Source organism: Lepisma saccharinum, unplaced genomic scaffold, assembly GCF_977018435.1.
Source record: "Lepisma saccharinum unplaced genomic scaffold, izLepSacc3.1 HAP1_SCAFFOLD_634, whole genome shotgun sequence".
NCBI classification, from domain to species: Eukaryota; Metazoa; Arthropoda; class Insecta; order Zygentoma; family Lepismatidae; genus Lepisma; species Lepisma saccharinum.
The window spans coordinates 35,737-107,825 of record NW_028143306.1 but is presented as its reverse complement, the minus strand read 5'-3'; the positions used below and the strand labels follow the sequence as shown (position 1 = coordinate 107,825).

Sequence of the window (72,089 nt, the reverse complement as noted above, 5' to 3'; positions counted from 1 at the left end):
ATTTTTACCACATTTCAAGTATCCTTTTTTTTTATTATGTACCCTTTTCAAAGCAATTTTTCTCCAGTGGAGGTTTGGGGTTGAAGCCCTCAGGCCCCCTAAATCCGGACCTTATAATATCCCGTATAATTTTGCGCTTGCTATAAAACCGACGCCTGGCTCCAACCTACTAATGACAGTTTTTGTTTCAAGAATTATTTCGCTTTCCAATAACAAAGTTAAAGGAAGTTAAAATAAAAGCTTAAATTAATTTCATTCAACATAATACTGTATCTATTCCTAAACGGATGTTTGGCTAAAAAAAGGACAACAAAACTTGTTATGGTGTGAAACGTCCTCCCTTGCCCGGGAAAACAAAAGCTACCACTACCTAGATAGAGGCGGTAAAATCTCCCTCGGACAAGCGAAATAGCGTAACGGTCCAGGTTGAGTTCGTGTATAGGGACCGGTGACCAACAGTGCATAGCGATTAGCCATATCAAACAAAAACATATACTTTCAATTACCACCTCGTTTGCCTGTAGCCGGGAAGCGGCTAGCTGCACACCTGAAAATCACGGGTAGCGACATGCGTACGAAATGATATTGCCCAAAATTAACATGAAAAATAAAAAGTATATTCTATTCATAACAAAACAAGAATCAATTTGGTATATTTCCCCCCCTCTCACACTCACACATTCGCTCACACATTAAATCTCTTTGGGGCGCATCAACAAAAATAACACATACAATGTACAGGTTTTTTTTGACGACGAGCCCTAATTATTGCATTCGCATTTAATTAACATTGACTTTTGTCTAATCAGGTCATTTGTGAATTTGCTCCAGTGCTACTCAAATCACTAGCCAGCCCTTACTTAAGTTCACCTTTAAAAATATTAGGTCGGTGCGGTGACAATACATTATTTGTCCAGAATAAAGAAAAGCGTATCAACAGCAATTACGCTCACGTGGGCGGACGTTTTCTTTTTACTTGACCTCACGTGGTTCCAAACACAACAATAACCTCCGTTGAGTGACGCAAACATATACTCTCTAGCAGGCGGGACTTCAACACTTCGCCGCGACGAGCAATTTATATTACCAGGCAAATATTTTAACAAATAATCACATACGCGACCTGACGTAGCTAGCAGCGACGCAGCGCTGACACATATTAAAATGACCAAACCTCAAATAGATTAAACAATTAAGCGGACGGCGCTTAACTCTAGCAGTACGCACTTCAAACAAATACAAAAGGAGCACAACAACAGCGAATTTAAGATCATTAAAAAATCACAAGAAATAAGTAAAATTGACCTGAGACAACTAAATACAAATAATAAGCACAACGGGAGTCAGGTATGAAGTTTCGAGTTGTGTGGGCGTTTTTCAAAACGTTGACGAATTTCTAGGGCATTCTCTAAATATCAATCGACCCGGTACGTGTTGACATTCATACAGATGAATACATTACCATCTCTCAGTTTCCACGGCGCATCCTGGCGTCTTCATGGCCGATTGAAATCACTTAGTATGCACACGAAAGGTTTTCCCATTCTTCCTCGATCGCGACGACGAGAATGCGAAGAGCGTTCATGCATCTCTGGTTCCTCGGCGGATCAGTGACGATGGGTCGTCGGCGTCGCTCGGGAACGTCAATGGGCTAGGCGTCTCTTCCTCTCGGGATCGGTGAACATCTCCGTGGTCAGGTGTGATTCGGACGTCGCATCTGGGCGGTGGGCGGTCGTTCTTGGCTCGTCGGCGTCTTCTCCATCACCGCCGGACGATCTCAAGCGTCGGGACGTCAACATGGCAGCGTTCGACATCTCTCTCTCTCTCTCTCTCTGTGGCGGCTGGCAGGCCTCAGGCGGCGTAGCTCGGGTTTCTTGGCATGTTGTAGGCATGGGTCGTGGTGTCTCGTCTGGCATCGGGCGAACCGGGAGTAACCCCTCTCCTCTCTTCTTCCATTAGCCTGCCATGATTTTTGATGTTCCTTGTTTCACAAAAACTATAATCGGCGTAAGATTATAACGGAAACACAGTCTCGCTTCGACTTCCTCCAGCGATTGAGGTAAGCGCACTCGTATCGACTTACTGCCTATCACACACTGATGTTCGCGAAACAAACTAAGTCCACGGTATACGGAGAGGTAGCACTGAGGTGCTCTCGCTACAAGAATCGCGGTAAAACTGTGTGTCGAAAAAGCATGTCCTTCGTTTTATCTGGATTTCGAAAAAGGACGCTCGGCGGTCGTTGAAGGGACGCTTCCGGAGAGGTCATTCCACTTCGCTCCATTGTCTCCCAGCCTGGGCCGGGTCGTGCTTCTGGCTTGGTACCTTCGGATTAAGCTGCAGTCTCGTTTTCGCCCAGAGCTCAACTGCAATCTGTGTCCATAAACTGATCGATTATAACCAATTCTATCTGGCATCCGTAATTCTTGCTTGATCGCGACGAAAGTCCACACATCCGTCCTTGCATACATGTTGCTGCGCTGGTAAAAGTTTCACCTAAATCCGGCCGCTGGAACCCGAGATATTTAAATGGTTGTCGTTAAGGTCGACTTTCCTAAGTTTTAGACGCGTAACGTGACCTTTCAGGTGCTCGCCCGTCAGACTCGCGACTCCCTTTCTTTCTCCCGTTGGCTTGGCATATCAAATATATATACATACAAATAATAAAACTCAATACTTTGATTAAACACATTTTTTACGGCTAATGGTTAGAATAATAATAATAATAATAATAATGACGAGGCAGGTCGACGGTAAATCTGACTGTCACAATGGGATGATAACTTGTGAATATTAACACGGGAAACACCAGAATTCACCATTCTCATTTTCCTAAAGTGTTTATATTATTGAATTTGTTCGGATGAGCAAACGGGTGGACAGAGCAAATTTTGGATGGGTGGTTGCTGTCCCGCACCCATTAGTCACCAGAAGTGACGACTTGCGGGACAGCGACCATATGAAAAGATAAAATTTCAAGGAAAATACACTATTGGTCACAGAAATAAAAACATCCAGATCCAATCTTTACTCATTTCAAGCTGCTGAACACGAAAATGACATTTAAAAAAAAAAAAATTGGCTCTCGTTTCGGCGTAACAAGAAGGTGTGTGTGTGTGGAAGGTCATATTCAAGAAACCAAACATAACCAAATTTCACCTTGGGTAGCAACTGATAAGGAGAAGGAGAATAAGAGTCTGGCAAAACTGCATTTCAATATCACGTTATGATCTGCTGTCAAATACAACTTTCGTGTGGTTCGATTGATGTTATTCTCTAGTAGTACCAGTGGCGTATGCTCAGACCAACACCAGGGATATCTCCAAATATAGTAGTGTTTGAATTTTAAATGAAAATCTGTCCGGCAAAAAAATTGGGGCGCTTCATCATTCATTTTGGATTTGTTTTTGTTTACATCGAAATCTTACCATTAAAAACAACAATAGTAAGCAATGGACATAAACTATTCATAGCCGTGGTGTCGACCTCCGTGGCGGAGTGGTTAGCAGAGCGCGATACAACCCCTGGGGTTCCGGGTTCCAGTCCCAGGTAAGGCATGGGTATTTGTGATTGTCTACCCTGAAAAGTCCTGAAATAGAAATTAGAATGAAATGCTATGAGTGAATGACGTGTGATAGGGGAAGCTTCTGCATAGGAGCTTTCCTTTTATATATATATATACCGCGTGAGGCACCTAAAAGTAACACCTGAAATAGCGAAGAAACCAGAAACACTAGCGATGTGAGGTTTGCGGGAAACAATAATATCAAATGGGGCTCGTAAATCGGAGGTATGGGGTGGGTCGAAAAATATCGACAAATGGGGCATCTGGAGCAAAGTCATATTTTTTAAATGGAACGATATACAATAACATGCATAATATAAAAGAACACACGCAGAGAAACACAACGCCGTTGGTCTCATGTATCCACTGCACATAGGAACGAAGATATGCCATGTGAAAATATGTAAACAAACTAACAAGTGGCCCACTTGACCGTCAGTACCACGGCATGTACAAGTATGAGATGTCGGAAGCCATTGGACAAGATGAAGACAGAACTTGTGAAAGGACGAAAAAATACAGTATACATCGTCAGCACCATGTATTTGACAGTGTTACAGCATAATGAAAATGACCATGACAGTATGTCGAAGAACCACTGCGTAAGAAGCGAAAACCTGTCAAAGTGTGTGTTCAAAGTGGTGGCCGTCAGCTGCGATACAGGCAACGAGGCGCCCACGCAAAGATCGTTGCACAGAATGTAGCATCTCGTAGGGAATGTCCCTACAGGCCACAGTAATGCGGTGTTGCATATCCTCTGGAGTTGTTGGCACATCCCGGTAGACAATGTCCTTCAGCTTTCCCCACAGGAAAAAGTCTAACGGTGCAAATCTGGTGAACGAGCCGGCCATTTGACAGGCCCTCCACGTCCAATCCAACGATTTGGCAATGTATTTTCCACACATGCTGTAGCGCGTCTTGCACTGTGAGCTGGGCACCCGTCATGTTGGTACCATATTTCCCTCCTTGTCTGAAGTGGTATGTCCTCCAATAGTACAGGCAGTTCATGTTGTAAAACCTGTATGTATCGGTCAGCATTCAGTGTCCCTTGTATAAAAAAAGGGCCAATGAGATGTTCACCCACTATACCACACCACACGTTCACACTCTATGGGCGCTGGCGTTCCACTTGGCGAAGCCAATGTGGATTTGTCACCGACCAATAGTGCATGTTCCTTAGGTTGACATTTCCATGATTGGTAAAAGTTGCCTCGTCAGTGAAGAGGATACGTGACAAATCGGGTGTGTCGTGTCGTAACATCCATGTGCAAAACCGAACACGGTCCACAAAATCATTCCCGTGAAGTTCCTGATGGAGGGAGATATGATATGGGTGAAACTTGCGTGTGTGCAGAATGCGCAATACACTTCGCTCAATCATCCCAGCAGCCCTGGCAATTTCACGGGAGCTAACGTGCGGATTCACAGCAACAGCGGCGAGAACATTTGTTGCACCTGCCTCACCTGTAGTTGGCTTGTTCCGCACACGTGCCCGTGGTGTTACACTTCCGGTGTCTCTTAATTTAATAAATAACTTACCAAACAGACGTCGAGATGGCTGTCGTCTGTCCGGATATCTCTCTGCGTACACACGGTAGGCTTCTGAGGCATTCTTTCGGCATTCCCCATAAATCAGGATCATGTCCTTTTTTTCTATGTTTGTGAACACCATAATCTTCGCTCTTACCACTACGACTGCTTGCTATGAACTAGCACGATCTCGTGGACCTGCTATCAAAACTTGCTCTGCGTAAAGGCAGTTCTGTCAGGCACCTGAGAAGTCTTACATGCCGTGGTACTGACGGTCAAGTGGGCCACTTGTTAGTTTGTTTACATATTTTCACATGGCCATTTCTTCGTTCCTATGTGCAGTAGATGCATGAGACCAACGGCGTTGTGTTTCTCTGCGTGTGCTCTTTTATATTATGCATGTTATTGTATATCGTTCCATTTAAAAAAATATGACTTTGCTCCAGATGCCCCATTTGTCGATATTTTTCGACCCACCCCATACCTCCGATTTACGAGCCCCATTTGATAGGCTATTATTGTTTCCCGCAAACCTCACATCGCTACTGTTTCTGGTTTCTTCGCTATTTCAGGTGTTACTTTTAGGTGCCTCACGCGGTATATAAGGTAAGTTACCGCAATAAGGCCCGGACCACAATAAAGCCCACTGACTGTTTCTCTGAAACTATGAAAAGCGACTACCAGATGGGAACATTGTATGAAAGCTGAAAGTACTCAAGGAAGAACATTACCCATAATGCCCGTGTAGTACGAGTCGTCGCGGAACTGGAGCAGTCCGAAGTTTTGTTGCTGTTGCAAAAAGTTGAGATATAACTCTCAAACCACATATTTCGTCTTATGTATGAGTCATTCCATGCCAAATCAACACAGATATGTGCAATTTCCAACCTGACCATCTCCGATTTTCATGAAATTTGGGGAGTTGAAACTATGAATGGAACTTTGTGACTATGATTTTTTTTATTTCCGTGCGTCTTGTAACTGATAAATTATTCAAGGTCAAAGTTAGCATAAATTGCCCTTTTTGAGCCCGCTTAGCTAAATAAAATGTGCTGTAACTCTGACCCTATTTCGCCTAGGAAGCTCACATAAAGCTTATTGTACATGGAATTGAACAAGCTTTCCAGTGATCTATAACAAGCCTACCTTTGGATAAAAATATAATTTTGTCACGTGACCTTGACCTTTGACCTTGAATATCTCAAAACATGTCATCACCAAAAATCGTGAAAAAAATATATTTGGTCCCTCATACCATACTCTAAAACATATCAAAAAATCATTCTGGAACTGCAATGGGATCAGAAGATACAAAATAATATGTGTAACTGTGTGACTGATAAAAGCCCCATTATATGAACTATGGCGAGTCAAATGTCCCCTTAACACCCCTACAAAATGTAAAGGAGTTATCCTGGGTATAATTGGTCATGAAAGAAATAGGTTAAGCACAGGGAGATCCCTAGCCGTGTGTGTCAAGCGCAGGTTCGGCATATTGTTGACCGCCATATTGAATTCAACGCAAAAATTTCAAAGGAAAGGGGGTGATGTGATATATCAAATCAGGCTAGAATTTCACGAGAAATGAAGTGACGAAGGTTGATCGAACATATATTTAACCAGCAAAAAGTTATTACTGCATGCTTGGAACCATTTTCTCCTTTTCGAGGTGTTAAAAACAAACCATTGGAATGCTCCTAACATGTTAGGAACTCATCGAGATCACGCTGACATGTTGGAAGAGAAAGAAGTATACGCACCATTGCATATGATTTTAATCAGCGACATTCACCAAATAGTTGAATAGTGAATAATATTTGGAAAAGTATCTCAAAAAATTACGTGACACTTCCTTTGGAATGAAAAATTCTTCAGTGACGAGGCAAATTTTTATGTTCACGGTGAAGTTAATAAAAATAATATGCAATACCTGTCATTTGCCCAGCCGAATAGTTGTTGCTCATGGGCGTCCGGAAGGGGGGCAAGGGGGGGCCGTGCCCCCCCCTGGAAAATGAAAGTCAACTAAAAATTATGTATTTCACACATATAATTTCATTTTAGCCACAATAATGTGTTAATTATTGCATGAACATCATAAATTCAAATTTAAGCAATGTTTTTTAGGGAACAACACTATATTTGGGGAAAATGTGACTTGTTTGCCCCGCCCCTGGAAAAAATATCTTCCTTGCCCCTCCCTGGAAAATATCCTGCGGACGTCCATGTTGTTGCTGGTAAGCTAATGATGTGGTATAGTGTATGGAGAACTGGAATGGTTGGTCCATATTGAACAACGGAACCTTAAATTGTGAGGGCTTCTTGGATTTGTTAAGTGAACAGGTTTTTCATCCTTCCTTACGGGATATGGCACTTTTCCAGAGTTTTGAAACAGGACAGAGTGTGACCACACTATGTGGACATTGTGGCAATTTCTTCATGGTAAAGTTGTAGGTAGTTTGATGGGCCGACAGGGATCTATTAAAAGGCCTGCACATTCCCCAGATCCAGCGGCGTAGTGCCCACGTAAGGCTTGTAAGTCCACCTTACAAGTTGAAATTATTGAAGAAAACTTATTTCATTCCCGTATTTATCGCTTGAACACACACAGAAATATCAGACTGCAAGTAGAACTTTTAACGAAATATTTGAGGACTTGTTTTGATTCGAGTTGTGTCCAAAAGGTACAAAGTACATACTTGAAGTACAGTCTTGAGGGAAGTGACGTCACCTAGTGCAGTTCGAAAGCGCCAAGCAAACGAGTGTACAAGACCAGAGGACGCAGCACACGAGCGGTGCACACTTGCGATCTGTGCTTGCTTTTCATTTGTTAAAAAAATGGACGTCTGAAGTCAATCAGCTGGTAGTTGTAGTTCTTCCATTGTGTGGAAATGTAAGTAAACAAGTTTTTAAAATACTATGTAATTTTATTTCTTGGTTTTATTCATATATGCGTGGTTTTTTCTTCTATAGTGAGAAGGTGTTTAAAAGTGAGAAAACAATTTCTTTTCCCGCGATCGTAAACCATGTTGCGGAATGTGTGAAAATTAATTTGAAAGAGCAAATTTCTTTCATATTTCTATAATTAATAACGTGCTGTGTTATATAAACTGCACGCCGAGTCATGTGTGTGTTGTTCACGGAAAACAAGAGTGGCACATACAGTCGATGTTTGATAATTTTAGTTTCGAAGCAACTTTTGTTGCATTCCTCACTTGTGTTGGCGCTGCAGTCGAAGTGCAGTTCGAAAGCTTTCCGCTTCCAGGCTTCAAGACCGCACTGCGAGTATGCTCTCGAAGTATGCTCGCTTCAAGTATGGTCTTGCAGCTTTCGGACACAGCCTATGTAAGGCTTCTTCAGAGGACTTACGTGTAGGTGAATGGAAGGAATGATTTGGACTCGCCCATGGCGGGTGTGTTTGCTTACGTAGTATCTTCTCAACCAATGACAGGGCACCCCGATTCTGAGCCAGATGTAATGCGCATTACCAGTGGGTGATAACTGGCGAGAATATCTGTCCCCAGGCAGGCGAAGCTTACGTTGGCATGGTTGCCGCTCCGTATGACTCATATGCTTGCCACGGTCGGAAGAGAACAAGGAAATTCGACTCCCGTGTTTTTCAACAATGCTTGACGGGAGGTGTAACAAAACGGGTGTCATTTTTAATGTGTAAACTAACTATTAAGTTCACAAAGGAGATGGTTTAATGTTGGATATTACCTCCATTAGAAGCAGCGAAGTTAACGATAAAAGAGGAATGTCTGGCAATCCTAGATCCGGCAGCGCTCGCAAAGTTTGGCGCGTGCATCCCAGTTACCCGTAATGTTAAAGCATGCGCGTAATACTTAGCGTTATGATTTACAGAATTTTTTTTACCTTTTCCTTTCACTAAGTTGCTTGATATGCTTTTCAAAATGTGCGCAAATATCGTAACCATGATAATGAGTAATATTCTCGAATGCATTTGCATTTGCAAATTGTATTCTACGCATTTCCCACAATAAGAATAAAAATATGACTTGACCTTTCCAGAAGAAGAGTTTGTGTCCTAAACTAAGCTGTATGCAAGATTTTTCAATTGCTACCAGTTGAAAGTTGAGCTACAGGTAATTTATTCTGAAGCCGAATATCGAGTAAAGAGTGTGTTTGAACTTCATGAGTACTTGCGTACTACCCATTTGAATGAAGCTGTTGAACAAGTGTACAAACTAACAGAATTGTTCCTCACTGTTCCTGCCTCAAGCTCGTCGGTGGAAAGGTCGTTTTCTGCACTGAAGAGGATTCACACATTTCAACGCAGCACACAAACTCAGGCAAGGAAATCTGACTTGGGACTGATATCCATTGAGAAGGAGCTGCCAAAGACATTGGCCAGAAACTCCCGATTCTACGACGACGTGATTGAGGTGTTCAGACTAAAGGATCGTCGAATCGGGTTACAGTATAAATGAGAATTTTCATTAAGTAATACATATGCTATTATTGTTAACAGAGTGTGTGTGCATTTTGTGTTTGAAATTGAGTATGCCCATACATGGCTTAGATTCAAATAGATTATATTTAGTTAAAATGTTTTTGGGTTTTCTTTATCCAATATTCAGGTCAGGTTTATCTAAGGAAGCCTTACACCTTTCATAGAATCACGCTACGCCACTGCCCAGATCTAACATCTTAGGAGGACTTACCTTCAGAAACAGTTGAAGAGAATGGTGCATGCACTAAAAGTCCCTGATATTGACCATCTGAGAGAAGGCATAGTTGCTGCTTGCGATGTTGTTGCACCTGCTACATTGCCAAATGTTATATGTGAGTGTGAGAGACGTCAACGAGTGTGCTCACGGGAACATTGACAACATTATAATGTGTATATATTGTAAGTGAAAGATATGCGTATAACTTTTTGCTGGTTAAAGATACGTTGGAAAAACCTTCGTCACTTCATTTATCGTGAAATTCTAGCCTGATTTTATATTTCACATCAACCCCTTTCCTTTGAAATTTTTGCGTTGAATTCAATATGGCGGTTAACAATATGCCGGACCTGCGCTTGACACACACGGCTAGGAATCTCCCTGTGCCTAACCTATTTCTTTCATGACCAATTATACCCAGGATAACTCCTTTACATTTTGTAGGGGGTGTTAAGGGACATTTGACCAGTGGTCAGAAGTAGCGAGCTACTTGTAGCGTCGCTACTGTAGCTAGCTACAAAATTTGTAGCTGTAGCTGTAGTGACGCTACATTTTGAAAATTGTAGTTGTAGCGGTAGCGAAGCTACAAAATTCCTGTAGTTGTAGCGAAAATGTCGCTGCAGCTACATTTTTTCTCGGCATTTTGAGGTGAATTTTGAACGTGGGAACAGCGTCAGAAAAAATCGACAATAACCCTTAATTTTGCAGGAGGTTCATAAAGACAGTTTATTACATGGAGATACACATTATCTAGATTGTAGATTATAGACATCTGCGTAATTTATTTAATTAGTATCTGAAGAATTCAGGTATCCAGATAACTAACTGACATATATGAATATATTCCGGCTAACAGCTACGTTTTTTTAGCTGCATCGCTATTTTGCCTTGTTTGCTGCACCACTGGAAAAAAGTGCCTCGTTTGCGTCACCCCCGGAACAAATCCTGTGGATATTCATGGTGTAAGAGACACCAAAATGTCATTAATTGCTGTGTAAGACACAACTTGCAGTGCAAAAACGAGCAATGGAATATCCACTGCACTGACAAGGGAATAGTGCCAGCAATAAATGGCTCAGTACGTTAACAGCATTGATCATCGTCAGTATATAGGATCTCACCAGCAATAAATTATTGTTACAAGAATGATAGAGTTTCTGGGATTACAATTATTTCGCGATAGTATTTGTTCACAAATTTTAAAATTATAATACATTTAGAACACTCAGGTTTATACGACAGTTTCCTCAATAATTTTATCATATTGCAAAAAGTATGTATGAGTTATTGACTTTCCTGCAGAAACGACAATTTTCTTTAGTTAATATACATAGTTTTCAAATTTATGTATTTCTCCTACTTTTGCGTCACTTTTCTGTAACTTTTGCTAATCATGACATCATCATCCTTCGCTGGGTCGGCATAGAAGTCAAGCCTCTCCATTTTTCCTGGTCTTTCACAATTCCTCTCTTTCCAAGGTGTTCCAATCTTGTCTCCTAACACTCTCCACTATCCGCTCTTTCCACCGACATCTTGGTCTCCCCCTTGGCCTTATTCCCACTCCTTGTGCATTGTAAGCTCTTACTGGTAGTCTTTCTGCATCCATCCTCTTCATGTGTCCGAACCATCTCATCTGTGCCTGATCTATTCTGGCCTGAAGCTTCACCACCTCCACTGTCTGTCGGATCTCCTCATTTCTTATTCTATCCCGTCTAGTCTTCCTCAAAAGACTCCTTAGAAATTTAATCTCCACTGCCTGCATCTTAACTTTGTCTCTCTATGTTATTGTCCAAGTCTCTGCTCCATACGCAATTATTGGCACATAGTATGTTACATATTACCTTCTTGCATTTCATAGGTACATCCCTATTCCATATTATTCTTCAAACGCTTTCATATAGTCCACCACCATTCATTTGTCTTCTTCTGTTTACCTCCACATATATTCTTCCACTTCTCTCAATCATGACAATGAGGATGAATGATTTATTTAATTATTATCTTATCTATAGTCGCTTTCTGCCACTTTCGACTAATTGTGAGAACGAGGAAGAATGATGAATGATGAGCAGTGTGGGGAATGGAGGAGCAGGAGGATCTCATCCTCCCAACTTGGCATCTTTCCTAGTTTTTGTTTTGAGTCAATTTTATGCATAGATAAGCTGATCTAGGCTGGATCCTAAGCACTATGTGCCTCCGCTGGGTATCAGACCTGGGGCCCTTTTGTAGTCAAAGGGCTCCAGGTACTTTTCATTCAAAATGCTGACTTCATATCAGTCTATAAAAAAATGAAATATTTATTCTCAAGAAAAATATGTTGACGTGAACATAAATACGTAATCGTACCAAATTGTATTTGTGTATAGTTGTAATAATTAATTTGGGTAACACCCTAATTGCAATATTCATATATCAAATTTGAATTGATATGCCACTTGCATAGGTATGGTATTCTCAAAAACTATTGTAAAAATAAGTAACTGAAGTAACATTGCTATCAAAATTATCGAATGACTGGAATCATGGTAATAAATAACAGAATCTATTTACCAGTAGTAGGGGATTTTTTTAATACCCATATTGTTGTTTTCATTTTTTTTATGCAGAAGTAGCGCAAAAAGTAGCGAAGTAGCGACTAGCGAACAGGAGTAGCATAACGAGCTACTTTTTGGTAAATGTAGCTGTAGCTGTAGCGAAGCTACATTTTGGAAGAGTAGCTGTAGCTGTAGCGAAGCTACTTTTAAAATGTAGTGTTCCGATCACTGCATTTGACTCGCCATAGTTCATATAATGGGACTTTTATCAGTCGCATAGTTACACATATTATTTTGTATCTTCTGATCCCATTGCAGTTCCAGAATGATTTTTTGATATGTTTTAGAGTATTGTATTAGGGACCAAATATTTTTTCACGATTCTTGGTGATGACATGTTTTTGAGATATTCAAGGTCAAAGGTCAAGGTCACGTGACAAAATTATATTTTTATCCAAAGGTAGGCTTGTTATAAATCACTGGAAAGCTTGTTCAATTCCCTGTACAATAAGCTTTATTTGACCTTCCTAGGCGAAATAGGGGCGGAGTTACAGCACATTTAGTATAGCTAAGCGGGCTCAAAAAGGGCAATTTATGCTAACTTTGACCTTGAATAATTTAACAATTACAAGATGCACGGAACTAAAAATTTTCATAGTTACTAAGTTCCATTCATAGTTTCAACACCCCAAATTTCATGAAAATCGGAGATGGTCAGGTTGTGGGCTGTGTTGATTTCATATGACTCATATGTTCATGTAGTGTAGACAGTAGGGTAATACTTGGTTGCATCTAACATTAACCGTGTCCATTACAACAACAAAGTGTTTCCCGTTGTACTTTTATTGTGCTGAACTGTAATATTACGAAACGAAATGTCGTGCCATGTTACACAACAAGGCCCAAGAGCTTGTGTGGTATGCGGGACATGGTGTCATGTGGAGTGCGCTGGGATACTACCTCAGGACGTGGACATTTTCACTTGCCCTCGCTGCTAGATGGACTGAAACTGAATTGTAAGCTTAAACTTTTATTTCGTGAGTGGTTAATAATCTGTGGAATCTGATCTTATTGCTTTTAATGCTTTAAAGCATAGTTTTGTAACAATTTACCGTCCAACTTTTGAGTGTTGCTACGGGCCTTATTGTGAAATAGGGTACAAAATAAGGCCCATTGCAAACATTTTTTCATCACATTTTATTTTGTATTTTGAGGAATTGTACAACTGTTATATATTGATAGTCTGTAACCAACATAATAAAGTTTCATGTCCTGTAACAATAATTGTCAATTCTTCTAAATTGACAGTTTCAAAGGCAAACATTTTTAGGCGGGCCTTATTGTGGTAACTTACCTTTTATATATATATATATATATATATATATATATATATATATATATATATATATATATATATATATATACATAAAAGAGGTTAAACACATCGTTCTACGACGCTAGGGGTCCCGGGTTCGAATCCTGGCCTGGATGTTTCTGGGTGTTCATTTATCAATTGCATCATATCATCCATCATTCCCATCTTCGCAAATTAGCCAAAAGTGCACAAAAAGTGAAGAAAAATAAATCAAATCAAATCAACCATTTCATGCTTATTTATAAAAAGGAGCGGTCTATGACATGCAATATGTAGGTAGGACCTACATGCGAGTATGAAATAATAATAATTAACTTCTTACATTACTTGAAGGTAAACTCCATTCTTCTCTCTTTTTGCGTGAATTTTTTGGTCACTTTATCGAAGAATGTATCCTCACATGAATAGCCAAATTCAGTGGGTGCTGGTAGTTAGTATGATGGGAAATGCCAACGTGATCAAGAAATCGAAAATTTTTTGCTAGCATATGTCATAGAAATCTAATGAAAGAGGTAATTTTAATGTAACTTTGTTTACTAAAGTTGCAGACAAAAATTCAGAGTTCCTAAGATTGGTTTATTTTACTTCGCATTTGTACTACTTTTGGCTAATCGCGAAGATAAGGATGAGTGAACATTCACAAAGAACACCGATGCCCAGACCGGGATTCAAACCCGTGATCCCTGGCGTCGTAGCATGATGTGCGGAGGTCGGTAAGAGTTTCTAGGAAATAAATGCGACTATTAAAATTTCGACACCTGTCACCTTTACCATTTTTTTGATATTTTTAAATAGAATTGATGTTTAAATCTGGCATGGGATAGCCAAGTTGTTTAACTTTTAATTTAATATCGTATAGTACCTTGGAAAACGGTGTATGTAATAATGCTTTAATCTGACTCACCTTTACTAACTACCCTTCCTTTCACACACCATCGGACACTTTCACTTCAGTAAAAAGAAAAACACTGAACAATTAGATACACCGAGTCGACCACGGTATTCTCGACTTGCTTTGTTTATAATTTGCAACCCGAGTACGGCAGACGGTACATCAACAATCGGTGTTACTAACAACTGAAATATGATTATCTGCTAAATGAACTGTAGATCTACAATTTTTAAAATTCAATGCAAGAAATTGAATTATATCTCCAAGTGAAATTGTTATACTGATAGATTTTCCGTGTGATTTTTTACAAATATTAAAGTAAAAAAATCGCCTGGTGATGCGAATTCCCTTTGATATTTAGGCAATTATTTTGTACAGAAAATTTCTTCAATACTGTCAACGTCAGTTGCAACACGCGAGTGTCTGTGTGCGTGAGAGCAAGGGATATATCTTTTCTTAAGGAAGAAATCGATAACAAAAAGTCTGGATGCCTTTTTAGACGCATCTATCTAAATGGTTATATAAATTTGGGGAAGATATTACGTTCGTTCTTGCCAAGTATGCAGGAAAGTATCTTTCTCGCGAATTACTTCTCCAACGAGTATTCCAAATCGGTCAGGATTAGTCACTTCTCTCTGACGTTTGCAACTATTTCAAGACAATGCGAAAGCTCTCGCGTCCGTGCCAGCCAAAAAGGGGCACGGCTGGTTGTTTTATGGCTACCACTGGGCTACAGCTACAGAGTTAACAGCTCGTTAACTGCGGAGACTTTTTCATGCCTCCGCGCATGCCTCTGCGCACAGGCCAGACTATGCTGGCCCAGAGCAAGTGAGAGAACAGCTGGGGATGCGGCGCAGGAATTGAGGCGGCCGTATGCTCGAACGCTTACGAGATTCGAATCTCCTCGTTCGTAAATGTATTAATTTAACTATATTTTGGCAAATCAAGTGCTCTTTCTTTTTCTGAGGGTAGAGCCATGGCACGGCGGCTCTCCCCTTAGAGCCGCCGCTGGCCAAATTACTAAAACACAGAACAACACAACAACTGTCAACAACACAGCACAACAAAACGGCCTCGGTCACTGATTTTTTTTTTTATTTTTTTTTTAAAAAAAAGCATTCCCATCAATGGTGAACACGCTATTCGGGCAACACAAGGAACTCGCCTCGGACACGTTTGACCATATATACAAACTTTGCGAAAAACACCGCTCCGCGTCGTTGAAAACACGTGCGGTAAATAGTTGCTATGACAACAAGGACTGTTTATGTTGCCAAACGTATTTCCGTTCAAAGGGATGGCTCGGGCCTGCTAGTGTCGTAGGGGCTTGAGCATTTTACCTTATACTCAGTAAATCACTGTTCTACCACACAGCAAATTATGAAATAACAATAATGCATATAGTTCAAAATCACAACACTGTTCTCTGATGAGTATACTTATTATTTGCACTGAATAAATACATTAAATAATTCACCAATTACTATGATTCGAACTATATGCAAAAAACGATCTTGTTATCTCCTTTCACTTGTTTCTTACAACTGGTTACTACGCAACAAAACAGTATGCTATGACATTTCTTTCTTTTTCTTTTACACAAGAAGTGATTATATATGTTACAATTTGAAAACAGTCACAACATTCTCCCTCCTTCGGAGAAAAATTTTAGAACATTGGTTTTAAAATTTTTAGATATGAAAAATTACAAAGAAAACAAACTTTCTCATGACATACATATTGTCATTAATTAACACAGAAAATACTTAAAACATATCATAATTATTTAAAACATATTAACATTTCTTAATAAAAGGCTGTTGAAATCTTTTAAATTTACTTAAGTTTACATAATTCGTCCTTTCTTTCCTGACTACAATTGAATTTCTTTAAATTGGATACATTATGTGTTTGTACAGTTCCCTTTCCATCCAACGATAACAGTTCACAACAGTTACCATTGGCTTCTTTAACTAAATATGGACCAAGCCACAAGTCCATAAATTTGTGTATTCGTTTACACTCAGCACTGCTTTGTCCATAGTTTTTGACTAATACTATATCATTTTTCTCTATCCTTGTGTATCTATCACTAGTTTCCTTAGGTTTGATTTTATATTTTTCCTTCAAACGAGATTTGGCAATTAAACATTTATATTTCCAAGGAACTGCTATCAATGTCTCAGGCCAATCAATTTGGTTTTAAACAGGATCTTTTATTTCATAATGCAAAAATAATTCATTTGGAGTGTACCCCGTTACTTCAGATACGGAGTAATTTAATAGTCCTAGGGGTCCCGGGTTCGATACCCAGTGGAGGCACAAGTGGTTCGGATCCCACTATAAACTGTAGGTCCAGTCCCAATTAGCCTTACTGTGCATAAAGTGGACTTAAAACAACAAATCATATTTAATAGTCCTAAAACAAAACTTAAATATTTTGACCAATGTTCATGATTTTTGCTTATGTACAGTCTTAATAATCTAATTAACTCCTTGTTGTATCGTTCAATAGGATTGGCAAACGGAGAATAAACTGAAGTTGTGATATGCCTTATTTTAAATTCTTCCACAAAGGTTTTCCATTCTTGTGACTTGAATTGCGAACCATTATCAGACAGTAGACTATTATATACAGGGTAATGATAAAAAATATTGCAGTTTAAATTTATTAATTACTTCTCTAGATGTTGCTTTCCTTAAAGGATATGCCATAAGAAACTTAGACATTACATCTATTACAGTCAATATAAATGTGTAACCTTGAGATTTCGGAAGTGGTCCTATCAAATCAACTGAAATCAAATAATGTGGACTGGTAGAATAAACGTGTAAATCATCCTTTTCATTTTTCAAAACAGCTTGTTTAGTTCTGGCGCAAGTTAAACAATTATTCAAATACTGTTTAATACTGAAGTTCATCTTTGGCCAATAATATAATTTCTTACATTTACTGAAAACCTTTCTATATCCAAAATGTCCTTGCAAATCATGCAGTTTATGTAAGATTTTCGGTATTAATGAAACTGGGACAACTAATCTCCAATTGTCTTCAGAAACACATTTTAAAAAAAAAATGCTATCTTGGAAAGCATACTGAGTCTTACAAGACTTGGAAAGATTTCCGTTCTCAATGTTCTGAATTAAAGCACTACAATATGCATCACGATGTTGAGATTCCTTCCAGAATTCCAAAGTATCTTCTTAATAAACAACTCGGATAAAGAAATATTTCCTGTAGTAGTATCGGGATATCGACTTAATATGTCAGCCGCTTGATTGTTTACTCCCGAAACATGGTGGATGTCATAATCGAAACCTTGCAGTTTTAAACACCATCTATTTAAACGTGGATTTAAAGTTCTTGCTGACTCCAGCCAAGAAAGAGATTTGTGATCTGTGAACAAATTAATTTTAGTTCCGGCTACATAAAATAAAATTTCTCAAAAGCAAAAATAATTGCTAAACATTCGATTTCATGTGTACTGTAAGATAACTCATTAACACGAAGAACTCTACTTGCATATTGAATAATCCTGGGATTATCTTCTGGTGTCTCTCCATTTTGCCATAAAACACCTCCAATACCTTTCTTTGAACCATCTACATTTATGTTAAAAGGTTTAGAAAAATTAGGCTGTGCTAAAGCTTCTGGAGATATAACCAAATCACGTAACCTTTCAAAAGCTTCTACATGCACTTCCTTCCACGTCCAGAGAATATTCGACTTTAGAAGTTCATAAAGTGGATGGGCAACTTCTGCAAATTTATTCACGAATTTTCTTCTCCAGTTAACTAATCCCAAGAATTTTCAAAGTGACCTTTTGTTATTTGGTGTTGGAAAATTTATTATAGCAGAATTCTTGCTACTATCTACCTTAATTTCATTTCCAGAAACAATATGTCCAAGAAAAGCAATTTCTTTAGAAGCAAATTTGCACTTTGAAAACTTGATGGACATATTAACATCTTTCAATTTTTGCAGAACAGCTTCCAAGTGTGTTAAATGCTCCTGCCAAGTTTTACTAAAGATCAAGAGATCGTCTAAATAGCAAACAACAAAGTTGTTGAATTCTGAAAATTTTGTTCATCCTGTCTTGAAAAATGGACACAGCAGATCGTATGCCGAAGGGAAGATATCGAAATAAATATTGTCTACCACGATATGAGAAAGCAATAGAATAGAAGAGAAATATTTTGATCCCAAAAATCGTTGTAACATTTCATGAATTGGTTCAACTCTAACTTGAGGACTGATGACATGCTTATTCAAATTTCTAAAATCCACTACCGGCCTCCATAAACCACCTTGTTTTGGCACAATGTGTAGAGGATTTAAATATGGAGAAGATTCTTGATATATGATACCCCAACTTTCCCATTTGGCGAGTTCTTCTAAATTCTTTCTCCTAGAAATTGGTATAGGATAAGGTGCCGTGGCAATAGGTACGTCACTGTCTAACTGTATCTTATATGGTTCTACCTTGGCATGTCTTGGTTTGTCAGAAAATTGTTCGTGATAATTCCATAAGAGTGAAAATAAATCACGTTTTTGTGAATCACCGATATCTTCCATTGCAAATACTTTCTCGTGAATATCCCTCTGAGAAGGCATATAATTTGTTTCAATATCTAACATATGTACACATTTTAACATCCTACATGACTGGAATTCATTCTCAGTTATGTCAGTACCATGCTTGACATCAGATACAAGCTTGTCAGATTCAACACTTATCGTACTAGAATCCTTATTATCTAATGTTGTACACACTTGCTTTCCTGATGAAGTTATTAAACTTATATTCTGATTCCTAAAATCCACAATTGCTTTGTACTTTCGTAAGAAAGGAACACCTAAAATAATGTCTGCATTAAGTTCTTCTAAAATGAAAAATTCCATTGGAAAGTATTCGCTGTCAATCTGAATATTTATCGTCTTACAACCTACAATTTTGCACTTTTTACTTCCAGCAAATCCAGATAATCTAATGTCATCCACCTTGTCCAACGTAAGATTACCAATACATGATGATATCTTACACCAAACCTCATAATTCATAACATTTGCTTGGCTACCACAATCTATTATACAAATGATAGGCAATTGACATATAATTCCATGTACAATTGGAACTTCTGTTAAAGGTACTGGAATATCTTCATCGTTAATAACCCAGTCAGGTTCTTCCTCAAACCATTCTAACAAAAAATTAATTTGCAAGTTACTAAATGCATTTTCATTCGAAAATTGCATAGCATCACAAACATTAAATAAATCATTTGACTCTTCCTTGTGCCTCTTGTAGGTAGTGCAGAGGGAAAGAGGCTCTTCCGACTGCCACTTTAATTTAAAGTAGATTGCCTTTCCAACTGCTGTTGTCTAGCATCATTAAATTGTAAATACTGGACACCAGAAGTTGGATTTTGAGTCAAATTAGGATTTACACCAGTATTAGATGTACTCGTCATTATATTACTTTGCATATTGCTGGACTGATTCCTCATTGTATCACTCACCACTGGCACATCTCGATTTTGTGGTGGACATTTTTCTTAAACAGAGGGAAACAAAGATCTGTTACTATTAAAGTAACCATTCCTAGAAAATCTGTAATTAGGCTGTCTAAAATTAAGACCATTATCTTGTCTGGAATTCTCATTCGGGATATTTCTATTATTATTACGGTAAAATCTGCCAGTATTGTAAAAATTCCTAGGAAACATCTGATTTCTATTTCGTCGGAAATTTCCAAAATTAGTAGCATTACTTGCATTATATCTTGAACTCATAGATTGGTTTACATTGTCTGAACTATTTCCAACAGAGGCACCCAAATTATCAGAAGGCAGAGTTTGAGTAGAAGAAGAACTAGTACTTCTTGTTTGTCGGATATTTACTTGTCGTACATTTAATCTTTGATGTTCGTTCTTCTTAAGACCTTTGTTAGACTTGTCGCAATCTAAATCTTCAGGTAAATACATAAGTCCTTTCCTACTAGTTCTAATAACATCTAATTTACGAAGCATATTTGTAAGCTGATCCATCGTCTGAACACTATGACAAGCGATATTGTTAGCAACATTATCATGCAACTGGCTCATTATCAATTGTATAACATCAACATCATTCGGATTGTTCACTAAATTACAATATGTGGAATGTGTTTTTAGTGCAAAGGTTTCTAAACTTCCATGTGCATTTTGGTCGTATTTTTGATTCCTTAAAACAGCTAACTGTGACTGTAACATTTCAGGCGAAGCAAACTGTTGAATAAACTTACTTTCGAAATCAGTGTAAGAAGAGAAATATCTTTTGTGTGTTCTAAACCAATAAGCTGCTCGATTTGTAAAACAATTCTGAATGCTCTGCAATCGTTTATCAGCAGGCACTCCTATCAGATCTAACGTTGAGTTTAATTGTTCCAAGTATTCTCTTGCGGACTGCTTTTCAACTCGACCTGAGAACTTTGGTAATAAAGACAATTCATTTAACTTCAAATGTCTATCTTTCCTCATGTACAAGGGCAAAGAATCAGAGTTCGGTCTTGCATTACAATCTTCTTCAAAATTATGTGCACCATTACAATTTTCTATTCCATTCACAAATACACTATCATGAATGTTTGGTGACTGTTGATTACCAGCAAAATATGTGCAAGGGTAAGAACGATTAAACAGTTTCCTTCTAGACTCATCGTTATCATTATGAGAATTAAATGCTCTCTGTGTATTATTCATTCTTGAAGCTGTGTTATCAGACCTGTCTGGATGAATTTGAGTATAATTAGTAGAACCGGAACACCAAGTGCAAGGATAGTTTGTGTAATTCAAATTACAATATCCTCCATAACTGCGGAAGTTCTCTGGCCTACCTAACATATTTGATGTTGTTTCAGGAAATGCGTTATTCGAGGAAAAATCAATGTTATTCTCAGTTTGTACTCTGTGTTCCTTTAAAATACAACTAGAAATATTCATACAAGAGTAATTAGAATTTACTTGCGTCTTTCTAGCATTATGTAAACTAGATTGTTTGCGATTTTGCTTCGAACTTACATGCTTAAGATGCGGTTCCCCTACATAAAACGTCTTCACAGGCTAGGGACTGGGTCTAAGAGACCAATAATAGTTAAGTTTTCTAACTATAAACTCAAGCAGTTGATTCTTGCAAGGGCTCGCTTATTTAGAGGAACAGGAATTAGTGTGCATGAGGACTTTTCAAGGGGCGTGCGCGAAACCCGGAGGGAATTGGCAAACTATTTGCAACAGGCAAGAGAACAGAACCTATATGCAGTCATGAGGTTTGATAAGTTGGTGATAGAAGGCAGATCGTACACTTTAAGTTATTTGAGTGAAAATGGACTTCCGTGTGCAGCGAGTGACGTAATAAGTGAAAGTGTTGCCAATTCTCAAACTTCAAATCATTTAGTTAATGACAAGTGTGTCGTCTCTCCTAGTGCCGGTCGAGAAACTGAACATCTCCGCACCCAGCCCCTTCTCCCCGTTGAATCACCTACAGAACCAGCATCATCATCATCATCACAGAACTTTGCTGATCAGCATCCACCCCCTTCCCCCAAAAAAGCTCAAACCAAGAATAGGAAATCATACAGTGAAGCAACAAGGAAATCAGCGATGCAGAACGGCGCCCGCAGGTATGCAGCAGGAATCGAGGACAGAAGAGTGTTCAATCCTCCCCCTCCTTCGACGAGTCACAATAACTTACCCCCGAGGCACAATAGAAGATTTCCCTCCACGTACCAGGCTAGAGGTCAGCAAACCCGGTGACAAAAGAGATCTCACCAAAAATAACGGCCAAGTAAGTACAGGCAACTCCAAATGTATTTCAGAAGAACTTGACACTTCGTTGTTTCAATTATGTTACCAAAATGTTAGGGGTCTCCGAACCAAAACAAGAGAATTTTACACGAATGTCCTTTGTAATAACTTTAGTGCAATAATGATAACTGAAAGTTGGTTATCAGATTCCCACGAGAATAGTGAACTTTTCGATGAAAGATATGTTGTATATAGGGGGGACCGAAGCAAAAAAGTGTCTGGTAAAACAATGGGTGGTGGTGTAATCATTGCAGTGAAATCAAACGTTAAGAGTGCATTAATAGATTCGCCGTGTTTACATCCGAATATAGACTGCATTTTGATTAAACTATGGTTAAATGGACTAGGAACTGTATATATTTGCGTTGTGTACATAGCACCTGGTAGTAACAAAGACACATACACTTTATTCTTTAGGTTCATAGAAAAGCATTGTCAACCTGGTGACGCTAAACTAATGATAGGTGGGGACTTTAATCTGACAGATATAACTGGTAGCAATTACAATCTAACTAGTTCATCAGCAACAACGTATTTCGATTTAAACAACTTTATTAATGTATATCAACTAAAAAGCTTGAACGACATTAAAAATAGCAATGGGAAAACACTCGATTTGTTTTTGATAAATGGGCAGGGAATAACAGTAACACGAAACACACAGCCGCTAGTTCCCGAAGACACACGCCATCCCTCGTTGCTAGTAGATATTAATTATGTCAAAGAAACCCGCGACAAAACTTGTCATAAGCTACAGTACAACTTTAGTAAAGCCGACTTTCCATCCATCTATCATAAGCTGCTTAACACGAACTGGGATGTATTGAAAACAAAGAATGACGTTGATCAAGCTACAGACGTGTTTTATGAAATTATATATAAAATATTCGATGAATGTATCCCCTTAAAGAAAAGCCGCAAAAGACAGTACCCGTGTTGGTTTACGAGCAGCATTATTAAAAATATAAATAGGAAACATTATCACCACAAGAAGTGGAAAAAACAGGCGGGAGACTTTCGATACCACTACAATAAATTTAGCGAATTTCGAACAATAGTTAGTAAGGAAATTAATGATGCATACAACAGTTATGTTGCCAATTCGGAAATAAATATTGCAAACGATAGCACCCAGTTTTGGTCGTTTGTTACAAATAAACGCAGGAAAAGTAACAAAGATCCTGTACTGTTCCAAGGTAAAGTGTTGTCAGACCGACTACACTGATGAACAAATTCAAACTTTTTTTTGCTCCTTTGAACGAAAATAGGTGATTATTTATAATTCGACCCCGCTTAATCCAAATCTGAAAGTAGAAATGCTGTATCACCTATCGTTTTCCCTGGATTTTCATTTTTTGTTTTTAATAAACATTTAATTCCCTTTGTAATAATACATCGAAATTTGAAATTATTTTTGCTTGTTTGCTCATGAAATAAGATTTAAATATTGAAGTGAATAACTATGAAATATATATATATATATATATATATATATATATATATATATATATATATATATGACCGATTTTGACTGTTCGATGAAGAAATTTCATGCAAAAAAAAGGAAAAAAAAACACATTTTTACTCACATTTTTAAAATTTCTTTCTTGAACTCTGCCGTTTGTAACTGTTACCAGAAACCTCTTCCTTGAGGTTTCAACAGTAGTCTGCTAACGTGTTCTGTACCGATTTTCTTGCATATCGTTTCTCCATGACAGAAATATCCTGGTGAAATCTGTCGCCGTATTAGTCACTAACCGCGCCCAAGTTAGGGGGGAAAAAGTCAAAATGCGAATGTAAAAAGTGAATTTTCAAGGACATATTGCACCCCATGCGCTGATAACACTTCAACAAGTTCTTAACAAGTTCCTTGTAGTTGTCAGCTTTCACATTTCCAAGAAAATTACAGCATACTTGTCTGAAAGCTAACCATGCGCATTTCTCTTTTTCTGTTAGCAATTCCACAAAGTTGCCATCATGACTGATCTCACGGATTTGCGGCCCAATAAATATGCCTTTTAACTTACTATCACTGAGTTTAGGAAATGTTTTCTTAAGTGCCCAAAACCCTCACCGTGTTTATCCAAAGCTTTAACGAAATTTTTAATCAGCCCTAACTTTATATGCAACGGTGGTAACAAAATCTTGTCTTTCTCAAGTAGAGGGTGATTCCTAACACTCTTCTCTCCAGGAATTAAGTTTTTTCGTATGGGCCAATCCACAATGTTGTAATGTTTATCTTTCGCCCGGCTATCCCATTCGCAAAGAATGCAACAAAATTTTGTAAACCCAGACTGTATGCCTAACAGTATACCAATCATTTTGAGGTCTCCGCATATCTGCCAACCATATTTTTCATAATTTATCACTTTTAATATTGTATCCATATTTTGATATGTTTCCTTCATGGTGGAAGAATAGGCAAGGGGTACTGATGGGTATATATTCCCATTATGCAACAATACTACTTTTAAACTATTCTTAGATGAATCCAAAAATAGTCTCCACTCGTTTGGGTTGTGACTCCTTCCAAGTTCTTGCAGAAGGCCTTCTACATCATTGCAGTAAGTTAACTCATTACTAACAGAAAAAGAATGTCTCAGTGATTGTTGGCTTTTCCGATATGACACCTTAACACCATCTTGTAATAAATTCCACCCTCGGAGACGAGAACCTAATAATTGCGCTTGAACTTTAGAAAGGTTGAGGTCTCTGACTAGATCATTTAGTTCGGATTGGGAAATAAAGTGAGGTATATTTGGATCAGGAAAATTTGGATTGGTGTTTGAATATGAGGGTTCAGGTTCGTCATCTGGAGAAGCACTGCTTGGTTCTGTTTCATCCACTGTCCATTCTTTAGGATACTTAGGAATTGGTATAAAATCATGACTCATAGGTTTCTTGGCTGAAGGAACCAGGATAAAATATAGAATGTTTTGATTTAGAACTATATCCCACTATGTTCGTTAAACAGAAGTAACAATCCGTAGTATGATCTTTCTGTTCTGTCCATATTACAGGGTTTCCGAAGGGCATTGATTTGTGAGTGCCATTAAGCCAACCACGTAAAGTTCGCGAACAATTACAACAAATTTTACCTGATGCCCGGCTTTTTCCCTCATCTACTTTACTTCCAAAAACTCATATGCTTTTTTCACTATAGGAGTGATAGTATTTCTCTGTGACTTCGGAGTAAATTCCCCGCAAACATAAACAAGTTCGGGTTATTCACACATTTGCGTGACATGGCGAACTCATTAATTGAGTTATAATATATTTCTTTGAAAAAACCATGCTCTGATCGTTTTGTTAAAATACAACTTACACTTCACTTCACTATACACAATATTACATTCACAATTTCACGAACATACACAAACATAAAATACAGCTACTCGCGATGGCTACTCGCGAAGTTATCGGAAAGGAAGTTAAGACTCGACTAACCCACAAAAGAACAAATCTTAACAGAGAAACAGGAAATTACTCTACTGCCTGATGTTTCCTCCACGAAATATTAAGTGCCAGTCATAAACACACAAGGTCGTCAAAAGGTTCTTATGCATTTGCTAGGAACCAAACGTTAAGCCGGATGCGGAGCAGGGTGCGGAGAACTGAAACCATAAAACTATAAAATGTGGGTGTTCTGCAAAAAATTTAGGTGATACAGGAAAACGGATGCGATATTCGTTATCAGCACATCTGAATACATAAAGATCACTTAGTTTTATTTAAAGGAGTATTTCATTGTTTATCAGTGCTATCAGTAGTCGAAGCTTTTGCACAGCATTTTCAGTCGGTGGTAAAGTACGGTAAAGTACCATATCGCCTGGTTTCAAGGAAACCTGGGATCGGGAAGGATCATATTTAAGTTGGCGAGAACGCCAAGACTTTAACAGATGTTGGTAAGCCTCCCCCCAGCGCCGTGCCCGCTCCGGCGAAGGAGGAGCTGCCAATTCGGAATCAGTTTGTAATTCCCAAAAAAAATTCATCGGACCGTCTATGTCTCGACCCAAAATAATTTTAGATGGAGATGTATGAGTGCTATCATGTTGGGCGGTATTGAATGCAAAAGCTATGCTTTCCAGATGAGTGTCCCATTTGGAATGATCCTTAGAATGGTAACAAATTAATGAAGCCTTAAGGTTCCGTATGAATCTCTCCGCTAAGGAAGGATTGGGGTAATAAGCACTAGTGTAGATATGACGAATATTTGACTCGAATAGAAAATTATTAAAGAGGTTAGAACGAAAATAAGAAGCATTATCCGAGACCAACTCACATGGAGCACCAAACAACAAAAACAAGGTGCGGAGCTTATCAATAATATGATGGGATGTAGCCGACCTGAGGGGAAATAGGGACACCCACTTGGAAAAGGCATCCACCACCACCAAAATGTACACATTACCCTTAGTGGAACGAACAAGAGGACCAACCAAATCGATATATAATCGACGCCAAGGGTGTCGTATAACCTCAGAAGATAAAAAGCCAGGAGGTTTACGGACAGCTAGTTTGGCCCTCTGACAAATGTCACAAGAACGGACATATTTGCGGATATCAGAGAAATAAGTAGGCCACCAGAAAAGCGTCGCTATTTTCTTGATGGTTTTATTGACGCCTAAATGCGCACCACCAACGGGGGTGTCATGATAATAACGACATAATAAGTGTCGAAGCACGTGAGGAACAACAACTAGAGAAGAAGTAGAACGAGGCGGCTGCCAAATCAACAGATCCTGATGCAAATGATAATGCTTAACCTGTTGATTATCCTTCAACTGCGTAATAATAGGAGACAAATCTGGATCCTGGCTTTGCAGAACCGCAATGTCTGACCTATTAAAGGGAATGATATTGAATTTGGGAGCCGCGCAAGCCAAACTAGTAAAAGACGGAGATGTTACCATAAAATCCTCAGAAGAATGCATGCGTGAAAGACAGTCGGCCACCGGATTTTTGGCAGAAGCAATATGTTCTACATGATAAGAGAAACGAGATAAATACAAAAGCCATCGACCAAACTTACCAAATTGTTCAGGGTGTTTTAACAACCAAGACAAAGCCTGATTATCTGTTTGGAGAACAAAGTGTTTAGAAGTTAAATATGTTTCAAATTTCTTGAAGCCAAACACCACAGCACAACACTCCGCTTCATATATAGATTGTTTACGTTCCAAGGTCGTACGCTTTCGCGATGCGAATGCAATAGGACGCAAGGAGCCATCCGCTTCACGTTGGTTTAAGGTAGCACCCAGTGCCAAACTTGAAGCATCTGTTTGAAGAACAAACTCCTTGGTAAAGTCGGGCAAGGCGAGAACCGTATGTTCAATAAATGCGGCTTTCAAATTGTCAAACCGAATTTGATCCTCGGCAGTCCACACAAAGGTAGTGTCTTTCTTCCGCTTATCTGTCAGAAAAGACGTACGATCAGTGAATTGGGGAAGAAACCGGGAATAATATGAGAGTAAACCCATGACCTGATAAACACCCTTCTGGCTTTTAGGAGCCGGAATATCTTGGATGGCTGAAATCCGATCCGGATCCATAACCATCTGGCCCTTACGAACAATATAACCGAGATACTTAATTTCTGACACCTTCCAAATAGATTTTTCCGGGTTAACAGTAAGACCAGCCGATCGCAAAGCCTGAAGGACCACTCTAAGGTGTTCCATATGAGACGATTCGTCAGGTGAATATATCAATAAATCATCTGCATAGGTCAAAAGGAACTTGTATTTAAACTTCCCCAACACCTCATCAAGAACTCTTGACAAGATCTGAGTTCCAAGATTGATGCCAAACGGAACGCGAGTATACCGATACTGGCCAAAGGAGGTGACAAATGCTGTCAAGTCTTTACTTCTATCATCTAACCGTATCTGATGGAACGACTGGCAAAGATCCAAACAAGAGAATACCGCCGCTGATTGGAGATGTTGAAACAATAAGTCTATGCGCGGTTGTGGAAATTGATCATACGCTATCAGACGATTAAGGTTCTTATATGAGCATACTAGACGGTAAGTACCGTTCTTTTTGGGAACCAGAAAGGCCGGGCTGGAGTAAGATGACCGGCAGGGTTCTATGATGTGCTGAGCCTGCAACTCTGCTATCTGGGTCCGCATGATGTCAGTTTGAACAGGATTTAGCTGGAAGGGTTTCGATCGAAAGGGGATATCTGAAATCACAGGTATCGAAACCGGATCCAAAGTGCAAGTACCAACCTTTTCCGTAACCACATCCTGAAATTCAAGTAACAATGATTGTAAGGATTGGTTATCTAAGTGAACAGGAAGAGGATCGGTAATGGCAGACACCTGAGAAGTGTCCGGTGAACTCGAAGAGGAACCCAAAGGGGCCTCAGAGATAGAGATCTGAGCAAGGTCAGGGAAAGTCATAGGTACACCCTCCTGATGAAAAGGAAAGGATAAAAGTTGCGTCTCAAAAGAAATGGTCGCCTTGGTATGGACCAAAAAATCCGTGCCCAAAATCACTGAAAAGGGGAGAGCGTCCGACACCCAAAAGCGCCATTGCCAAGTAAGTCGATCGAGTCGCAAAGGTAGGTAACAAAAAGAAGATAAAGAAAATGAATGGTTAGTAACATCTCTCAATTCGATGGAATGATCAGAAAAAATAGGAAAAGAACCGTTAAGTGTATTGAGTAAGGAAGAAGAAATTATAGATACCGACGCAGCTGTGTCTAGTAACGCCAAAACAGGCTGTTGATTAAGAAGCACCCGCATGGTGGGTGTTGAGTGACCTTCAAACAAAAAGGGATATTCAGCATGTAACGAAACAGGAGGTGTGGCCACCTGCATTGTGCTAGACGGCAAATGTGAATCGTAACCAGAATCTGGCTGCGTTGAAGACGCTACCGCGGGCATACATGATTGAACTGAAGGGGGATCATGGGGCGAAAGATTGCAATCCGCGGAATCGTCCGCCAAAGGCGAATGAGCCGGAATGGCCGCAGTGTCAGGTTGTTGCTGGAGATTCCATTTCAATTCCGACTGCCAGATGTTTTGTGCCAAAAGGAGTAGATCCGCAACCGTTTGAGGACAAGAATGGCCCAAAAGTAACGCACGAGCTGGGAAATTGATACCCTCAATTATCGTGCGTAACAACTGAGCTTCAGACCATTCCACCGGGAGGGTTTGACAAGCATCAAAAATGTCGCGAACGAAAGAATATAAACTTTCTCCCGGTTGCTGCACCCGATGTAAAACCTCGTTCTGAAAGGGCAACAATAAGGAGTATGGAACCAAACGATTCCAAACCATTAACTTAAATAAATGCCAGGGCAACTTTTGTAAGAGACCCTCCATCCAAATCTCTGTAAGTGGGGGTAAGGTATACTGTAGGGCCCATAACAAAACAGACTCCACATCGAGCAATTCCAAATTAACAATCTTATGGAGTCTAAACATGAAATTGAACAAAAGGTGGATATCCCGTCCATGTAACAACGGCAAATCCGTAAAAAGGAATTTGAAGGTATTAAAGCGGACAAAGTCACGCACGGGAGTATGGGGCTGGGGTAACAATAAACCACTAACAAAATCCAAAGTTGAAGGTGAGGGTGGAGGTAAAGGGGACGGTGCATAGGGAGGCGGAATATCAAATGTCATCTCGCTATCTCAGAAAAAGGCAGGGAAATATGTAAACACACAGAGGAAGAATCCCCAAAAATATCTGTAAAAAAGCCAAATGGAGAAAAAAAGACGGTGTAAGATCCAAGGAAAAAAAAAGGGGGGGGGACGACTGAAGTAAATAAAAAGGTACGTTACAATTGTAACGAAAAGGAACAATGTTGGTGGCTTAGATCAATAAAAGTGCTACTAATTTTGAACTGAATCCAGTTACAAATTGCACAAAAGATAATGTAGTAAAACAATATATATGTAGGAAAAAGGAGACCTGAAAAGGAAAAAAAAAATCAATTACCCAAAAAAAGGGGGGGGCAAAAAACAATCGGGGGGGAAAAAAATTGTCAGGTTAAGTAATAACAACAATAATGATGCCGCAATGAATCAAGGAACGATGCTCTGGTACCAAAATTTATAGCGTGACATGTGTGGCCAAACGCAATCGCACAAATTGATCAATTGGAAACGACTGGGCTGCGATCGCGTGCAAGGTAAAAATAATCTTAACGTCCACACTTCACGCTACAAGCTTTAATCTTCTTGTGTCGTACTTCCTGCACCGTACTGCGAGAGTTTACGGGCAGCAAGCACAAGAAGCACGAGACAAAAAAGGACCCTGGAATAAAGAAACTTATGAATTATGCACACTTATGCAATAGTTTCGAAGGGATTCGCCAGTGGATAGCAATGCTTGCCTTCTCCGCTGTAATCTAGATTTTATGGTTACGTTCTCCCGACGTAATATCCTTTCTCCTTTTCCAACGTTGCCAAATGTGTAATCCAATAGTCGTTCTTTAAGGTTAACTTCAAATCGGGCTTTCAACCAGTCCCACCTTCTTGTAAATTTTACTATTTAGTGCACGTAACCAAGATAAATTAAATGATCTCCACAATTCAATTTAACAAATATATGTATATTCAAAGTTCCAAAACAATACACTTTGCGAGTATACACAATCTCCAAAAAGACTAGAGTTGGGAGCAATTTTAACAATCAATGTGACATTAACAATAACCTGCGCGTCCTGCGCGCTATTTTAATCTTCTCGCGTAACTTTCTATATTTTTTTTTTTGTTAACAAACCACGAGTATGCACCTAAAATACAGTTTAAATCGCAACCTTATTCTGGATGGGGCGAGACACCATGAACAGTTGGCGTGTACCGGTTTGTGTCTCTAAATTACCTTGAAGGTACAATTTGCAAATATAGCGTACCGCTATTTCTTTTGTTTAAACCCAAAAATGCCTCTCTTTTTATGCTTAATCAAATGCCTCTCTTTTATGCTTAATCAAATGCCTCTCTTTTATACTTAATCAAATGCCTCTCCTTTTATGCTTAATCAAATGCCTCTCTTTTATACTTAATCAAATGCCTCTCTTTAAGCTTAATCAAATGCCTCTCTTTTTATGCTTAATCAATTAGTGCTACCGAAAGGCGGGCAGGTAGGTTATTAACTACGAGATAGTGAATTGGGATAAGACAGTAAGAGTCGCTGTTTTCTAATCAAAAGCGCACATGCGTGCATTCGACTCCGCCGACAGCAACTTAGGGCAATCAAAAAGGGAACACTTCACTGTCAATCTTCAAACGCTGGCCATGCGCGGATAGACTTTGTTAATTAGTTCAATTATGCAGCTAGTCACGTTTAATGTAAGATTTTTTTTGAAAATATCAGATTATTAAACGAGTCGGCAACATAGGGCAAGTTCATGCGTTCATGCGCTCGCCTTCATTCCTTTACTCCCCTTTTTTTTTTTTTTTTGTTTAACGCCCACTCACCAATACATACGTTGGTTTCAAACACTTATCAAAAGTTCATCGAGAGTAACGCACAAAGCCAAAAAAGGGGGGGGGACGTCCGAAGTAGAAGCACAGTTTGTTTTATAGAATTCGTTACTCAAAGTTCCGTAAAGGTCAAGGTAAATGATCAAAATGTTAGCAGCGAACGGCAAGATCGCAAGATGTAATCACCATTTCCTTATCACGGTCAAAAGATAGTTTTTGTACATACCTCCACTAACTTTCAATACACACAAAGGTCCACGCCTTCCTTCCGCTATACTCATTCAACGGGCTTCTGCTTATTAACGGTTGGAATGGCAGGTTTCACTTCAGGAAGCTCTGGTGGAGTGGTATCTCTTGCCGACGAAGGATTAGACGTCGTGCCCAAGGCCAGGCACCTGCCGTTCGGAGCGAGAGTAGGAAGTAGCTGCGAGAGGCGCAACGCACACGCCGACTGACTGAAGCAGCGTATTTTACGAGCTGACCAGTGGTTTCAGAAATCGCCGCTAGAGGCAGCACAAGAAGTCATCGTGAGGTAAAACGAGCTCCGATGGCTAAAAAAAAGGGAACGTCGCTTTTTCTTCACTTTTTTTTGAATGTGTAATGTTTGTAAGCAAAAAATAATGCAAACGTTACAATAAAAAAGATCCCCCTAGATATGACATGAAAGAATTGCCTAACCATAAACAATATGAAACTTTGGATAATCTTAATATTACAGAGATACGAATTGAGGACGTAGAAAAAGCAATTAAAAACTTAAAACCTAAGAAATCAGCCGGACCGGACAAGATACCGCCCTATGTAGTCAAAGGTTGCAGTAATATATTGAAATACCCGTTATATCTCATTTTCAATTTAATTCTTGCAAAACACAAATTTCCTGACAAATGGAAAGCCACGGCAATTTGTCCACTTCCCAAAAGTAATAACACTAATGACGTACAAAACTACCGACCAATAAGTATATTATCAGCCCCAGCAAAAATATTCGAAAAAATCATGCACCGTTACATATTTACCCACGTAAAACCTGTAATATCATCGTTTCAGCATGGCTTTGTACCACGTAGATCGGTGTTGACCAATCTCTCCGATATTACCAATTTTATTAGTTCAACATTGGACGAAGGAGGTCAGGTTGACGTAATATATACCGACTTTTGCAAAGCGTTCGACTTGGTTAACCACGATATTCTATCAAGTAAATTAGCATGCTTCAAAATTTCTGAACCACTGCGTCAACTGTTCGCTTCCTATTTGCAGAACCGTAAGCAGTACGTAACGTATAAAGGACACACATCCGACGAGATAAGAGTCACCTCAGAAGTACCTCAGGGGTCTAACCTTGGGCCACTTCTTTTCACATTACTTATTAATGATTTGCCGGATTCATTTGAAAACTCACACAAATTGCTGTTTGCAGATGACCTGAAATTTTACAGGAAAATAAGCAAACAAGATGACAGTGTGCAACTTCAAAATGATGTTACAAAGTTAGAAACGTGGACAAAAATCAATGATTTAACACTAAATATCAGTAAATGTCATTATGTAACATATACTCGAAAGAAAAACCCAGTTGAATTTCAGTATCAAATATGCAACAATACTCTAGGAAGAAATTTTACAGTCAAGGATTTAGAGGTTATTTTTAATTCAAATCTTACTTTTAATAAACACGTAGAACAAATAATTAGTGAAGCGTTCAAGAACCTTGGGTTTATTCTTAGAATGGGGAGGGATTTGAAGAGTATAGAGACACTAAAAGTTTTGTATTATTCATATGTAAGACCCAAACTCGAATATGCATCTGTTATATGGAATACAGACACAGCAAAGTACAGTGTAGCAATTGAAAGAGTCCAATCGAGATTTCTTAGATTTTTAAAATACAAATTTCAAAAAGTTTACCCCACATTTGAACACTACGACAACCTTATATATGAATGTCGGTTTACAAAGCTGTGTCACAGAAGAAGGTTACATGAAATAGTATTCTTGTGGAAATTGTTAAATCACGAAATAGATGCTGAACATCTACTCTGCCAGATCAATTTTCGAATCCCGTCGTCGAAAACTAGACTAAAGAATGAAGTTTTTCTTATAAAAAAGGCTAGATCCGAAATTAAAAAGAAATCTCTATTGTGGAGAATGTGCACCAGTTACAATAACTTGCTAATCAAGAATAACACCATTGACATCTTTTCTATGAACCTAAGGGACTTCAGTAAAGCCACTATTAACACAATGGCCTAAGCTTAAACACATAAGTTCGTATTTAAATTGTGTGATAAAGTGTATATATATATATATAAAAATATTTTTAATATTTTATATATATATGTATGTGTGTGTGTGTGTGTATATATATATGTATGTCTATATGTATGTATATATATATATATATGTATGTATGTATATATTTATATATAATTTCTATCTCTATATTATAGAAATATATGTAATTGTAATGACTATGTATCCTTCATATGGGCTCTGTAATTAGGTATGTACCTGTTGAGTTCAATAAATAAATAATATCCGTAGAGTTAATAGAACTTCCATCTGAATCACTCAAACCAGAATCATGATTATGACCAGTTCCAGAATCACGCCTTACATTTAATCTTCTCGATTGGCGATTTGCAACATTTTTAATACCATGAACTTGAGTATTAGAATATTTGTTATGAGAAGTACCTGTAACAGTACAATCAGCACCACCATAATTTACATTAACTGGTTTCTGCATATTATTCTCAATGACATCAACACGCAATGCAAGCTGTTTCAAATTATTATCGTACTGATTAACAATTTCGAAACACTGTGAAACCTTGGAATCGAATGTTTCAACTTGCGAACAACAATCATCAAATCCACATTTGAGTTTACCTATATCGTCTTTTGCACCTTGCAAAGAACCTTCAATTTCATTTATTTGTTTCTCACGAAGATCTTGTATACTAAGAATGTCTGATATTTTACAGTCATAATTTCGCATGCTTTCTTGCAACTTCTGGTTTAATTCTGCATTTGAACTTACACACGTTTCTGCTAAAGATTCGATTCTTATTGCTACATCAGAAGCCAACATGTCTATACGGTTATTAACCTGTTTAAAATCAAAATTCATAGATTCAATTTTAGACTGTAATTCGACATTGGAAGCTTCAATTTTGGATTTCAACTCTTCGTTGGAAGCTTCAAGCTGAGATTTTAAGTCTTTGTTGGAATCTTCAAGCTGAGATTTTAATTCCTCGCTGGAAGATTTCAATTCTCTATTGGAAGCTTCAAGCTGAGATTTTAATTCTTTGTTGGAATCCTCAAGCTGAGATTTTAATTCTTCGCTGGAAGATTTCAATTCTCTATTGGAAGCTTCAAGCTGAGATTTTAATTCTTTGTTGGAATCTTCAAGCTGAGATTTTAATTCTTTACTAGAATGAACTACTACGAACTGAATGCTTTTGATTGTTTCTAGCAGATCGTTAAAATTAGGACTAATACTGTCTTTGTAAGCTGACAATTCATATGGATTATAACTAGGTTCACAAGATTTACAAAAGTAATTCTCTACCGTAGTAGAATAAATAGACCAATGAACAACTGACAACTTAAGACAAGAAAAGTGAAACCATGAAAGACATTTATAGCACTGAACAAATCTGATGTCAGCTTTCGTATCGCCACAACATTCCGCCTTGCGAGTACTGGTATCAGTCTTATCATCAGAATTAACTTCTTGACCTTGAACGTTTGTAAACGTTGCTAGATATGTGCCCTCGTATTGCATAGCAGTTTTCTTTCTGCTACAAGATTTAGATGAATCTCTGGAAGACATTTTTCATTCACGAAAAAAAAACTTACACACACTTAAATACTAAATACTAGAATATCAATCAAATGCCGTTAGAATCCGCTTCAATCCCAGACCTACTGAGATTATATTTCACATCATTTATCCGAAGAACTACTTAACTTCAGAGTCCTGTCACACGGTCGCCACTTTTTGCTAGTGTCGTAGGGCTTGAACATTTTACCTTATACTCAGTAAATCCCTGTTCTACCACACAGCAAATTATGAAATAACAATAAAGTATATAGTTCAAAATCACAACATTGTTCTCTGATGAGTATACTTATTATTTGCACTGAATAAATACATTAAATAATTCACCAATTACTATGATTCGTTCTTCTTCTTTTTCTGACCCTGTCAGACAAAACCCTGTCGACTTTGGCCAATGTTTCTGTATTTGTACCATGGGACAGCAGTAGTCTGTGGTATGGGATTTCTGTTACACAACTTTTCCTTACAATACACAACAGATGACACTAATCAATCTTCAATTTTTACACTTTTACACTCTATGTTCTGTTTATAATTCATAATTCGATTTGACATTTTCGAGCGTATCCATATAAAATCCAAATAATTGGTATTGATAAATCAGATAAAAGAGAAAGTAAAGATATAGGGAATGGAATTTTTAATCTTATCAGATTTTTATATAATATATTTCGTTGGTGAGAGAATTGATCACATTCCAAAAATAAATGTTGGGCATCTGGATTATCTTTACCACATGTACAATTTTGTTGATGTATAATACCTATTTTCGATAAATGTGCTGGTGTACAGTGGGATCCATGAGTATTACCGTGCAAATTGTCCATCACCATGTTCGTGCACTTTATTTGACCCAATAAGAGCATCAAGAATGAAAAGAAAACTCACAACAAGCGGATGACAACTTCTGCACCAGCATACATAAAAATCCATCGCTTAACAACACATAGGATGTAAGAGAAAAATTGATGAAAATAGTCATGGACAATTTGCACGGTCATACTCATAGATCCCACTGTACGTACATGACCAGTTCGCAATCTATTAATAAAAACTATAACCTGTCTTGGAAGAGGACATCTGTGGAACCATGGTTGACTTGCATCAAATTCCGCCAGCCATCTATATGTATGACCTACCATCGTCAATTGTTCCTTGCACCAAATTTTCCAGTGATTTTTTATTTTAATTTTAACTCTAGGTAATAGATCTGTATAAGAGAGTCTGATGAAAGATATTTGAGGTAAATCCCTTGCTCTCTTAGCGTACATATCTGCCATAATATTACTCTGGTTAATGTGATGTGCCTTGACGTATGTAAACTGAACAGTAATATTTTTGGATTGTGCTTGTTGAGTTAATTGTATAATCAATATAATGAAAATAGATTGACGACATAGTTGAGGATATGATGATGTTAGTGCCTGTAAGACACTTAACGCATCTGTTAGAATGAGTATTTTTTTATAGTTATTTTGTATGGAATAAGTTAATGCGCGGTAAATAGCATAGCATTCTGCTGTAAAGATTGTAGTGTCTGCTGGTAACCTAAATATTTCGTGTTGATTCATTTCAGGAATATAAAACGCACTACCTACATCCTGAAATTTTTTGGAGCCATCAGTATATATGAAAATTAAATCTGGCCATATTTATCTATACCGAGCGTGCTGACCATGATCTAAAAATTGGACGTTAGCCTGAGCATAAAGAGGCAAATCTAATTTATATACTGGAGGTGAATGATATGTGAAAGAATTTTGGTACGCGTCAGGATCCATACAATAACAATGAAGAAAATAAAATTTCGGGTTGATCGGATCTATAACATTCATAATTGCCCACTGTTTTTGTGTTTCAAATAGCAAGTTAAATGGGTGATTATGATTCTCCCAGGTTTGAAAAAGAAATTTATTTGTTAATTGTTTGTGCCGATGAGATAGAGCCATCTCTCTATTTTCCATATAAACACTTACGTTTGGACTAGAATTCATCAATCCAGAGCAAATTCGTAATGCTTTGCGTTGTAGTACATCAATTTTTTGTAACTGTTTTGAGGACGCACCACCGTAACTGAAAGCCGCATACTCAAATAAGGAGCGAAAGCAGTTTCTGTAAAATAGTAACATAATTGTGGGTTGACTACCCCACTTAGTAGTTGCCAATCCACGAAGAATGTTTAGGACAGATTTCCCTCTATTTATTAAATAATCTATATGCAGTTTCCAATTATTTTTACGATCGAAATGAATTCCTAAATATTTACATGTAGATACCACTGGGATGTCAGAAATATGATTAATATTATTAGGAAATACATTTTGGCTACGAGAATTAAAAATCATAACTTGAGATTTATTAAGGTTGAAAGATAAACCTACTTCATAAAACCATGCTTGAAGTTTATGTATTAAACGTGTCATGTCTATTAATCCCTGTGTTGCTTGTGGAGTAATTCTGTAAAAACAGAAATCATCTGCATACTGAATAAGTTCAAAATCCTCCAATTGTTCATTGTGTAGAGACTGTGTATATATATTAAATAGTATAGGACTGAGTGGAGCTCCTTGTGGAATTCCTGTAGTTGTGAATCTAGGCCCCTGGATAGAATTTTGAAACCAGACAAAAAATTTTCGATCAGCACATAAATTCCAAATTAATCTGGGAATCATAGGAGATATATCTATTCTTTCTAGTAATTGACAAAGTTGCATCAGTGGTACAGCATCATAGGCTTTTTCCACATCGATAAATAAACTATAACAATAGGAATTCATAACAATGTTATTTTGAATTACAGCGTTGAGAATTGCAATGGCATCTTGACTACTATGTTGTAATCTGAAACCAATTTGCGTAGGGGGAAAGAATCGTTGTTTTTCTAAAGTCCACATAAGACGTTTTTGTAGCGTGCGTTCGAATAATTTTTCCAATACTGAAATTAGAACTATTGGTCTGTAGGAACGGGCATTTGATGGTGGTTTATTCGACTTTAATATAGAAAATACTACATGTGTTTTCCATTCTGAAGGTATACTACCACCGGTATATGTTTTATTGTATATAGCGACTAAAATATCAAATCCCCTTTTAGGTAAGCTCTTTATAGCTTGGTATGGAATTCCATCCATTCCTGGTGCTGAATTTTTAACTCTATGTAGTATATTATGTAATTCTATGACAGTCACAGCTGGAAACTCTCTTGTAAAAATTTGTTGTGGAACCAGAGGAGGTTGATATTCTATATTTACTGACGGAGGCGCAATCATGGAGAGAAATTCATTTTGCCAGGTTACATCAATTGTCTGTTTCCTGCTTAGTTTCGGGTGTCTTAAGGAATTAAATTTGTTCCAGACGAGTTTTATAGGTTCAGCATTTCCTAGAGAGTTACAATAATTTATCCAGGCTATTTTTTTGGCTTTTTTGAAAGCTTTTTTAGCAAGAGCCTGACTTCTCTTCCAGGCAATTTAGTGGGTAATTGTGGGTCTGCTAACAAATGTTTTCTCATCACGTTTACGATTCTGTTTAGCAGTCTCGCATTCTGGTGTCCACCAATATAATTGTGGGAATCTATGTGTATCTTGCCCTTTTGAACGTATACCTACGATATCCAGAGTTTTTGTAATTAGTTGTATAAATTGAGAATACGAGATATCAGTATTAGATCGTAAATTTTCTGATAATATCAAGGAGTCAATTGTTGTGGAATACAGTGACCAATCAATAAGGTTAGTTTTCCAGCGTCTAAGGAGAGGTGCATTTCGCGTGATCTGTACATTATACATAAATCTTCCTTGAACATGTATGGGTAAGTCATCACTTCCACGCATATCCTTATCCACAAACCAGGTAAGTTGGGGGGAAAATTTCATCAGACACTATGGTTAGATCTATCACAGAAGGATTATTTCCGGATCGAGGAATATGTGTTATGGAACCATCATTAAGTATGATAAAATTATTATGTTCTATCCAGTCCACTAAAATCTGGCCTAAATGATCTGATCGTGAACCGCCCCACATTGGATGATGCCCGTTAAAATCTCCTACACAAATATAAGGGCCTGGAAAATTGTCCAGAATACCTTGAAAATCTTGTAGTTGTATTTTTTGAGATAACGAATTCGAAGGTATGTAAAAATTAATAATACTGAAATATTTTTTTTGTATTTTTATGCGCACTGCTATGATTTCTACATGATATCTGTTTACTATATTAATTTTTGGGTATAAAAAAAAGAGTTTGGTGGGCCTCACTCTCATGAATGTGTATGCTCACACCTCTTTCATTGTGTTGAAATGGCGGACCTATAGTATTATAATATTTTAGATTGTAATTCTCGTATTGCTTTCCTTTAGTCTCTTGTAAACAGAGAATTAAAGGATGGGATTCCTCAATTAGTTTATTTAATTCGATTTTACGTGCGGAAAAACTATTTATATTCCACTGAATTAAAAATTCCATTCCCTACAATATACTATTAATTTTTTCCCCTTTGATTCCTGGATTTATGAAATTAAGTTTTGTAAAACAGTCAAGAGTTTCCCTGTTAGCTCATGAATATGTTTAAGTAGTGGTTGTTGTCTTCTAAGTTCTGATATATTTATTAGTGCCGACCACAGCTCTGGCAAAGTTTGCATTAACGATTTATACAGTGCCTGAAGATTTTCCGCCAGAGGATTTGAAATGATCTGTCTATTTGATGATCTATGCTCATGTGGATGTTGCTCAATGTGATTGGATCCAGACTGGGGTAGCGCATTTCGTCCAATTGGGGGTGATGGCGTATTCTCCTCGTCTTCGGATAAACTGTCAAGTGATGAAGATTCATAAAATAGCTCTTTAGGTGGTTTTGGAGTTTCTCGTGTCCATGTATTACTTCTACGTGAGTGCAGCCCATCTTTGCTCACACTCGTGTGATTTTTCTGTTTTCGCATTGAGGGTTGCGAGAATGTAACTATTTTAGGAGTTATTGACTCTCTAGTTGTCACAGATATTAATGAACGTGCCATTGTACATTGGATGACCTCAGCGTGAGAGGGGAGCGGTGGAAATTGTTTAGCAGTTAATGGAGGTGCCAAAATGTCTCTTCTGGTTAGAGGTGGTTTATATGTCCCCAATATTTTTGCCTTAGCTTCAAAATAAGATAAGTTTTCCTCCGCCATCCGCGTCTGTATTTGCTGTTCTATTTGTCGTTGAGGGCAATCTGGGGATGTAGCTCTATGATTACCTCGACATATCATATGTCACATATGACACAAATAGGAACTTCTGTGCAGGAATCTCCATGTTTTTCTTTTCCACAGTTGATGGAGATTGCTTTTGAACGGCAGTTCTTACTTTGATGCGCATAACGGAAACAGTTTTGACATTGTAAGACAGACCTCGTTCTAGGCCGGACCTCGAAAATTTCACTGTTTACTAGTATTCTTTCTGGTAAGACATTACCCTGAAAGGTTAGGCATATTAATTTTGTGTCTCTCAGATCGAAAGAACCCGTATTATTCCATACTTTCTTCTGCATACGCCTCGCACTGATGACTGGGATCGCCGATTGCACTCCATCCATAATGTCTTGTACACTGATATCTATGCCAACTCCGAAAATAAGGCCGTCTCGCTGTACAAGAGCTTGAGGAATTCTAGCTCGAACCTGTAAATCCTTATGATACATTTCGTTTTGTGTAAAAGCATTTGCAGCTTTTGCATTTGGAAAAGTCACACGGACTCTATTTTTACCACACTGTTCAATCAATTCTATGTCTAGTCCTGCCTTTCGAAATTTATTCCCTAAACTGCCACCGGACAGTTTTCCTATATTTTTTCCTGTTCCCTCTAACAGTACTATATATGGACCTGATTGTGCATTGTCATATGTGTACTGTCGTGATGGAGAATTTTCATTCTCGTTCGATCGGATGATTTTATCTGGTTGGGCAGATGATTCTGAATCCGCCGATCTCTTTTGTGCACGATGTTCTTGTTTTTCTTCCACCCCTTTCATGATACCATCCTCGTCATTCACTTTTGATATGTTAGTCTGTAGAAAGACGGGAGTTTCACCACCGCTTAATGCTAATAGGGTATCTGCAGCACATAGGGTTGCTTCTTCCCCCATTACATTGATTAATAGCGTTCAGGTGAGTCAGTTTATCGTTACCACTACTATACTCTTATTTACACAAATACACACACTAAGTTAATAAATCCAAATTAATTTTCACTTCGAATACCTCACAAGAGGTATTTTATAGTCAAACACGTAATAACTACGAAATAAAAACCGGATAACACAATCACGATCCGAAAAACCTCGTAGCCGAACACAAGCTCAACGCCATTTTTTTCTTACTATGATTCGAACTATATACAAAAAACGTTCTTGTTATCTCCTTTCACTTGTTTCTTACAACTGGTTGCTACGCAACAAAACAGTATGCTATGACATTTCTTTATTTTTCTTTTACACAAGAAGTGATTATATATTTTACAATTTGAAAACAGTCACAGGCCGAAACCCCACCGCGAGCGCAAAGGTTTTGACATTTTGACAGGGGAAGGGGGGTTGCTTGAAACAGAAGTAAACAGGATGGTAACATGGCTGACGTCATCTGAATGTCCCATATAATGATTGTATGTGACGAAATTCATGGAACTGGAAGAGACGGGCAATGCTCGAAGGGATGGAGGGAGGGAGGTGATGTAATTTTCATGAGGCATCTTCCTAGCTTGGATAATTTGCATTGGCACCCTCGCCTATAATATTTTTTCCCAGCGATTTAGCGAATTTCGTATTTCCATTGTTGGCAACACAACAACATCGCCAGGATGCAGAGAAGCCTTCAGTCTCCAGCGCTTGGGGTTGGAAGCCAGCACGAGGAATCACCAAGGTCGTCCCTGCCAGCACAAATACGTCATGGGTTGAAAGCACCGCCTGCTGGTTCAAAGACTTTTCCCTCAGACGAAGAAGCCTGACGATAAATAAAGACGACCATACACTAGCGCTTACCCCTTGGTCGTTACTTGAGAGTGAAGCATCGGTTAAATTTGCGAGTCGGATCATTTCCTGTATTTTAATATGGGCTTCGGCGATAGCCTAGGTAGCCAGCCTAGAATATACGCGCCTGAGTAGTACGTCCCTTGTCTCAGATAAAACATGAAAAATTAAATAGACATCATATAGGAGCAACGGAGAGCATAGAATGCACTGACAAATAAAATTGAAAGCTTACCCTTTCTGTACGGGAAGCTCATTCAACCTTTTGCTGTGGCAAAGTGGTCAAATACAGATTCAACACGAACACCTGTCACCTGTATTTTGGCATAGAATAACTTTGGTTCACTTTGCAGTTGTGGTTCGACTGACTCGAGTAGATGAATAGTCTTTTCAGAATGTTTGCCTTACACTTGCACACTATATACGCGCACAAACACACGATGATTTATTATAAACGCACTGAGAAAAAACATAAAAACCACCAAAGAGAATCTTTACGATTTCACCCTTGATCATACAATCAAATCATCCCTTGTTCGCTCTATTGAACCAGTGTAGTCAAATTCAGCGAGCGTAATATGTGCTTGCACACTGTAGTGTCCAAAAATCTTGAAATTAGTAGTCTTTCTTGCAGATATGTAAAGATAATCACTTGCGGGGAAAATAGTGTGTACAATTCGAGATTTTTACAGTATTGGGAAATTGTAAATATCTCCCGTCCCGAAAATTTCCCGACTTAGTCGGGAAATGGGTTTTTTTTCCCGTCCCGAATGTCGGGATTTTAAAAATTTATCGTCCCGATTCCGTCCCGATAAAAGCATTTCCGTCCCACGCCCCTACTTGTGACTTTCGCTCCGTCAATGCATATTGACTGTTGCTTCGACAAGATGCATATTCTGATTTAAGAATATTTAGAGGTATGAGATCTCTCTCTGCGGGCGCTCATGGATGTAAAAGAGAAAACGAATAGAAACAAGAATTGAAAATTTAGCTGGTAATTTTTGAATTTCATTGCATTATTCCCCCCCCCCCCGGTCATAAAATCAATATGGCAAACCGCGAAACAAACGATTTGAAACAATCCAGTCGCAAACATATGTCTATGTTCGTCCCGATTGTAATTTGTTTCCCTGGTTTCGTTTGTTATATGGGTGGATATCAAGATCTAGCAATACACCAAAGTAACGCAGTAGTGCAATTTTGACTATGTGAATAACAAAATTACATGTCATGGATACATCTGAAGGTGGTACGTAGTAAATCACTCTGAACTTGTCACACACAATTTGATGCAAACTACATTAAATTTGGTTGTAGACTTGAGAACATTATTTCATTCTACTGTCACTACCCTAATGACATATTAGGTTCAACCCGGTATTTATGAATTAGATTTATTTTCGTTATGGTATCTAGTTTATATATGAAAATTATAAATGTAGTACTTCATGCTTTCATGCTGTATGATATGTTTTCTTCAAGTGTCACGTATTATTAAGAGGTTGAGTTTCTTTGCAAGTTTCTTTAAAATCGGTACAAATGTTTGGTTAGCAACGCTGGATATGTATTTTCAAAACGAAGGTTTGTTTTGTTTTTGTGGAACATTGTTATTAAATAGCGGGATTAATTATATGTGGCGACATGATAATAATATCCTTGATATTTATTTGCCTTTGGTAACAGTATATACAGTGAGTGTAAAAAGTGTTTGGACATTGATGGTACGTAAACAAAAGATCCGCTCAGGGATGTGGGTGCAGGTAGACGAGTGGAATGAAAACCACATTATTCTACCTCATATACTTGTTTATCTGATACAACAGGAAAATACAAAATTTAAAAAATAAACCATCTATAAACAATAATAACGAAAATATCACATATTTTGAACGCAAAAAGTCTTTGGACACTTGCCATTCTTGTCCATATTTTCTGCAAAAACAAAAGCATTTAATATTTTGTTAGATTTCCTTTGGCACGGATCACTGCCCGGAGCCTGTCTGGTACAGATTTAACCAGATCTGCAATAATCTGAGGTGAAATGGCGTTCCATTCTTCCTGCAATACTAATTTTAGGTCGGATTTGCTGGATATGTTTCTTTTTCTTATCTGTTTCTCTAATACACTCCATAAATTTTCTATGGGGTTCAGATCTGGGGATTGAGGGGGTGTGAAGTTGTTTTGGGGTGTTATATAACAGCCACAATTTTGTATTAAGGGCAGCACTCATACAACCCCATACTACGAATGAACCACCACCGTGTTTGACGGTTGGGATTAAGTTTTGCGGCTCCAACTCTGTATTTCTTTGCTGCCATACCATATGCCTACCATCCGACCCAAATAAGTTGAATTTGCTTTCATCCGAAAAAATGACCTTGTTCCAGAAGTCTGCATCGTAATTGCGGTGATATAGGGCAAATTCGAGGCGCTTCTTTCTGTTTATTGCACTAACCCAAAATTTCTTCCTTGCCACGCATCCATGGTAGGCATTTCGTCGGCATACATTACGAACTGTACTGGAGGAAACTTGCTTACTTCAGTCTTGAAGGCTTGCTGCCAACGTTGGAGCACTAGTTTTGGGGTCTTTTTTGATAGTTCGCAAAAATAAACCGTTCGTCTTGCACAGAAAGCACTCTTGGTCGTCCACTCCTCGGCCTATTTTCTACTGTTTCTCTTTCGCCAAAGCGATCTATGATCACGTGCACTGTTGATTTAGGAATTCCGGACAAGCGTGATATCTCCCTTAACGATTTGCACTGGTTGTGTAGCCGGATGACTTGCCGACGTTCAGAAACTGTGAACTCTCTCCTTCCGGGACCCATGTTGCACTATCGTGTTCAATGAGGCAGAGCTACTGCCGGTACTGAGACTTGCGAACTGACAGCTGCGAGCCCAGAGGTTGAATGGTTCAGTGGTACGTATATGGCAGTCCAGGTTTATTGATCGTGTTTCACAGAGGTCCTTTTTAATGGTTTTTTACTAAGTGTCCAAATACTTTCTGTGCCCATAATTTATGGCATTTTTGTTATAATTGTTCATGGATTGTTTATGTTTTGATATTTTTACTACGTTCTTGTGCGAAGAAAGAAAGAATTTGAGGTAGAACCATTACACTTTTATTCCGCTTACCTGCCATCATCCAGAACGCCAAGATAATCCATTATTAACGTAACTACTGCAGTGTTCAAACACTTTTTACACTCACTGTAGTTTTCCGATTGAGATCTAGAATTTTGTAGATAATTTTATTATAATGGTATAAAAGCATTAATATCAATATCGGGAGATTAAACGATTCTGGCGATAGGTTGTACATTTGTATTAGTAAGATTCTGACTACTATTTCCAATAGTAGTAAGTTGTAGCCTTATTATTTAGCATAGAAGACTGTTCCTCATTTCCAAGACAATAGTATCTTTATTCTTGAAAGGGTATTAAACTTTGATAAATATATATTTGCATCCTCTAGAGGTGCTAATTGAAGCATGCCTCTTGTAATTCTTATAATTATGTTATTCTTCATCATATTAAGTATTAAAAATTTGCAAGCTGACAGGGGAATCATCCTGACAATTACCACCCTGACTTTTAGTAAGTTAGGTAGGTAGCCATTGAATTGATTTTATGTCATTGTTCCAGTTTTTACCTAGCTTTGCCATATCATCGAGGTGGAATTTCTTAGTCAATGTAATGCTTCAGATTTCGTATATATTGATGTATCAGTTGTAAATGAAACCTCATTGTGCAAGTTTCTGAGAACACCAAATGTTGCATGTTCGGTATATCGGAGACACATTTCTTCATTTTTACACAAGAAACTACTTACGGAAATGAGTTTCTGCAAGCTTTCCAACGTTCGCCAAGGTATTTTCTTTCATCATGGAATATATTTGACCAGGAAATCATGTATTTTTCAAGAGAAATAACTCACTGACGCACAATTGCCAGTGCTTTTGCTACGTGAACTGCATGCTGCATACGTTTGATGATGTATACCCCTGTCAGTGTTTCCAACCCCTATTTTTCACTATGCTTGCCTAACCAAACCTAACCTAACCGTACCGAAATTGGTTCATGGGGCTATTCGTCAGCTACTGTGCATAATGCTTTGTGGGGCTATCCGTGAATGGTGCGTGGGGCTATCCATCAGCTACCCATGCATAATGTAAAATTTTCACACGTGACGAACACAATAGTAGGTATTTTTCGGTGAAGAAGGTTGGGAACACTGCATACCCACAACGTGAGTCAAAATGTGTCCGCCATAACATGTGTTATGGAAGCGAAGAAAGGAATTTAAAAAAAACACTCTGTTGTGAAAAATTGTGTTTGTTTTCGTGTAAAAAGCATAATGGCACCTTGAACTATGTTCCGCAATACACAATTGGTAAGTACGAACCATGCGAAACACAAAATATCCGATTTTAATGTGTCTCCGATATACCGAACTTTTACCGCATGTTCCTCTACCAAACATAAATATCTTTTTATTTTTTTTTAATGTTTGTGAATGTAAGGATTACTTGGTTTCTCTCCAAAACTGATGACAAACTGGATTGAGATGAATGCTCAAACAAATGTTTATGTACAATTTGTAGCAATGGATTTTAGTTTGTGTTTATGTTGTTTTCTCTATATTTAGCCTAATTATGACAATGAGGAGGATTGATGAAATTAATGAAGGGATAAATACGAAAACATCTATGCTGGGGTTGGTACTCAAACACAAAACTTCAGTGACAAGATTGTGAATCAACCACTCATTGTGCTTTGACCCCAGCAAATATTTATTTATGTCTTGTGTGTTAAACAAGACTGAATTGAATTTTGTTGTGGAGACAGTGCAGTACAGCAGAACACCTCTAGTTTCAGTGATTATGGTATTGACATCATTAACACATTTATTTGCTGTTACAGTTATACAAATGAATTTGCAGATTACCTTACACCTTAAATGAGCTTTCGTTCACGTTTTTAGATTGTAGCAGTAGCATTACTCCTGTAATTTATTTGCTAAATTTATGACCTTTTTGTGTGAACCAAGAAAGTAATGGGTCTACACTTATCATTTACAGCTCCCTTAGGGCTAGACAAATACTACGTAGGGTATTGGATACCACTTTCAAAAGCTGTTGACCAGTTGCTACAATGCAGCACTCAACCATCTGCAAGGGTCTCGTTCGAACAAATGTACAGTACGGTTTACAAATGCGTGTGCGACGGCTATGCGGAGAAACTCCACAGTGATCTCTTATCACATTGTAGAAAATTCCTTGAATCAGTACATACACAGCTGGAGGTGAGTAATTTATTATTATTTTCTCATGCATAATAATATCCAAACAAGCCTAAGTTGTTAAGAGGTAAAGATAATAAACATGTAACTTCTGTTTGTTATTGTATCGCAATATTTCAATCCTCTTGTGTGGATCTTTGGGTAGCTAAAGATATAGGAGCTCATGCTGAATACATCCTGCTTTGGTGTGATGAGGTAACTTTCAGATTTGCATAAACTTTTTATTAGATTTCTGCTCCCGAAAGTGTCAGGGTGTCAATTCAGTGGGAATTCGTGGAACTATGCAGAAGTTATTGGTGCCATGAATTATGTGTAAATTCTATGTGGATTCAGTTTAAGTTTCAAGCTAATGTTTGTGCATTTAAAGGTATCTATATTTTCTTTATCATGTAACAGTAGCAGTTTACCAGCAAATGCAATACAATTTACAGAGGAATATTTTTTCTCTGCTAAATTACATGTCACAAAACTATCCTTTCTACTACACCACACCTCAGGCATGGTACCTTATAAAGGCCGTATGTTTACAAACTGACCCCCTCCCCTTTTTTTAGTCATAGATTTTGATAACATAACCCTTTCTTGAATGCCATTTAAGACAAATCATCTACAATCTTTAAATGTTTCCTTATCCGATTTATCTTTCAAAATGTGGTCATTTTCATATTTTTATCATTGTTACAAGGTAACCAAAAAAGTTCTTGCCATTCTAGAGCAGTGATAAATAAAGAGCAATACAGTTGACGGTACGTACCTTTACGTTTCGAAGTAATCTCCATCATCATCCAACACCTTTTGCCAACGTTCCTTAAGCTGCACAATACCCTGGTGATAAAATTCAGCGGGCTTGGATACAAAGAAGTCCGTGAGTGCGTTCCGCAGGTCTCCCTCGTTTGCGAAGGATCTCCCACGGAGGGAATGAAACAAGTGGTAATCTGTTGGTGCAAGGTTCGGTGAATATGGTGGATGGCACAGTGTCTCCCAGTCAAGTTGCTGAAGGGTCTCCCGGGTCCTCTTTGCCACATGTGGCTTGGCATTGTCGTGCAGGAACAGCACACCCTTGCGATTCACCAATGCCGGCTTCTTCTGCCGCAATGCACGGTGCACCCTTTGCAACTGCTGAGAGTAGAGGTCAGCAGTGATGATCGGACCAGGTGGAAGGAGCCGACAATTCCACCATACAGATAGCATAACCTTTCATGGGTGCAGAGGTGGTCTTAAGGAGTGAGGAACAGGGTCACGTGGTGACAACCAATGTCCGGTATGCTTGGGAGTGTCATAGAGGACCCACTTTTTGTCACCAGTGAGCAAGCGATCAAATATAGGTATGTTCAGGTGCCGAGTGAGCAAGGACAAACAGGCTGTCACTCGTTGTTCCTTGTTGGCTGCCGACAATGTGTGGGGTACCCACTTGCTGAACTTGTATGACTTCCCTATCCCATGCAGGTGCAGTCTGACTGTTTCAGCGGAAACATGGAACCTTTCTGCAAGTTCATCACACGTTAGACCACTGTCCTCCTCGATGGCTGCTTTCAGGGCCTCGTCATCCAACACACGTGGACGTCCACTGTGAGGTTCATCCGAAAGGCTCACATCTCCCGAGCGGAATTTCTGGAACCAATGCCTGGCAGTGCGTTCATTCAATTCATTCTCCCCAAATGCCTGGCATATGCAGCGACTTGATGCGGCAGCTGACAGGCCCACTTTAAAGTCATACAACAAACACACCTGAACAAGCTGCTTTGATACCTCCATTTCTCTTCGACACTGGACGAGCTATGACTGCTGTGTGTGCGCAACGTGCCTGTATTACTGACAGTCGATGGTCAGACTAACTCCCGATCGCTTGGCAGGCACGTGCGTCATTTCGTTTCCTCTCTGAGCGCATGATTAATAGGACGTCAAAAACGGCAAGAACTTTTTTGGTTACCTTGTATATGCCTACTTTTTTTACAGTATTTTTTTTTTGTGTCTATCCTATACAGAGTATAAAGGTGCAATACACCATTTGCAATGAAATTATGTCATTATGCTGGGGACATGAAAAAAGTAGATATTGTAATAAAGTTGTGGTACTGGCTCAGCTGCTGGTTTTCAGCTCACACGATACTTGTTACCGTACTTGTCATTATACTTTTGTTCTCATAAGACATTGCGTAGAGCAGAAAAGATTAAAAGATGGATGAGCTGTTTGAAGAACATTGTAGGAGAATAGCTAGTGGTGTTATTAAAAATTAAAAGAAAAGAAAAGTATGGACTAGAGATTGGCTCAATGCTTACTGACCAAGTTTTTTTAATGAACTCGGGTATGCATATTCATAAACAAGATTCGCGAGATTCATTCATAAAAAAAAAAATTGTTCAACTAAATATGTCAAACCATTTAATACACTTGTAATAATAAAGATTTTCATTACTGGCTAATCACATTTGTTGCATACAAATCTCATCGCTTTGGATAAAGTCTTAAATATTAACGAACACGAATACACATCATCTCTGTTACTTTTTCTTTTATTCAGAATCAAGCAAAAACAACCAACACTTGGAAGCCACAGACAAAAACTTTCCCTTTCCCAAACTCACAGATTACACTAGTCAACAAAAGTTTACTTTTTTTTCTGTATCTTTGATGAATGCAGCTAATCTTTATGTTTTTGAGGGTGCTGACCATGAAAATGATCATGAAAATGCAAGTTTAGCTCTAATTTTTTTTTTGTTATTTCAACTTTTCAGAATTGCCCTTAAAAGCATATGCATGTATTTACCTTGTTGTTCTCCCTCGGTGAAAGGCCACTGAAGGCGCAATCGCTTTGCCTGCCGTTTGTATTCTGTTGCTGGTGATTCTCCAGCACTAATCGGATAACATTGATTCACTCCACTTTCCCTGGTACCTTTCTGTACCCTTCTTCCATGTCCGAAATTTCTTGGTTGAAGCATTCCCCATATTTGTCGCTAACAGCACCAGTTTTCGGGGAAGAAGTCCAAGTGAGAATGTAAGAAGTGTAACTTTAAGGACATGTTACACCCCAGTCTATCGTAGCACTGCAGAAGATTTTCCACAAAATCCTTCTAGTTTTCTGCCTTTTTACCTCCAAGGAAGTTGGTGGATACTTGAACAAAGGAATCCCAGGCTAACTTCTCATCACCTGCGAGAATATTATTGAAATGTTTATCCTTGAACAGTTTGCGTATCTGCTGACCAACGAAAAACCCCTCCTTTATTTTGACTTCACTGAGACGTGGAAATGTCTTATGCAAATACAAAAATGCTTCCCCAGTCTCATCCATGTCCTTTACAAAGTTTTTCATAAGACCCAGTTTTACATGAAGAGCAGGGAGTATGACTTTGCTGGATTCTACAAGTGCTTTGTTAATAACATTATCTATTCCAGGTTGAAGTTATTCACACATAGGCCGATCTTTCTGTTTGTAGTGACATGCCTTGGCACGGCTATCCCACATACACAAGAAGCAACAGAGTTTGGTGTAATCCTGTTGCAGACCAAGTAATATGGCAATGACTTTGAGATCACCGGAAATATGGCACTTAAACTTGTCATAGTTTACTCTGCATAACAGTTGCTTCATGTTGTGATACGTTTCCTTCATGTAAGCTGCGTAACCAATTGGAACTGATGGAAACAAGTTGTCATTATGCAGAAGGACAGCGTTTAGACTTAACTTTGATGAATCTATGAACAATGTCCAATCTTTGTAGTCAATTTTCAGAGCTGCCATAAGATCCTCTATATTACTGCAAAATAACAAGTTATTTTCACTTTTGAAAAATGGAAGGAATGGAGTATGGCGGTCACGGAACGCAGTCACATTTACCATCTGGTCAAGACAATTCCACTGCTGCAGTCTAGATGCCAACAGTTCTGCTTTACATTTAGGCACTTGTAGATCTCTTACCAGATTATTCACCTCACACTGTGTGATTTTATGTTGCTGTGTAGACTCCTTGTTACACTGGAAATCAGCATCTTTCGATGTACTCTGTTTTGAAGGTGATGGAGTAGCACTAGATCCACTACCGCTCTCATCACTTACTGTATAAGACTGAGGTGGGATCGGAACAGGCAGTCCGACTCCATGAGGCACTGGTCGCATAGCCAATGATATGTTAGGATATGTCAAGGCTGACTTTTTCTTCTTTGAAATACCGTGTGTTAATGGAGTTGTCATACAAAAATAACAATCATTTACATGGTTTGATGGTTCTCTCCAGTTCATGGGGATAGCAAAGCCCATTGATGATCTTTTATGATTCAGGCAGGAACGAAGACTTGAGGTACAAGATATGCAACACAGATTAGGGGCCCAGGGCTTGTCCTGGTTTCAGATTTCGCAACCAAAGTACATTAATCATTGACGTTATTGGTCGCTTTTGTGATTTCAAAGTTACCTGTCTACAAATGTACCAAAAATTGTCAGCAGAGTTTACGCATTTGCGAGGCATTTTGAATCACATGAATTAAATTGAACTGAAGCACTATTACAGCACTGTTGTAACACGTCTTTAACCGCACACGCAAAGAACACAGCCGCTACCGACAGGAACTGCGTCTCAATGTGTCAACCACCACACGCCGCCCTTCCCTTCCCCTGCTCTGTTGCTACCTACCCAGACTAAAAATAGACTACAATCAACAACAATACACCCAGCATGATTTCTGAAGGGAATAATATCACTCTGTTTACCATCCGCAGGATTTTGAAGGCAATATTGGGAAGGTAAAAAAGGAATGTTTATCATTAACTGATACACCCCCTCCCCTCATATCTCTGAAACTAGAACTAATCGGAGATTTTCATGGTCATTTTCGTGACCAGCACCCTCGAAAACATAAAGATTAGCTGCTTTCGTTCAAGATACATTTTCACTGTTGAATAGTGTTATCTTCATATTGCCAAACTTTCGCTCTGATTGGCTGTTCTACAGAATCTAGCAGAGAAAGCCAGTTGCAATTAGAACATGGCCTAATCATCAAAACCAGTCAAGCAGGCAGCCCTGATTTCCAACCAGATAGCCAGTCCAGCACGAACTAGGGCATTCTACTGGAAATTTAGTTCCGTGTGATTCGGCCTTCAAGCTTGGCACCCAGGACCAGCAACATGTTCCTGATGTCACTTGTGTTACTTTTGTGGCAATAAATGTATACATTCCCAGTTGTCTGTTAAGCATGCAAAATTAATTTAGAGTAAATAATAGCAATAGATTAATAGGTTAAAATAGGTGTGAAGTTATTGTCTTTTTATCTTTATATTATTGTCAGCACTGCCATTGTTATTTACTATTCCAGAGCATTGATCCTTCCCAATTAGTACCAGCATTTCATGACATACTTGCACAATATCTTCCAGCAGTGCAGCAGGTCACACCTATATTTGGATACATGGTAATTGCTTGTCTGATTAGTGCATATTGAACTACAAAAATATTCATAACATTTGCCTGTAGGTAGTAATATGTATTGTGCTTCTTGTTACTGTGGATTATGTAGTATATTCAGTGTAAGCAGAGTATATTACTAATAATATGAATAGGGTGACCAACTCTCCCATATTTCCCATGATCTCTCGTATTAGAAGGGTTGTTAAGGGTCTAGGAATTTTAAATAAATTCAATTCTGGTCCAGGAATTGGTATGGGTTCTGGACTGTAAAGAACTTTTTCATCTGTAAAGTATTTCAATTCGGTCCAGGAACGTTTTTTCCGGCTAAATTTAAATACGGTCCAGGAAACTTTTCTTCTACTTGAATTTAAATACAGTCTGGGAACCATTTTTTTATGGGATGAATATAAATACGGTCCAGAAACCTTTTTTCTGGCTCAATTTAAATACAGTCCAGGAACCTTTTCTTCCAGCTGAATTTAAATATGGTCCAGGAACCTATTTTTTATGGGATGAATTTAAATACGGTCCAGGAACCTTTTCTTCCAGCTGAATTTAAATACGGTCCAGGAACCTATTTTTTATGGGATGAATTTAAATACGGTCCAGCAACCTTTTTTTCTGGCTCAATTTAAATACGGTCCAGGAAACTTTTCTTCCAGCTGAATTTAAATACGGTCCAGGAACCTATTTTTTATGGGATGAATTTAAATACGGTCCAGGAACCTTTTTTTCAGGCTGAATTTAAATACGGTCCAGGAACCTTTTTTCCTGATCAATTTAAATGCGATCCAGGAACCTTTTTTCAGTGAAACAATATGCAACTTTTACCAAATTTAAATTGTGCTAGAAAAAGATTCGGTCCTGCAGCGTGCGTAACCCAATATAACCCATTAGAATTTATGGGTTCCTGGACCTTTAACAACCCTGTGTATTAGCACTAATTTTTTTTGTATCCTCCCGGCTCCCATATTGACATTCTATTTCTCTCGTATTTTTAATTAACAACGAAGATCGTAAAATTTCAATTCATTTCAAGTTCAGCTAGCCATACAAAACTTCAAGTCTACTGCAAGATCTTTGCATGTTTAACCTTTGGCAGGTGGAAGTGATGTAATATCTTGCAGTAGTTGATTGATGCTTAGTTCCTCAACAGCAGTGGACATATGGCTTAGGACTAAGAAACATGCAAATTTGTAAATTTTTATTCTCTATTGTGATCTGTATATAAGATCTAAATTAATTCTTTTGTTTAATATTATCCATTCCATAAAGATTTGCTTTAGTGATGCTGTGCCACTAAAAATACATAAAATTTGTCACAACTAAATCTCCTGTAAATTCAATGCCGAAAGTTGGAAATCTCCCTTAAATACATGACCGGAAGTTGGTCACCCTAGATATGAAGTGCAAAGAAGGAAAGCAACAAGTCGATTGTCATGAATGATATGAGGCACATCCAGAAAGTAGTACCCGTTTGGTAATAATAATAGTAATAAAAAGAATCAAAGGAGTTAGTTTATATATTTATTTATTTATTTATTTATTTATTTCGTCTTCTTTTACATGGCGAAGTTAAGGCTGTGGAGCCTTTTCTCCCACTTGACCATGTTTACAAAAAAAAAAATTGAATATGAAATAATTAACATATTGAAAAAAAGGAAGAAAAAAAAATATATAAAAAATTACAGAGAAATAAAAAAAATACAAAGAGAAATTACATATAAGAAAGGTAATCTAACCTATAGATACGGACACACTCACACATACATATTTTTGCACTTACACACGTACAAGCAAATACATAACACAACACTTACTTAAGCACAGTCCAATATTACACATACTTAAAACACAGTCCAAAACGGTATACTTTGACGATAATTCATCTTAACTATTACTCTAATTCATTTTAGTGCCTTACGTCCTTCTATCATTCTCTGCACCCGCCATATTAATAGGGAAATCAAACATTTAATTTTCATTGTATAATATGTGTAACTTTAACAATTTTTTGAACGTCACAATTAAGGAAGAGACGTGAATTTCAGGTGGCAACTTGTTCCAAAGGCCTGCTGAGGTAACAGTAATAGAATTTGCATAAAAGTTGGATTTGTGGAGTGGAATGGACAGCAGAGACCTTTCGCGCGATCTGGTGTTGTGGCTGTGAAAGTCGGAAAGATGTTGGAATCGGTTATAGAGATATTGCGGGTCTTTTATTTGGAGGATTTTGTACAGTAAAGTTAACTTATGAAAATTACGTTTATCGCTTAATTTAAGCCACTCGGCCTTTGCAAAGTACGATGTCAAATGGTCTGAATATTTTAGATCGAAAACGAAACGAATGCAGGCATTTTGAATTCGCTGCAGTCGTTTAGCTTGCTCATGATTGACATCCAAGAAAGCAATGTCGCAATAGTCAACAATGGGAAATACAAGAGACTGGACCAGTTTAATTTTTAAGCGTTCAGGGAGGAAGTTTTTGAGCCGATAGAGTGAATGCAATGCACCGAAAGCTCTTCTAGATACAGAGTTAACTTGCTCTGCCCAGGTGAGATGTTGGTTGAGTATCACACCCAGATTCTTAACAGTAGTGGAGAAGGGCAGATGAATATCATTTACGTTGAGTCTAGGGAGGCTAGATTTATCTATTTTGCTCAAAATTCTAGGGGAACCTACAAGAATACACTGGGTTTTAGTCGGGTTTAGATGTAAGCCATGGTGTGCAGACCAAGTACTTATTTGTTTAAGGTCATTGTTCACAATTTCTATTGCATGCAGTATTTCTTGCAGGGGGAAAGAGAAATATAACTGAAAATCGTCGGCATAGATATGGTATTTACAGCAGTTAAGCACCGTCGGGAGGTCGTTTATATACATAGCAAATAAGAGGGGGCCGAGTACAGTGCCTTGAGGGACACCACATGGAATGTTTTTCCACGACGATTTTCCATATAGGTCAACGACACATTGTCGACGTTCTTGTAGATAGGAGCAGAACCAATTAACCGCGGAGTCGGAAAAATTGAAAATCGATGATAATTTAGCGAGTAGAATTTCATGATCAATTGTCTGAAAAGCTTTTGTAAAGTCTAGAAGTACCAGAATCGTAAGTTGTTTATTGTCCATGGCTAGCCTCATGTCATCGGTTACATTGACAAGAGCCGTGCAAGTGCTGTGGTTACTTCGAAAGCCAGACTGAAGAGGATCTATTAAATTATTTCGCGTTAGAAAGTCCCGGGTTTGATCGCTAACGAGATGCTCTAGGGCTTTAGACAAGGCTGGGAGGATGCTGATTGGTCGGTAATCGTTGACGTTTATTATGTTGTTTGTTTTAGATATAGGGCGTACCAGGGCGAGTTTCCAAGACGAGGGAAATGCGCCGGTAATTAAAGAAAAATTAAAAATATGAGTGATAGGAGCAAGTACGTGGTAGAGAATTTTTTTAATCATGAGGATAGAAATTTCATCTACTCCTACGGCCGATGACTTTATCTTCTGTAACGATTTTCTGACCTGTTCCGGCGAAAAATAAGAAAAACAAAATTTTGGAGCAGTTGTGGAGCGTGTTTCAATGTTACGAATCGTTTCGTGTTTCACATTATCATCGACGATCGGAAGATCACAAAAGTGATCGTTCAATACTTCCGGTGGAAATTTATTCACGGATTCGTGGTTTCTCCGTTTCCCAACTCCCAGTATTTTCAATTTTTTCCAGAGGACGTCAGGTTTGCTTTCGTATGTTAGTAGTTCAGACGCGAATCGACGCTTTGATTTTCGTACTTCCTGGGTGCAACGGTTCCTCAGAATTCTGTAATTTTCAAAGATGGATGTGTTATAATCACCGACCTTGATCGCCTTCCTATATTTGGTGTGCGCTTTGTCACGCATCGCCATAAGCCGGTGCAACTCGTCCGTCAGCCAGGGAGCAGGGGGACGCGAAACACGCTTCTTCCTGACTGGAGCATGTTTATTGTACAATTGGAGGATAAAGGTATTTAACAATAAGACTTGCTCATCCACTGTAGGTTACGTACTGATTAAATGCCATGGTACAAGGGCAGCGTCTTCATTTAGGCGGGCTTCGTTAATGTTTTTGAAGTCTCTATATGAAACTTGTTTTGCTTTGTATTTAGGAATGCGAAGATAATAGGACACGTAAATTAAATCGTGGTAGGAAATTCCAGGCACTGGTATTTGGCCATGGCACGTTACACGATTTTCGTCAGAAACCAAGATGACGTCAAGCCACGAGTCGGAAGTGGCTGTGTGGTGGGTTGGATTTAAATGGCAAATGGAAAGATTTAAAGCAGAGAACGTATCACGGAATTCTATAACCTTTTCTTTTTTGCTACATAGGTCGGTATTCATATCTCCCAGAACGATCGTGTGTGAATATTTTGGTAGAAAGTTTGCAACGTCGTTCTCGAAGTTATCAAGGCGAGTGCAAGGTGGACGATAGACTACCGCCAGGAGGAGTTTTTGTTGACAGATACTGATTTCGAGGATTATATATTCCGATGAACCTTCATAGGCATCGGGCGACTTTGAGAGAATTTTGGCAGGGACTTCCTCGCGCAAATAAATTGCCACTCCCCCTCCCCTCTTTCCGATTCTGTCTTTCCTAAATAAACTAAATCCCGGAAGATGCACCAGATCGTCCGAAAGACCCTCCTTCAACCATGTTTCCGAGACCAGTAAGGCATGTACTTCTTTGTTTATTTGAATTATATTTTCTACTTCTAGGAAATGAGCGAGAATACTTTGCGCGTTGATATGAATTGCGTTAAAGCTGCCGGGTGTAAGATTCAGCTGCGGCCCAGAATATGGATAAACCGTTTCCGTTTGTAGCGCTGCAGTTGAGTAGGAAAGGCCATTGTTGCTGTTTGTTGGAGAGGTACAAATGTTGCAAAGTTGGTTGAAAAAGTTTGACGTCGGCGTTGCCGAATTTACAGTACACAAATCGTCTCTATCAGCCATAATATTGCTTACGGTTTTTAGAAGTGCTGACAAATGGATGGAAAGCACTCATTTTAAACGAGATTACATATATAATTAGTTTAAAAAAGATTTGACTTACCATAAAAGTAGCGGTGATGAAAGGCAGGTGCAGTGAACACAGAAATAACACACTTCCATTAGATTTAAATTTAAAGACACTCAAATGGACGGAACGTATGCACAAGGAAGAAAAATTGATACGCAAAGAAAAAATAGTTTCACACGCTTGTACACAATAAAAACACATAACACACAACACACACACAATTGCATTATTTAAACATGCACTCATGAATCCTTATTGCAAATTTACTTTTCATCCCGCATTTATTTCATGTTGTCAAGTGCCGCTAGTGTTGTGACGGATACTTTTCGGCCAGTCGGTAAGAGGATGATAATTCTTCCATCTTGGGTCCACACGTTCCGTTGGCCGTGGCGGTCTTTTGCCCTCCGCAACACATCTTGTCGCACGGACGTCAGGGATTCGGTAATGAGCAGCTTCGTCCCTTTCAGAGATTTCTTCCGCCTCCAAACTTCGTCCCTGGTGCGGTAGCTGGTCAGACGAAATATGATAGGCCTCCTTCCTTCACGGACGGCATCGGCGGCGGTTCTTCTTTGAGGGCCAAGGCGGTGAGATCTTTCGATGTGCTCCAGAGTGACGTGTTGTAGGTTTAGATTCCGGTGGAGAACGTCAAGTACCAGGGAGTCTGTATTTTCGTTTGATCTTTCAGGAATTCCATGCAGGAGGAGGCAGTTTCTCCGAGAGTACATTTCAAGGTCGTCGATTCTGATGGCATTTTCTGCCGTTTCCTTCCTTAAAATCTGCAGGTCGGACCTCACAACTTTGAATGTGTCTTCAACCTCCTCCTTGAATTTCTTGAAGGAAGCGCAGAGATCTTGCAACGGTGTAACGGCGCTGCTGTCCACGCTGTTAGGGGCTGGCTGCTGCTCGACGATCTCTTGCAGGTGGCTCTCGAAGTCCCGTAGCCTCGACTCCACACCGTCTACCCGAGTTGAAACTGTATTGATAGATGGCTTCGACATTGTAATCTTTGATTATTCAATTCCTGGTATCACAACACTTCACGACGCTTATGCAAATAGTTGCAAGTTGCCGGCAGGTGGAATATATAAAGTTCTAGATATAAATATCTCAATGAGCCAGGCTAAATTCGGGAGAAATTGTGGAGCTCCAACTACGCGTAGACCATACGGTCCGCCATCTTGCCTCACATATTTTTACTCTGAAAGTATGTACCTTGAGCTATTGTTCTACATAGACACATGTGGCATGGAGGCACTATCGTACTGGAAGATAAGTTTTTGTATCCCCTCATCATATGCTTCAGCCGCCAAACCATCAACAGTGAGACCAACATCTGAGATGAGGAATGCCCTGGGCAGCCATTTGTCATTGCAGATGAATTGCTCCGTAACGTGGATCGAGTCATGCAGTGTAATCGGCATGTCACCATGGATGAACTCCATGTGTGTCGCGATCCATGGTGCATGACATCATTAGAGTCATATCAACTTCTGAAAGGTGAGTGCCAGTGAGGAAAGCACTTTGATTACAATGAAGAGCTCCAGCATACGGTAACTGCATTTCTCGATGTACTGGCATCAGTAGAAGTGTGTGGCATGGTTGTACAAAAACTTGTCTCCTGGTGCAATAAGTGCCTCAATGGCATGGGTGCCCATGTAGAAAAATAACTCAAGGTGTGTACTTTCTGATTAAAAAGGTTTTGTTCAACTTTCTTGTTATTACCAAATGTTTTGTTATTACGAGGTTTATTTTTTAATTAGGGGTTGTTTTGAAATAAATCAAAAACATGCAAAGGAATAAATTTAATTACCTCTGTGGCTGTTCATATGTACATTCAGCTACTTCTCAACGTAGTTCCCATAGTTGTTGAGACACTTGTCGTAGCGGTAGATGAGCTTTTGTAGACCCTCATCAAAGAAATCTGCTGCCAGGTCAGACAGCCAATCCGTCATGATCTGTTTTATCATGAGTGCTGTTGAATCGCTTCCCAGCGAGGAAAGTCTTCAAGTGGAGGAATAGGTGATAATCGCTGGGGGCCAGATCCAGACTGTACGGAGGGTGGTCCATCCGCTCCCAACCAAATTAGTCTATGAGCAACTGTGTGGCAGCTGCAGTGTGTGGCCGGGCAGCAACATGATACCGAAAGACAGCATTCCTCGTTGTTTATTCTGTATTGCTTGGCAAAGTTTCTTGAGAGTGTTGCAATACACGGCAGCACTAACTGTTTGTCCATTTGACAGAAACTCAATCAAAAGCACCCCGAACCTGTCCCAGAAGACTGTGAGCATGTGTTTCTTGGTGGATGTTGCTTGCTTGAACTTCACCTTTGTGAGGATGATGTGTGGTGCCATTCCTTGGATTGTTGTTTTGTTTTGGGGGTGTAGAGGGACACAAATGACTCGTCCCCATTGACGATATGGCTCAACAGTTCGTCACCTCTTTCACATTTTTCGCAGTTAAAAACCTGATCACTGATCGTATCTCACAGTCGGCGGGATTTTCAATCACCTGCACCACTTCCATTGTCCACTACAACCACACCAAGCGTTTCACAACGTGCAAATGGCATCTGTTTACATGCAAGGCATGTCGGTAACTAACGCACATGCGCAAAACGCCAAGCACGTAGTGTTGCCAACGTTAGCGCAAAACAGCCCCTAATTAAAAAATAAACCTCGTGCTTTCTGGATGTGCCTTGTATTTCTAGAGAGGAGAGCTGGCCTTTGTGGCAGGGTTGTTAACGTAGGGTTGCCAGACACCTCGATGTTTAGCGATAGAATTAACTGTCTCAAAACATGCCTTCTGAATATCTGTATGCCCCAATTTTTGATTTTCCTTTCAAATTAGATGTTTTCCATTCTTTTCTTTTTGACCGTGTGAATCAAAGTTTACAACTCTACTCCATAGATGGAACTACAACAGTGATAGAGCTCTCGATCATATTTTCTTCCAGATCTATAACAAAGTAAGCTAGTGTTTATTGTTGTCTAAGAAGGTTGGGAGGGGTGACATTGAGTTAAAAGCCAATCAACTGCTGGTTGCTGTGGTGTGTTGTGGATGTGATATTATTACCATAGTCAAAGATCGACTACTTGTTGATAGGGACAACATTCAAAATGATGAAGAAGGAAAGAAATACTAAAATAATATCCTTGCTTTTTTTGGTCTCTGACAGATGTCCAGGTTTTTAATTTTCAGAACCTAGCGATCGTAGGTTAGTGCAGTGCTTCAGAGCTTAGGTTCAAATCCTGAATAAAGCTCGGATGTGTCATTACATTTGTCACATCATCTATTCCATATATGCATCCTCATTGGTGATGTTAACCTGTGGTGAACTTCATGGATGTTGGGTTCAAACCCGATGTGTAGTCACGGACACTTCTGTGTTGTAGCGATCCCATTGTAAGTCAATGAGATCTTTACAACCCAGAAGTGTCTATGACTGTACATCAAATCAGAGCAAGATTATTGGATGCAGGGGACAAGAATTTTGTCCTACAGTCACTTAACTACTTCCTATAGACCTCTATTAACCTCAGTGTTGCACTTCGAAAGGTTAAAAACATGCAGATTAATAATAAAGCTCTCAAAGTTAATTGTGGAGATTGCACTTGTATGTGTTCTGAATATACAGTAAAACCTCGTTAATCTGGACTAATGGATGGATAAGTTGACCGGTTTAACGAAAGTCCAGATTAACCGAAATAAAGTGCATTAAAACTCCGTTTATTATGGTGTATTTAAAGGGCCTAGGCCTAAATACACTATACAGTACAGTAAAATGTAAAACAATATGTACATGTCTATATTCTATTGGGACAGTTTGGAATGTATTTCCTTGCATTCTGTTCTTTTCTTCTTTTGCCTGTCCGGATTAAGCAAATTCCAGCTTATCGGGGTCCGGATTAATGAGGATTTACTGTAGTTAAAAACAATGCATATTTATTTTTCAATAAAAGTACCAATATTTGTATGTGTGTGAAACTTTATGCATATCTCTGTATTGCTACTAGTATTGTTCTGTGGTCATATTTATTATATGCAAAAGGGGCAAAATGATGGATAAAGTTGGCAGCAAAATTATTCATAAAATATGCTGATATACCAAAAACTTCAATCAGGCAAAGTACTCATTATTTTCTTGTTTTTCTCTTATCTTACCACAATTTAATTTTTCTTCCCCCATTCCCCTTTCAATTGCTAAGGGGTAAAAGATATATGGCAAATGTTGTGAGTATTTTTGTTAGTCAGAGTATAATGATGATATGTATTCTAATAGTTAATGCTCTTTGTAACAATTTTTTTCTATTTCATGCTACAGAAAATGTAGTAGTAGTATTTTGATTTGTTTATGCTAATTTTGTGTAAGATATGTTTGTTCAAATGTTATTTTCCGTTTGTGTTGCTGTGATTATTGTTAACACTGTAGAGATAAATTAGTAAAATTGTGTTAATTCATTTATGTGTAACTTTTTAGAAAGTTTGTATTTCATACTTCAAATTTGACAAATTAAAGATACAAAGCTAGTATCTTAATATTATTTTATATTTATCTGTTAGATGTAACTGAGTTATGGTTTAATGTGGTGTCTTTACAGAACAAATTCTATGTAGAAATGAACTTGCAGACCTCATTACAGACTGAACTCTTCCAGATTTTCTGCGATGTTGTAGCAGAACCACGCTTGCCAACAATTATGGGTAAGTTTCAGCTGTTGTTATCAGACCTGTTTTTGTTTCAAACTGGTGGTCACAATCCTAAGTTGGCGTCATGGGGTACAAGCAGTGATGTTATGGACAAAGTGGACTATGCAATGCACATAGACAACGGAATCAAATAAGTGTCTGACGTACACAGCGGAGTGGTTAGTACAGCACACTATAATGCCAAAGGTCCTGGGTTCAAATCCTGGCCTTGGCATGGATGTGCTCTGTGAGTGTCTGTTTATAAATTTCATCATATCATCATTCATCATCTTCTTTGCTATTAGCCAAAAGTGGCCGAAAAGTGAAATAAAATAAACCAAATCAATTATAATCAATTTCCAGAAATTGGCATCGTTAATTTCTAATTACAAAAATATCAGAATGACTTATTTTTATTGTTAATAAATTCAGTTAGTTATTATTCAAAGAAAATAACAAAGTGAAAAATGTATTTAATCCAAAAAAAATAATGAGGGCGAAATACAGAAACCAGTTTGTTTTCATATTCTACTACTTAAATCAAAGAACATTTTCACAGTTATTTTCCTGTAGTTTACGGTTATTACAAGCATAAGAAAACAGTTTTTCGTTGTGACGTTTCAGGAGAACACATGCTCTCTTCATCAGACATTTATTTTCATTTTGACTAAAGATACAGTTATAACAATGGTTAGCAATTTTTTAAACAAAAAGAATCAGTTATATAATGGATGTTGTCAATGTTACATTGTTGTAATATAGCAACTTAACTGAAATGAAGCAGTCTGTTTTATTTTTATTTCGGATAAAAAAAATTTGATCACATTATGTTTTTATTTAAAATTATGAATCCCAAATATCATCAGGTAATTCAAATTCATCATTGTTTTCACAAAGTCTCTTGATGTTTTCTGTTACATTAAATTTTAAAGATGGTGGCTTACTCCATTTGTGAAAAAGAAAACTCCATACTGGATCTATGTTACATTTTCATTATTTAATTTATTCCAGTGTTCTTCTGCAATGAATGTAAACTGCAGGAAAATAATTCTACAATGCAAGCAATGCGTACATACAAGAAAAACTAGTTTCACAGTTTTCAAAATTCCAAGACAGAGTTTTATGTGAGGCCACACAACATAACCACTGTGACTAAAAGCTTTATCTTGAACGAGATGTGTAAAAGTTAATAATAGAAAATTGAATAACTATGCATTTCAGTACACTATTGGCGAGCCCAACTTAAGAGTTCAGTATGGGGCTTATGGTGACAGCATTGCCGGATGGTGCGCAGCAGAAGACTGTTCCTTCATGCATTGAATGTCTGCTGTAGTTCATGCCGAAACAAAAAGTTAGTGGTCCATGCATGCTTGTGCCCAAGGGGGGGGGAGGCATGCGGGCCATGCCATTCCCTCGAACAATGAATTGTTATGTGGAACTATGATAAACACTGAAGATTTTTCTGATTTTACTCTTGCATAAATAAATGGGTTGTTTGTGGGGACAGGCAGACTCCAGAAGGCTGCAGTCTGCAATATTTGATAATTTTAGTTTTATAACCATTGATGGAAGGCAACTAGACAACCCAATTTAGCCGGGACAATCCAGTCTTTTTATTTTAATCCATGCTCAGACTTTTTCGAACTGCAGTCGTGATGCGAAAATGCAACCCCCCTTTTTTTTGTTAACTTACAAACAAGTTCTTCATTGCAAGAATCATTGCTAATACATATCATTTAATTTATAAGTATATTATTTTCTAAACATATAATTTCTGTTCAGTGGTATGTACTGGAAAAGGAGTATTAAAGGAAATTTTAAAATATCGCTAATTTGCAGAATACAGTTTCCTTTTTCTTGGTAGACAAGGATTAACATTAAGTAGCCATAGTGCGGGGACAACTGCCCCCCAGACCCCCTTTTAATCGTAGCCAATGTGCACAATAAAAGTAAAACAAGATAAATATATGTATGAAATATAATTGATTTATATTAATAGAAAGCAAACTTAAACCTATGTAAAACCATTTCAACTACATTTTGCAATCTGACATTTTAAGCAGTTGGTAAAGAAATCAGTTTGCTAATTTTTAACTTTTTACATATTTGAAATACACTGCTGTTTGTGAAAATTGCAACACCAAGAAGAAAACGTATGATTGAAATGAACTTTATACCACAGATTTGGTACATGCCAATACACAAATGATTAGAGTTACAGACCTGTATATGATCTCTGACCTTGAGAATTCAGTATGGTGTGAAGCCCCCATGTGCTGCAAACAGAGCCTCTACACGTCGTGGCATGGAATCAAGGAGAGCCTGGATATGTTCCTGGGGAATCTCTTTCCACGCGGTTTGTATGCGAGTCCACAAAGCATCAACAGTGGTTGCTGGAAGACCATGATGAACAAGTTGCCGATCAACCATATCCCGGACATGATCGATGGGTGACATGTCAGGCGAACGTGCAGGCCAGTGAAGCAGTGGTAACTGTCGTGCTTCGAAGACGGCTTGCACATTCCTCACCACATGTGGCCGGGCATTGAGCTGCTGAAATATGGCATGTGGAGTTGCCTGAAGGAGGGCCAGTGCCTCGGGCTACAAAACCTCCCTAACGTAGCGGTTGCTGTTTAGATTGCCTTCAATGCGTAGGAGGGGAGATGGCATGTTGTGTCCAATGGCACCCCAAATCATCACACTTGGCGTTTGTCCGCTATGCCGCTCAACAATGCAGGTTGCCAGATTGCGTTCACCACGGTAGCGTCTAACACCTATGCGGCCATCACTGTAGGACAAGTTTAAGCGGGACTCGTCCGAAAACACTACATTTTGCTACTTAGCTTGCCAGCGACGGCATTCACGTGCCCATTGCAGCCTGAGGCGTTTGTGGTTTCTGAACAATGGAAGCCGACGCAATGGCATGCGTGTCACCAGCCCAACCCGCAGCAGACATCGTTGTACCGTCCACGCAGACAGGTCCACAACCGTTGCACTGCTCTAGCGTCGAGCCAATACTGTGGACGAAGCCGTACCGTGAGTTACAGCCATGCGGGCAAGATGGCGGTCATCCCGTGCTGTGGTCACATTGCGTGGTCCAGTACCTGCTCGTCGCTGTGCACGACCCTCTTCTATCCACTGGCTCCACACACGCATCACTGTCGTAGCAGCATGCCCTGTACGAGCCGAAATGTCACGGTATGACAAACCCGCTTCCCAGAGACCGCTCATTCTGCCCCATTCGAACACACTCACATGCTGATATTGCACCCTTTGACGTCGACGAGGTATACCAGCACTTGCTTTCACGTTTCCACTTCGTTTGACGGCTCTTCACTGACTGAGCTTGGCGTAACACTGACCCTTCCGGTTACACAAGAGAGGGCGCTGCTGGGCCTACATGCACGCCATCTCTCTGCAATACTAATCACTTATTGCTGGTACACTGTTCTACACATCCTCCGAGTTTGGATTAATTTGGGCCATTATTTCTGGGTGTTGCAATTTTCACAAACAGCAGTGTATATAAAAGTAAATGAGTTCCCTTATATATAAATATGTATATTTAGTAATTTACTTTTATATGTTACATAAAAAATAAGTATATTGTAATAATTAAGATATCTATGTATGTTATATATACATATGTATATGGGGGTGTGCGTGTGTGTATGTAAATTAAAATCTTCCTCCCTCACCCACCCTAAAAAAAATCCTGGGTACGGGTCTGTGTCCACGGTTACTGTATAATACAAGAGCTCCTCGAGCTGCTTTGCTGTGAATATTGTAAATAGTTTTATATGAAATTCCAGTCGCTTCAGCGGTTACATTCACAATCCAACTAACACTTTTGCCAGGATTTTTCTGCTTTAAATATTCAAAAATATTTATGACAATTTGTCTCTCTTTACTTTTAAGACACTGGCCACGTTTTTGCTTAATAACACTACCACTGTCTATTTTTCAGTTGTACAATAATTATAGTGGCCGCGGTGGCTCAGTCGGTAACACGTCTGACTACCATGCTAAAGGTCCTGGGTTCGATCCCCCTGGTTCAAATCTGGGAATTTTTCTAACGTTGAAGTGGCCCCGGTGCCCACCCAGCGTCGAATGACGGGTGCCTGGGGGAAACCCTGGGGAGTAAAGGCAGTCAGGGGCATGATGCTGATCACATCACCCCCACTCACGACCGGATCAAGAAAGTATGGGGCGTTACCCCCATACCCCCTATATGATTAACTGCTTGAAGAACTACTCAAAACAAGAAAGCACGCACACAATAAACCACTTGACCCCACTGGATGGGAAGTCTGTTGACAAACTTTTGCCTGGACATTCCCCACCCCCTTACCTCTTCCCAACACGTGTTTGCAGCGAGTTGCAACAGACAAAAGGTTGATATTTTTAGCTCCCCAAATCACGGTAAAAGCAAGAAAGGAAAACGTCTTTTTTAGATGGTCTGAATTGTAAAAGTTTTGATTGTAGACAATCAAAACTTTACATTCCTTATTGCTTATTATTTTTTTATTTTTTTTACTTCGAATGTTAATGACTTTCGTACCTGACAGAAACACTTTTATTTTGGGGGTGGAGGTGGCAACAAAAGTACAAGCCCATACTGAACTCTTAAGTTGGGCTCCCCCATAACTGTATGAAATGTTAACAAATACCTTTGCTGGCTATTCATTCGCTCATTTGATGGATCAAGTAGAAAGGATACAATAATAATAATTTTCAATAAAATTATTTTCTTTTTATGACTTTATAATAGTTATTTTGTAATTATAATCATAAGCATGATGATAATAATTATTGCTATTGTTATTTTTACTATAAAAATTTATCAATTTGCAAAAATTTCTGCCGACACGCATGATGGTGGCTAATTTAGGTTTAATAGCAGAAATGTAGAAATATAATATAATTACCCTGCATATCAATTGTTGAAGAAGCGTAAGTAGATCTTTACAATCCCAAACAATTTTCTACTGTCAAATGCAATAGAAGAAGCATTCTTGTGTCGATTGAAAAATATACATAATTTGTCTCCTAACGCATGTGTTATTTGTCTAAAGTAAGTTTTCAGCTGTATATAAATGATCAGAGTTCTAATTTTTTAATGCTAATATAATATACATTATTATTATTATTATTATTAATCACAATAATGTAATAATGATGAAAATCATAGTGATAAAATAATAATTTTGTTTAACTCAAGGATGTTTTGTTTTCTATATTGGTATTTGCTTTTCCCCTCCAGAAATCCATAGTCTGTGCCTATGATTATCCCCCCCCCCAATAATGAATGTTTTCAATTGTTCCACCAACCTGTCTATTAAAGGAATAATTCCACTATATTACTTTTATGAACCAAGAAGTTATATATATAACAAATAATTGACCCTTGAAAGTATGCCATATATTTTTTTTTCTAATCTGAGAAGTAGCTCTTATCGGTTGTACAATACAGTCAAGTTCAAAGCTAAAAGGTGTGCCAGTTAATAATTCTTAATTTCGTCGCTGGAAGGGAAGCAAGGGTTGGTGCACAGTCTCAAGTGTTATGTCAATGTGTTGCCAGGACAGTACCTGTCAAAATGCCGTGGATATGCAACCGAGTGCAAGTGATTGTGATATTGGGTTTGTGTGGGAAACATGTTGACCTTCAAACCAAATAAGGAGCATGTCCGGCACATCCTGCTTTTCTTATTCAGTCAAAAGAAAAATGCGAGTGAAAACCATCGTATCCTTGTGGAAACGTACGGTGACAATGTCCTAACGCAAGACTCGTGTATGCGTTGGTTTCGACGATTCAAAAGTGGTGATTTCGACTTGAAAGACAAAGATCGCCCGGGCCAGCCAAAAAAATTCCAAGATGCCGAATTGCAAGCACTGTTGGACGAAGACGATACGCAAATTCAACAAAAACTGGCAGAGAAGTTAAATGTTGGTCGCCAAACCATATCTGATCGTCTTCATGCCATGGGAAAGATCCAGAAGGCAGGAAAATGGGTCCGACATCATCTGAACAACAGACAAATGGAAAAGCGAAAAACTGTGTGTGAAGTGTTGCTTTCTCGGCATGAAAGAAAATCTTTGTTGTATCGGATAGTGACTGGGGACAAAAAATGGATCTACATCGAGAACCCAAAATGCAAAAAGTCATGGGTTGACCCAGGACAACCTTCAACATCAACCGCAAAACTGAATCGCTTCGGAAGGAAGACAATGCTGTGCATTTGGTGGGATCGGAAGGGTGTGGTGTACCATGAGCTTCTGAAACCAGGTGAAACAGTGAACAGTGTTCGCTACCGTCAACAACTCATCAATTTGAACCATGCATTGATCACGACAATGCCTCATCACACACAGCGAAAGGCATCAGTGACACCATTTCTGCACTTGGCTGGGAATTCTTGCCCCACCCGTCATACTCACCAGACTTAGCCCCTTCGGACTACCACTTGTTTTCATCGATGTCTCACTCACTTTCCCAGCAACACTTCAAACAATTACGAAGATGTCGAACAATGGCTTGCTGACTGGATCACCTCAAAATGTGAACAATTTTTCTGGAAGGGCATCCACAATTTGACGGACAAATGGGCACAATGTATAGCTAGCGATGGCGCATACTTTGAATAAAGCATTTGTTACCTTTCTCCCCAGATACACTTGTTTTCTTTCGGATCAATTAAGAATTATTAACTGTCACACCTGGTATATGCACGCCAAATTATGTCACCATATTCAGTTCATTTTGAGCAGTGTGAGGTTCATCAATTGATAGAAAACCCTTCATCTAAAAAACAAAAAGAGGATTTCTTCTCTAAAGCCATTGGTAGAAAACAACTTTAACTGTGTCATGTATCTGCAATCATGCAGATATGTTGAAAATCACTTCTTTTTTTTTTAAAGTGCGCTACTAGAAAAATATTATTTTTCTGTAGTTTACAGTTGACTGTTAGAAAACAGTTGACTGTTTCGTTATGCTTGTAATAACCGTAAACTACAGGAAAATAATTCTACAATGCAAGCAATTCGTACATACAAGAAAAACTAGTAGAAAAAAGATACTAGGAACTTACGTTTCACAGGAAAACTTTTTTTTTCTAATCTCTTTGATTCATTTCGGGGATAATTCCACAGTAACTTTAGGAGAGAAATATGTAATAAAAATATTAACTTCATCTCTCTATATTATGGACTGTTCACACAATTTTTTTTAAATGTGTGTACACATTTGAAAAGCAGGAGTTTTTAGCTTTTATACATACACTTTTTTTAAAAAACACATTTGATACAAAATATCTTGGAGAAATTATGTAAAAAAAGTAAAGTGTTCTCTGTGCTTTGCACCATGCCATGAAGACGTGTAGGGGCTGTGGAGTTGGGCCCCCACATTTTCTTGATCACAGCCTAAAGTAGGGGTGATGTGATCTGCGCCATGCTCCTGGATGCCTTTACCCCCCACAGTTTACGATGTTGGGTGGGTCCCGGAGCCACTTGAACAGGTGGAAAAAATCCTGGGGATCAAACCGGGTCTCTCAGCATGGTAGTCAGATGCCTTATTGGCTGAGTTACCGTGGCTCACATATGTACATATTATAATCACATGCTCATTGGACACAGCTGTTCCATCCGACCTGTCAAGATTAAGTTAACATGTGTAACAAAAGTGGGTAGCTGAGTGACAAGTCCAATATGGCTTATCACTAGAAAATTTAGTTCTGAGATAATTTAGTTTAATTTAAAAACCTACTTGTGCTTGTTTTAATTTTTTCTGTAAATATTTATACATGCTAATGTTTCAATTACAGGTATGATTGAAGAATGTCTTTCAAAACCCTTCACAATCCCACCAGCAATACTTTCGTCTCTCTTCAAAAATCTCTACATCCTGAACTGTAATTATAGTCAGAGATATTCCCATATATTTTCTCGCTATGTGCCAAATGTTCTTCCTCCAATGAAAGAAACAGAGTTACCTTCGTACATAGAAGAAACGAGACAGCTGCAGGAACAGCTGAGACAAGAGGGCTTCGTGTCTGGGAACCAGAATCTTAAGCGTCGAGGCGACGATGAGAATTACGGACCACAGTACGGAATGGCGGTTCAGTCGGAAACAACCGCTATCCATGGAGGAATATCCTGAGTTGTCAAGACTCCGTGTGACAAGACTATGCACATAGTGTGTTTCTTTCCATTTTATGCACAAGATGTAGTGCTTTCAAGCCAGTCATTTTATTTTAAATCGTGTTTGTTTGATTCGTGCTTCACATCTTTCAAGAACAAGTAAGTAATCATTTTGATGCTTGTGCTAAATTTGTTTAAAATTAAATGTGTCCAGCTATCTTTCTGCAACTGCCTTTAATTTTAAGAAATTTAATGTCAATTGATCGTGCTGTCTTCAAATACATTAATGGCTGAAGTTGGAATTGGAGGATGGCTCACTGTATTAGTACTATTAAATCAATCTGTATATATAGAGAAACCATTTTTGTATATATATATTACTGTAAGAAATATCGTATATATACATGCTGCAACATGTAAATTGTTGTAAAATAAAATTTAGTTACTATTTAAACAAGAATGAGATCATGTTCATGTTCCTATTAGGTAGTCTTGTACTTGTATTAGTAAAAGTACAAGCAGTACTTTTTTATGGTAAGAAAGGTTCCAGTACTCTTCAAGTTGGTTTGTTGTTGGTTATTGTGTCCATCATAAGATTTTCTCAAAATATTGTGATGTTGAGAAATGATCACTTATAAAAAGGTGCCAGTATGGCGTACTGCAGTGATTCATCCACACACCTCCAACACCCTCCTCAAATTTTTCACAAAGGTCCAATTTATGGTCATTTAGGTTCTAAATACACACTTTAACCCCCCCTAAACTTGAACTTACACTCCCAAAATGGAAAATTCTGGATAAGC

At 38.5% G+C, this 72,089-nt stretch overlaps 1 protein-coding gene across 2 annotated transcripts; it reads left to right on the top strand.

The window, feature by feature from the left end:
* The first annotated feature begins 43,843 nt into the window (after positions 1-43,843).
* LOC145983084 (CDK2-associated and cullin domain-containing protein 1-like) lies at positions 43,844-71,723 on the top strand. Of its 2 annotated transcripts, none has more exons than XM_083116355.1 (5): positions 43,844-43,966; positions 47,796-48,019; positions 53,326-53,421; positions 63,063-63,165; positions 70,971-71,723. In XM_083116355.1, the coding sequence occupies exons 1-5, from the start codon at positions 43,948-43,950 to the stop codon at positions 71,303-71,305; spliced, it is 777 nt and encodes a 258-aa protein (XP_082972481.1). In that variant the 5' UTR covers positions 43,844-43,947; the 3' UTR covers positions 71,306-71,723. The 2 variants fall into 2 exon arrangements, with proteins under 2 accessions (XP_082972481.1, XP_082972482.1); XM_083116356.1 differs by lacking the exon at positions 43,844-43,966 and adding an exon at positions 43,981-44,094.
* The last annotated feature ends 366 nt before the right edge of the window (positions 71,724-72,089 follow it).

Excerpts from the sequence above, each read along its gene's own strand:
- LOC145983084 (XM_083116355.1), top strand. Across the intron at positions 48,020-53,325 it reads CAGTACATACACAGCTGGAG|AGCATTGATCCTTCCCAATT; the intron begins GTGAGTAATTTA and ends TTACTATTCCAG. Across the intron at positions 63,166-70,970 it reads ACGCTTGCCAACAATTATGG|GTATGATTGAAGAATGTCTT; the intron begins GTAAGTTTCAGC and ends TTTCAATTACAG.